Genomic DNA, 72,089 nt, shown 5'->3' on the forward strand with positions numbered 1-72,089 from the left:
CAAACTGGTCAAAACACTATTGTGTGATGCCAATGCCTCCGTTGAAGTGAATGGGATAAGATCCCCTAATTTTACACTGACCAGATCTATCAGGCAAGGATGCCCCTTAGCCCCAACCCTATTTGTTCTAGTTGGTGATGCAATGTTCTACCTACTCAAAGACTCCTCTATCACTCCTCCTGTCAGGGGCATATCCTTACCTAACAAAAAGGAAATCTATAATGTCCAATTTGTTGATGACACTGCAATTTTAATTAAACTTGAGGAAGAAAACCTTGCTGCTCTGCTGAAAAATATAGATATATTTTGCCCAGCCTCTGGCAGTAAGATAGCTATGCACAAATCCAGTCTGCTTGGCTGGGATGACAACCCTCCGAACTGGCTCTCAAAATTTTCTCTCAATTGGCTGGGCCCTACTCATATTGTAAAATATCTAGGCATCCCCTTCTTTGTCCTTCCAAATTTAAAAGAAATGTGGGCATGGGTAAGAAATAAGATAGAGAAGCTCTCTAAATGAAACAGGAACTATCTATCTTTGGCTGGAAGATTTCAGGTCTGTCAAAAGATTTTGGCATCATATAACATTTATTTCTCCTCTGCCTGGCTCTTCAAAAACTATCAATTCAATCATATCCAAAAACAGATTAGGGAATTCCTATGGTCAGATGGAAAAGGTACCAGGAAGCAACATGCAGTGAAATGGGAGTGGTGCACTATGCGTAAGCTTTATGGTGGGATGGGTCTAAAAAATCTCAAACTACAGGGCATTGCCCTTGCCTCCAAATGGATTCTCAAGGCCATGGATGGGGATGAGCCATGGAAAATTCTAATAAGAAACAATATTTCATCCTCAATCCCTAAGAAAGCCAAGAAATAGAAGAATCTCCCCATGATTGACTTTCTTCTTGGACAGATAGAGATGTCCCCAGCGAGGTTTGGGGTCTTTAAGTCCCTATGGAAAGCTTAAGAACTGGTGAAACACTTGGTACATTACAATGTAAATGGAAGTATACAGGGGCAAATTGCCAGTAACAGATCTATATGGTGGAATCTATTTCATAATGGGAAACCATTAGTAGCTCTTCAAGGCTGCTCTGCACTAAAATGGCACAATATGGGAATTAAATGTTTTGATCAGATATTGGAGAATGGCCAAATGAGAATGTCGGAGGATCTGAAACTTACCTTCTCTATCCCGATTTCCCAGAGCAAAACCTATAACATCCTTAAAATGGCCTTAGTTTCTGCTTTTCCCCCGTCTCACCCTCCTCTCCCCCACTCCCCCATCTGTGCACTTTGTTGGGTTGATGGCACACCTCTCCCCTCCCTTAAAGCCAAATGCATATATGTTTCACTTACCGAGGCTGATACCATTTTTCTTCACCTGAACAGATGCTGGGATCTAAAATGGGAACCAAAGGAATGGAAAGATAGGTTGGGTAAGTTCTAGATGGCTCAAAATGAACCAAAAAAACAATTCTTTGGTTGGCGCCTGTCGTTAAATAAACTCCCCATAAAAGATAAAGAGGGTAACTACCTAAACTCCAAAATATGTAGAGTACCTGAAACTGTGAAACATGTCTTTTTTGAATGTCACTTTGCAAAAGAAATATGGAGTTTGGTCGGCCTTAATCTAGAATCTAATTTTGTTGAAATCATAAATGTTGTTTTAGGCTACATTAAGGGTTGTAGGAAAACTGCAAATATCTTCTGGTCTTGTTTATCTTTAGAAGTTCTTTGACTCATTTGGAAGTACTGTAATGATGATGTCTTTAATAACAACACCAGGCACCTCACTGAGTCTCTTAGGAGACTCATTTTTAAGCTGGATTCAGACAAGTTTGATAGATGGATAAAGGAAGGTGCCACCACTGTATAAATCTGAGAGCTGTCTCACGGCTTCACGTGAGAGAGAGATGAACCTGGAAAGGCAGCATTTGAACAAGCACTCATGGCCTTCATGAGACAGATGGATCGTAGACACCTACACACGGAGATCTCTCGGGAGGAAGCTGACATGTTCTATGAGCGCACCTCACACCCCCACAAACAGGACATACTTGATGGCCAAGTGGAAGTATGTCAGGATGGAAACCTGGGTTGGGTGGCATGGATCCCTCCATTGGGAGCAAACTTTGCACCAGAATCTGAAATCTCTTTTTCCTAGTCCTCTAGAACTATCGATTTTGTCTTTTTTGCTGTTATAATTAAGATGTATCTAATGTAATCATCTTCCCAAAAGTGGAGGTGCTCGTCAACTGTATATATTTTGTGTATGCACCTTCCTTTGGTGCCTCGATACTGCTAAACTCAAACATTCATGATGATATGTAATGTTTATATGATATCTAATCCAAAAAAAACTATTTTTTAATATTTTTATAAAATTGCCTTAAATATCAATATAGAAACTTCTAACAATTGAAATGATAAGATATAATCATTTCTAATTTTTTTAAATATTGTAATAAAAAAATCTAAAATAGTTTTTATTTTTATAATTAACAAGATTTTTGGGTGTGAATTTAGAAACTTACAAGTAAATTTAAGATGTTTTAGTGCATTACTAATTTATCATTGATTTTTAAATTTTTACATTTTTTTGCATGGAATTATTTCTTTTCACGGCAATTGAATTTTAATTTGTGAAGCTTAAAAAATTTATATTAAACTATTAACAAATTAAAAAAAAATTGACACTGGCGGGGGTGGCTGTCAAAATCCAGGCCTGGTGTCATTTCAACTTGCTGCAAATGTCCTAGTGCTTGTTGAATGTGACTTGCAGCTTGACTACCCAAAACTAATACACTCATTGTGGATTATGGAGCCACGCCCCTTTATTACTTGGAAATTTCTAACTTTCTAAAACAATCTATAGCTTCCTTTTCTTGTAAACTTCGAAATTTCTAACTTCTGTCAAAACCAGCATCCACCTCTATCCTGATAAAATTCAAATTGAGAAGGCTTACAAGCCATTTTTCCCATACCAATAAAAGACTCCAAATTCATATACCACTTTGCTTTGCGAAGTTATAGATTTTTAAAACATGGTGTTTAAAACAGTTAACTGGGCTAAGATGCATATCTCCTCACTGTCACTTAGATCAACGAATTGCCATAAAGTTCTGAAAAACTATAAATATTTGGAATGTCAATAATTCAATACATCAAACTTTAGAGCGATTAGAAAATTGGTGGATCTTGCGCACATGGGATAAGGCTAACAATATACAAATTGTATAGAAGACCTTTAATCAGGCATGCGGCAATAAACAGGAGTTACTATATTTGCATGTTTGCAGTGCCATAAATTCTAATCTGAATTCAAATCTTAAACTCACTTTTTGACTGTTTGTAGCATATAAAAAACTTGTGCATCTTAAAAATCGCACCTCTTAAAATGAAGATGTGTCTGCCTGATAAATTTATGTGTATTAATACTTTCAATGCATTTTCTGGGAGCAAAGTTCAAAAATTAATAATTATCCTCCCTTAAATATTGAAACCCAAAAAAGTAAAATTGTATGAGAACTTTACATAGGTGACAGACATTCAGAATTTAATATATCATACAACCTTAAAAAGGTATATTGTCTTTACATTCAAAAATCAACATATTTGGCCATAAAGATATGATCACCTTAAACAGAAAAATAAAAATGGGTTTAAAGTTTACAAAACATAAACGCTTAAGAGTGGATGATATATCTTGAAACTGTAAGAGCAATAAATATGCAGAAACCTGTCTACTACTGTATGGCATTTATATGTGTGCTCACTGAAGGGTAACTGAAGTTCAAATCTACTTCGTAGAACTTAGAATTGCATGTGGAATTAAGTACCCTCTCATCAAAAAGGAGTTCAACAGTTGAAAAAACCCAATAATCAGACATCCTAATAAACTAACCCTGTCAAAATTTGCTCATTTTATATCAAAGGTTTAGCTTCAGCCTGATCTAGTCAATACATGATGCTCATGCTTCTTGCTGGAAGCAATTGTGCATGTTTACAAGCTTAAAGAGCGTAATAATCTCATACTGTGTTCCCTTAATGAATTATATTTCCAGTAATTCAATCACCTTCTACGAACGCCAGAGTTGGCTATACGTTGTGGTCCTTGTGAGGAAGATTGTCCTGCGGATGCTTGTCCCACAGCCTGTTCCTCTGGCATATTCATTGCTTGGGTTACAGCATTCATGACAATGAGCCCCAAAGGGACAAGGTACATCCACTGCAAGGAAGCAATTTTGAACTGTTAATTTCAGACCTACTTATTTCTTGCCACAAGCTTTGGCTGCAAAATAAAAGTGCTTGACATCCTCATATAGCCATTTAATGAAGTTTGGACTGCATCTCACAATGGAAAATGTGATTATAGAGCAAGGGAGGGTGCAATTGCTTACATATTTCGCCCAAAACGACTTTTCCGGGGGTTTGGGGATATCATCACCTTCAACCCCACCCTCATTCACTAGTAAATCCTCTGTTATTGTAGGCATCCTGCAGATCAAGAAGAGACATATTTTATAATTATTACAACCAAAGCTTCATCTCATCTAGAAAGAAACTAAGATAAAGATCCATTCTCTTTGTTTAAAATAAATTTATATAGAAAATGTATGAAAAAATCCAACAATTTCTAACAGACAAATCATTCTGCCGAAAAACTTGCATATCATTGACTAACAGTTTCTTATTGTAAATTCATTGTAACATAATGTTATTTTTTAAGTTTTTACAAGGAAAATATAAGCTCAAAAATTCAACTCAAATCTACCTCGAGGCCTGCTCACTGCTTTTTAACACTATATGTGAACTAAATGACCAACGCGACGGCTGCATCCAAAAAGAACAATGCTCCAACTTACATCAATAAAGCCTTTAAAAGAAACATTACACGACATTTGATTAGTAAGCTAAACAAAATACTTCTTAATCTTCAAAGATATATATCAGAAATAACTGCAAGTATGGAGGTGAGGCATAAAACTAACATTTGATGGAGAACCAGAATATTTATCCACCAAAGGAGGTTTAAATATATATCCAGTGGCAATTGGTTAGGAGCCCTGCAACCCATGCTCTCCCCTTTAATAAGTCTTAAATTATAGAATTACTAAAATTAGATAACTGGCACAGCCAAAGGTAATCCCGAACCTGTTGGAGCGAGATGTGTTTTTAGTTTTTACAAAATGACAAAAGATATCAATTGCTGCCTTTTTTGTTTGTCGTGGGAATTGACACTCAATATTGCAGAGGCAATTGTATCATTGAAAAGGGTTCAAACGGGGCTGTAAATGGGGGACGAAAAAAGATTTATGATTAAGTAGATTCTTAAAGACTGATAAATGCCATGACAACCAAGCATCTTCTCCTTTCAGAAGCTCAATTTTATCAATGACAGTCAAATGGCTGTTAAAAAACTGAACAGTCATCTTCTCCCTCATCAAAAGGGGTGATAAAAAAGTAGCTGATACTGCACCCAATATGAATTGGAATTTGGATTGATGCAAACAATTGGTGTGCCTGAAATTTTTCAGGAATGTTTATTTCCCAAAAGACTTCAGTAACTACTATTTGAGAATGTTTGGTACCCCAACTCATTACACCTAATTATTTCTAATATCCATATCATACTCACAATTTTTAATTTTAAAATTGAGGCACTCAAGGCAATTGTGAGTATGATATGGATGTTAGATGGGCTGTAATGGTCATCATAGACAAACCCACTAAGAGCAAAGGGAAAGGGTGAAAGGTTTTGTCCCATGATAAGCTCTGTCCACCTCCTGCCTTGCAAGTTGATTGGAGATGAGAGAGGCAAAGCCGTGGAAATATGGCCTAATGGAAGCCTTTCCTGCATCTCTCTACAACTATTCTGTCATGATTCTGTAAAGTTTGTTGCAGAATTGTATCAATGTAGGGCATGAAATGGATGCAGAAGATGTAGTTTGTAATATCCCTTGCCAAATCTGATTGAAAATTTCTGATTTAAATGCTCAAGAAATATTGTCAAACGCTTTTCATGAAACTTCTGTACTTGCTGATTGTGGCTTCTTTTTTATATTCTGATTTAAGAGATGATAATATGCATTCATTGAACTCAAAAGGACATATATCAAAGTCTGAAGTTAAATGAGAATGCAATTTAACACCTACCACTAACCTTTCAATGCCAATGTGTGACTGGATTCGTACGAAATATGCATCTACAGCTGTTAAGACATTTCTATGAACATTTGGCATGCATTCTAAGAGACCAAAATGCACTTACAGCAGATTGTCATTAACACAAACACTTGACATACATACATGTAATTCCCACATGCCAATGAGTGGTATTAACAGCAATAAATGTAGCCTCCAACGATCTGAAATCGCTCTTCAAACCCCTTTGAATTTATGTAGATTAACTCTTGTAAAATGCATTAGTACTGTAGCGTTTACTATTCATGGGTACTGTAGCGATTTACTATTCACCGGTGATGTAGCGCACTGTTCACGGGCACTGTAGCAGCAAATAAATCTCTAGATATAATCCCTTTCAATCTGCAAACAAACACTGAAATAAACCCTCCAATCAGCTCAATATTGACTCCTGAATGAAGCCAACTCTCACAAGCATAATTAGATGATATTGCACACTCTCTATATGCTGTTACAATGAAGAAGCCACGCTCTCCAATGCCGACGAGCCTTGAATCTTGCAGAAACCCTTGGTATTCTACACTTCAATGCTCTAGAGAAACTTCAATCAAAAACTCCAATCACATAATGAAGTTCGATTCCTTTTGCACACTTGTATTTCCTCAAGAAGTTAGAACTTCTTCAAAAAGCTCTTAATTAACATTAAAATGTTATAATATTTTATTGGCATCAATAATGTAATTAAACCTTGGCTCATAAATTATAAATAAACTTGGCCCCCTTTTCATGATAAATAGACCCTCATTTAAGTGATTTATAATATAAAGTCATTTTATAACTTAATAATATAATCTCCAAATAATTAATGTTTAATTGAGCCAATTAAACATTAATATCTCCATGAATACTCTGTATTTTCGAACGTCGTCTGAACTGGGAGCTAACATGAGACTGCATATGACCATACCCCCTTTACTAAAAATAGCAGGGGTCCATCTCTAACATCCCAAGACTTACTTAAAATAGTAAGTAGAGCAAATGATGTCTGAATGATGCCAAACAAAGACCAAACTAAAGCACTCTGAACACTGGGGATGATACCAATCCTCAAAAGACCCTCTAACCAATCCCATTAGCCTACGATGGTCAGGGTAATAGGCTAATCCTCACTAAAGAACTGATGTCAACAAAAAGGGGACATCACATAGTTTGTGTGACATAGTGAATGATTTAGCCGTTCCAATATCATAGCTGTGTCATACCTCATATTAGCTCAACAATAATATGGTTATACAAGATGCCAATTGTGATATCAAACAAGATAGTTTATTGCCAAGTCATAGAAAGTGGCATCATACTGGCTCATCTTCAAATGTGCATTGATGCCTCAGCTGCTGCACTCCCAGTTGCAGATGTCTTGGATCCTGAAGACAATATTATGCCCAGTCCAGTGAAGGACTGATTACCCGCTACTAATGGCCATGTTATACAAAAACAATATTATATCTGACTGATTGTCTACAGCAATCCGCTATCTTCTTTTTGATATTTAAAGCTGATATATTTTGGAAGATTATGAAAGAGTGCTATGTATTTTCTGTATTTTCCTTCGAGAATGATTGTCTCTGAAGAAGCATTGCCTCACTCTGCAGCCACTATATTCATTCACAAAATATGACTGTTAGCTGAGTTATGTGAGTGGGAGTGGTAGATGATGTGTTGGCAAGTGTGAGGTTCCTAAGAGATACGTTTTTTCATATTGAATTTTTAAGTTGCTGAAGGTCAACAGATGGAGGAATTTAATATTTCTCTGACACTGGATGAAAGGTTAATGTTGGTTATTTCTATTTCAGCAAATACTAGCGAATGAAGTATAATGGTCAGTGGAGATGTCTGATCCATCAATTTAACCCCACAGTTTCCAGCAATAGAGAGGAGTTCTCTTTTGCAGCAAGAGAAATGTTAGTAGTTGGTAATTTCAAATAGCCTGGTATCATGTGAAGGCCTTACCAAATTGTCAAATCTGCAATCCACCAAACCTGAGAAAATGGAGAGTTGCCTGAGCAGTTTTTGCTAACAACTTAACGGAAATTTTTTATATTGAGTTTTTTTCCATTAGATTAATATTAGTTCAGAACAAGTTTTTCACTCAATTTGCTTTGTGAGTCAAGGGTCATTCAGCCTAGATAACCATAGCCAAAAACCCAACATTCTTCTTGTATTGATGATCAAAAGATTCAAATAATCACACTCCTACAAACAAACATACAAATTGGAAAGCTTGATTTTCTTCAGAATGGTCTTTAATATTTATGCATCTCCAATCATTACAATATTTTATAATCAAGACTAGTTACAGTTACAAAAAAAATTATTTTCAAAACATAGACTTGTCAATACCAATTGCATAGATGCTAAATGTAGACTACTTAAGGTTTATGCTTACGCAAACCCACATGGGTTTGATGATGATTAATATCAAATTGTAGAGAGAATGATTGAAGACAACAATACCATTTTCTTTGTGTGCCACACAGTAAACCAATTGTGAAGGAAACTTTTATTTGACTACAATTGCCTGCACTGATGTGTATCAATGGTCTGACCTTTGTCATATCTCAAAAAAATACTAAACTAGTGCTTGGTATATAAAAATCGACTTGAAAGTAACTTCACAAATTGTCTATAATCCAAACCAAAAAATATTCACAAAAACTTGCCCATTAATGAGCCTGAAAGGGTTAATCCTTTCAAAGAAACAGCGAATAAGCCGATGTGGGCACCCCCAGAAAGAGATTGGATTAAGGTAAATTTTGACAGGGTGGCACGAGGGAATCTTGGACAATCTGGAGCCAGGTGTGCGGCAAGAAACCATGAAGGTGTTGTTCTGGCTAGATGCAGTCAAGGCCTAGGGGTGAGCACCAACAAAGATGCCGAAGCTAATGCAGCACTTTTGGCAATCCTAATGGTAAAAAGGTTGGGAGTGGCAAACCTGCATTTGGAAGGTGACTCAAAAATTATAGTCCAGGCTATATTGAAAGGGACGGCTATACATTGGAAAATAGACAATATTATTCAAATCATCAATAGACAGCTTAGTGAATTTCAAAAATTCAAGGTCCCACATATACACAGAGAGGGTAATCAAGAGGCGGATGTTCAAGCATAAGATGCAGTTGATATCCCACCAGGAGAAATCAAATGGTTTTTGGATAGAGCAATTGATCTATGTAATGTCCCCATTCAGGATTTACCATAATTTAGCCCTGGGACATCAGCTTTAAATTGATATGAGAATTGTAACATTAAACATAACTTTATTAGAAATGAATATATTTCATTATAATGTTAAATTTAAAATTCACGAATAATTTAGAGAGTGGAACTTATCTTGGTAACTCTCTCTGACTGAACAGCTATATTACGTTGACAGATCTTCTCCTTCATTTATATTCATAAGGATGAATAGCTCTCAAACCGAAAGGATAGCATCCTTTGGAAATCGATGAGACATGACTCCTCATGATTGGACTTTTCAAAATGAAATGACTCCTTAGAAGAGTCAGTGTAGTTCCATCACTGTCCTTTAATTATAATTGTTGTTCTCATTCTTATTACAAATACAATCTTAACTTTTACAGTATGTATATATTGACTGTTGTTCCTTCTATTATTACACGTATATACACATGATATTTGCTACTAACTGAGAGTATTTAATATACCCCATATATTCTTTTAGAGTATATGTAAGTTTCACTGTTGTTGATAGACCAGATCTGATCCCCTTATTTGATACGAAACTTGTAATGGCAACGATCTAATGATTGCCGTAATCGGCTATCGCTGTTACAGATCTTACTTGGTCAGTTCTTGCAATTAGTGTGGATATTGTCTCTGCCTTTGATTCTTTCTAACATGCACGGAAGATCTTATTGATTGGCGGAATCACCCAATTCGCTTGCCTGAGCACTTTATTAAAAATAAATAAAATAGCAATTCACAAATCAATGATTGTTGAAGTGGAAGTGAATGCCTTCATATATCTTCCAAATGGAAGGATCAGTCACGTTGTAAAGGTCGAGACTTATGTCTATTCATAACCGCCTTCTTTCCTTAACTAATCTCACCCTCCCGCATGTAATTAGTCATTTCTTAACCTCTGATAAGAATCCTACTTATTGCTGTCATCAGGATAATGGATTGCTGTCATCAATACTCTTCATAATATAAATCGATGTCTTAACATCGTGCTTCTTTAGATATTGCTGTTTGATAGCATTTTCCCATAATCGATATTGTTTAATATATGTTGTTGCTTAGTGATTCTTGGTCAATCCTTGATATGCAATGATAATTAATATGAGGCAATCCGATAGTTTATTTGATTGTCATCGTGGGATACTAATCATCCAATCATCTTCTTCTTTTACGCCACAATAGACTATATAATTTGTTTGTTCTATAATCACTTCCTAGACGATTCAATACTTATGGCATCAAATGACTACTTGCGTGGGCATTATTATTTCTGAAGATTATTATATTGGCAGCATAGGAAATGATATGCCTGTGAATGGAGACGAGGTGATGTGGCTCATTGAGTGGTTCGTATTTCTGTTTTAGAAGAGTTTGGAAGGACTTTATATTGTTACAAGGGAGACCATTCTGACATGCGCCAGATCTGGTCTGCCACAAAGATCACCATTTGATACGCTAGATACTTATAAGTAGCAGCAGCCATCAAGCTCAAGGAACCGGTGAGTTGAGAAATTTTCATTTGTGTTTTCTTGGGTCCTTCCACTATCTTCAGCCACCAGCCATTAAGAAGAGAGAAGTGGGGCCCGTAAGGACTTGAGCAAAGGCCCCAAGGGTTAATATCAGCTCAAGGACTAAAAACAGAAATAATATTTCCAATACAAGTGGCACATCATGAGATTGGAAATAACAGAAAATATTTCGTGTGAGGTATAGCATCTGAATTATAAGTGAATTGTAAAATGCATCTGAAATCAGTCAAAAGGCTTCCTGCACAAGGAACTGGTTTTATATATATATTTTTATATTTTAATTGTATTATTATTATTAAATTCTATTTTAGAGCGGGCATTATTATGTTTTGATTGTTTAGATGGGTACATCACAATCTAGAACTGAGTTAAGGATGACAAGGTGATTGAGATGAATACCCCAGCAGATAGTCATAATCATTTCAAGGGAGGATGTAAGTTTATTAATGAGGCTGATGGTATGCAAATCATGGTGATTTGCTTAAAGGCTCGAGATAACAGGAGAATTGTAATGGAGCTCGTGCGGATTTGTTGCAAGGAATGTGAAGGACACTACTGCTGTACATTGAATGTGAACCGCACCAATGGCGTAAATGGTGGTGGAGGACGGAGGTTACACGTTACATGTGTAATTTATGATTGAACGGGCCAATATTTCAAACTGCTAATTATATCAAGCCATTAGCTACAGTTTTAGAGCCCAAAACTCCAAAAATCTTCCAAGTTGGTGTGGCCAAGGTGGATTGCTGTTTAGGTGGAAGTAACACTCCATTAATAAGATATTTGATAGCTTGCTCGGAGTGGTGTGATTGCATTTAAGGCGATTTTTGAAAGAGATTTTGTCAGTGGCGTCTCGGTGAAGCTTTGTGTGCTGCAAGTGTTTTCTTAGAGGTGAAAGGCATGGAGGCCAACTTTTATGTACAACCTTTCAAGCAATTGGTGCCCTTTTGGGCCCATATTACTGATGAAAGACTGTCTAACATTTTCATTTTTAATGACCGAGATTTCCCTACTTGGGTCAAAATAGTTTTGGGGGATGAGTATCTCAAGGCTCAATTCCGATACTGCACAAATGCGGATATTGCTTCCATGTTCCTTGCTTGATGTCTTGAACTGGAGCCGAAGAGCACCGTAAACTGGATAATGAATCTGCATAAGAAAGGAATGGTTGCAGGGTCTGGAAAGAATCTTAGGAATGGCACGAGATGGGGAGGGGTTCGTCTGTCCAGGTGGTGACTGGATCCATGTGAGTGAATTTGTCCCACCCCTGAGGCCATTTCTACTCTGGAGTGCACATTGCAATAAGGAAGTTCACAGGGCCTCTCCACAGATAGGTGTGAATGGGGTGAAGGCTTTTATCAGATACCAGGAAGCACAGAAAATCCGAGATGAAATTACCAAATGGGGACCACGCAGTGAGCTCTTGGCTATAAAGGCAGTTGAATCTCCCCCAAAACGTAAGCGGGGTCGCCCAGTGGGGTCGAGGAAAACAAAAAGAGTAAAACGTCTGCTGCAGGGTGAATCATCTGGGTGGAGGGATGAACCAAAGACCGTGATTAGGGAAACTGCACAAGTTGAGGCAATTGAGGGAAAAGGAAAGGCGATAATGGAGGCAAGTTAGGAGGGGTGCTGACTTTTTGCTCTATTTTGGTTTTTGGGAGTTGATCACAGTAACGATGAATGGAAAGGATAGATAGCGAATGATTGTAATTATGATCAATAGGTAGCTGAAGATAGATTAGAATATTTCTGCATATAGCTGAAGAACTCTGGACATAAATCTTTTTTCAATATTAATCTATAAACCTATTTACTGATAAAAAACAATATTCACAAAAACTTGGCACTTATCCTCACAATCAAGAAATCAAGAAGACCATTATACCAAAAAGCTTACAAAGTGAAGCACACAATATACAAATTTGAAATACAGCTTACAAATTTTAGCAGTCGGGGATGTGGGCATTCCCCAGCTGACCCATATGTAACTGCTATGACATTCACCCCTTCCTGCAATGAAAAAAAAATAATATTGTACAATTTATGAGAGGGAGAAACATAATCTTGGAAGAAAGGAAAACAAAAACACATATAAAGTCCAAAGAGAAAATCATACATTTGCATGTAAAGGTTTGAATATAAAAGTTATTGCATTGATAATGATGCAACACAATCACATATGTGTGCATAAAAAAAATGACTTCCATTACAAAATTGTAAATAACAAAAAAATGCATACTTGTCACCCTTTGTCTCGATTAAATATTTCTGGGGCTTAGGAATTAATATTAGATACAAAACTATCCAAAACCAGTGGTTCACGTTATATTGCATGTGCACAGCCTAAATTGTTTCTTGCTTGTTAAAATAGACTACACTGAATACAATCAATAATGCATATAAAGATTCAACCTTTTTTTTGTACCATCCACAGTTTATATCAATTGTATAATGCAATGAGAAATTTTACTGGATCGTATGAGTTATTTATTACAGTCTCCAATAGTATTTGTCGATCAGTGTCAAGAGTTCCACTAAATTTTAGCTATTATAACATTCCAAATAATCAAAAGAAAATAAATTTGATAATTTGATAAGAGCAACGAGGCTATAGAAAATCAAGTTGTACTCACTTTGACTTCTGAGATGGAAAGCTTTAGAGAAAATAATGGAACATATTTTACACTATTGTTCATAAGGATCAAAGAAGGTCAATGGGACTCAACAAGTACATTTAGTTAGAACGGCATGGTGGTCCAGAGATAAAGCTCCACAATCAGACCACTTGCCAAGAACCAACTAGCACTTGCATCGTCAAGAGGGACAAGAGTTTTGCCAATAGCAAAATAATCATATTAGTAAACCTAGATGCATTATACGGATGGACATGTAATACAAAATTGTCACTTTTTTAACTTGTAAATGAACTTGGGGTAAAACAATAATTTTGAGTAAGGGCCCAAATAGGAATAGAATAATGAAAAATTGTGCAAATAGGAGTGAAATGAGTAATGCATAGGAATCCAGCCATGAGCGACCTAAACATAAGAATATACCACTTGTCATTAAAATATTCCCATAAAAATGGGTTCAACACTAAATGCGAAATGGAAGACGTGTGTTAATATCCATGAAAGGAAAGCTTGAGTAACTGAATCCACTTCTTCTTGTATGATTTTTTGGACAGCAGGTAAGGTCATTGTGATTAGTTTCCTTTCAAGTGAAACTTTAATACAGCTTTCTTATTAATATATTTGGCAGAGGATAAAGTCAGTCTTTTCCTATCACCAGTTGGTCATACAATTCACACTATTTGCAGTATTAATTTATCTATTGTACAAGTTTAGCTTCATTTCACCACTCATTCCACAAGAACGTGTTTCCAAGCATTTTACAGAGTTAAACAATTGGTTGTTCTTGTAGGCTCTCTATTTTTAAGGTCCCTTCTACACTCACTTGTACCCCTCACCCCTAACTCTTCAATAAACTCAAACTTTGACAGTGCTATTTTGATTTTTGAGAAATGCTTGCTCCAATGTCTCTAAAGTTGGGAATTCTAATTTCTCACATATGTTGGGTAATAATCCACTTATGTATTTGAGCACATTATGTTGCCCAAGGGAGTCCTCATGGAAGCATGCGGAATAGTCAGTAAACTCATTGGTGTAATATTGAACTGATTGTTCCTTACATTGATGCAACTACTGAAACATTAGGTAGTCATCCTCGTACTGTTTGAAGAGGTAGTCTTCATTCTACAAAATGCTGATAAAGGAATCTCATGGCTATATTGGATCATGGTCCCTCTCACATTTTGTGCTAAGTGTTTGCCACCGATGGGAAACTTGAATGGTTAATAGAGAAATAAACTTCCAGTTGTTGAACCTAATTATCCAACACTTTACCCTTCAAATGTTGGGATGTCTTAAAGTAAAAAGAGTTTTGTGTTGCACAAAATGTTGGTCAGTACGTTCTCACATTGATCCTTGAGTTGACAAATGAGTTTATGGAACTGTCTGAAGAGCTTTTGGTACTGTCTTAATTGCACATTCTGTGTTTTTAATAGTCTCTCAATATACCAGTATTAGCTTACTATCCAGAGATTCTGGCTAATCTCACATGGTATCAAAGCAGTTTCTGATCTAAGTTTGCTGGTTCATTATTTGCTGAGATTTTAAAAAAATACTTGCATGCAATATTTAATTTATTTTGGGCTAATATTTTTTTTTATTCCATGCAACACAAACTCAACATTTATAAGTTAGATATATAAATACCAACATATCATAGATTTACATGGTTTCCCATAAAAGTAACAAGATACCCTTTGTTGTTACCTCGAGATTTTCTTCATTTAGCTTGCTCATCCACAGGTTGATTTGATTAGGACTATGCATTTAGGGATTAACGATCGCTTGATACACAGATAGACCATGCACTCCACTGCACTGCACAACACAATCACTGCCACAAACATGACAACTCTTGGCGAGAAATTTCTGTTGCAGAACAGGAAGGGAGCCACAACTGGCCGCTACCACATAGTTTATGGCTGCTGTCAAAACTCATAGGGAAGGCCAAACTATTGAGACCATTAAGAACAAGGCCAAACAAGTTATTACCTAATACATTGAACTCACTTAACCTTAGACATCCTATATCCGCATGGATTCTGCCTTAATAACCTTCGTTATCAAGGTGGGGTAGCACTAGACATAGAGTAATATGTCAACCCAGCACCTTCTTGAGGCAAGATTCGTGAAAGACATTATGAATTTGACTGATTGCTGATAACTTCAATTCATAAGCAACTTTGCTGATCCTTCTTATAATCTTATAAGGTCCGTAGAATCATGGCTTGAGTTTCTCTGCACCACTTCCCTTGAGTGAAGAATGTTTATAAGGTTGTAACCTTAGGAAGACTCCAACTTCAAATGTTCTTTCAGATCTACAACAAACGGCATACACCTTTTGTTGATTCTCAGCATGTTTTAAGTTTCCTTTGAGTGTGTTTAAAATATCCACACTTTGTTGCACAAAGTCTCTTGCTCCAGGGACTCTGCTATCTATAAGAATCAAATCCCTAAGCGATATTGCCTCATAACCATATAGTGTGTTGAAGGGATTCATTGCTCCAGGGACTCTGCTATCTATAAGAATCAAATCCCTAAGTGATATTGCCTCATAACCATATAGTGCGTTGAAGGATTCATTCCTATTGACATAATGATGGGTAGAACTGTAGCAATATTCCCCAAGATGTGACCATTTGACCCATGCTATTTGTTGCCCTGTGACATAGTTCTGCAAATATCCTTCAAGCCACTTATTTACAATTCCGGTTTGCCTATCCGTTTGTGGGTGGTATCTAGTGCTTGGGGTAAGTTTTGTTTCAGCCAACTTAAAGAGTTCCTACCAAAATAAACTGAGGAATTTACTATCTCTGTCACTTATGATGTTTCTGGTTAGTCCATGTAGTTTGAAGATTTCTCTAAAGAAGAGATCAGCTATTTCTGGTGCTCTATATTCCGAATAGTTGGCATGAAAATGAGCTTACTCAGTCTATCTACTACCACAAATATACAATCCTTTCTTTGTACTTTCAAAAGCCCAGTGATGTAGTCCACTAAAATACTCTTCCATTTTTTATTTGGTATTGGTAACGGTTGTGAAAAACTAGCTGGAAATGTTTACTCTATATTGTTTCTTTAACAAACCATGCATTCCCTAATATGCTTAAAAACATCCCCTTAGAGACCTTTCCAAGAGAATATTTCCCTCACTTGTTTGTATGTTTTGTAATAGCCTTTGATAACATGCTAATGGAGTATCATGATATGCCCTCAAAATCCTTTCTTTCATTTTTAATCCTAGATAAGATATATTTGATCTTTATAGATAATGAGCTCCTCCACCACCTTGTACTTGTCATTTTGTATTTTTCCTTCCAATATATCATTAGCCATTGCATCATTGGCATACTCAACAAGTATTGAGTTTTTCCAATTAGCAAGAGTATCCGTCATAGAGCATAAGTTAGGTCTTCATAACAAAGCATCGGTCAAAACATTATTCTTTCCCTTCACGTAGTCATTTAGATTCCTTTGGTTCAAGAAGAATCTTAGATGGTTATGGCTGATCTTAACAATAAACCTTCCACAAACTAGGTATTGTCTAAACTCGGCTAGTGCATGCATAATAGATAGCATCTCTTTGTCATAAATAGAATATTTATAATCCATTTCCTTAAGCTTGCAACAATCGAAATCTATTGAGTTTTTATCTTGCATTAATATGACTCCAATACCTTCACCCGAAGTGTCACACATTCTAATTCAAATAAAATAGAGAAATCCAGAATGGTTAATACCGAACAAGAACTCTTTTTTTCTTTGAGCTTGTCAAAAGATCTTTGTGCCTCCTTGCTCCATGAAAAAGCAGATTTCCTAGTTAAACCTGTTAGTGGGGCAACAAGCCTTGAAAATCCTTTGACAAACCTTCTATAATAACTATATAGTCCTAAAAATCCCCTTAAATGTGTTTTTAGGTTGAGGCCAATCTACTATTGCTTTGATTTTCTCTTCATCTACACTAACTCCTTGGGCATTGATCTTATGCTCTAAATACAATATTTCAATCATTCCAAATTCACATTTAGATGCTTTAGCAAATAACAATTGTTGCTCAAATATTCCCAATACCTCATCAATATGCCTAGCGTGATCTTCCCAAGCATTACTATAAATCAATATATCGTCAATGAATACCAAAAGAAACTTCCATAATTGTTTATTGAGTACATGGTTCCTACAAGACTAGAATGTAGCCGAGGCATTTGTTAGTCCAAGACTAAAAATTCAAAAGGTCCAAAATGACCCCAAAGCAGTTTTGTGAACATCCTCTCTCCTCATTCTTATTTGCTGGTATCCAAAATACAAATCAATCTAAGAGAAATATATATCACCATGGAGTTCATCAATTAATAAATCAACCCCAAGGATGGGATATTGATTCTTGATAGTTTTTTAATTAAATGCCCTATAATAATCCACAAACAACTTCATAGTATCATCTTTCTTTTTTACCAATACTACAAAAGAAGCAAAAGAGCTAGAGGTAGAGGTAGGTTGTATATGCCCCATATCCAGTAATTCTTTAATTGTTTTCTTAATCTCCTCCTTTTATCTTTTTGGGTAGCTATAAGGTGTGGTAATGAATGGGTTTGCTCCCTCTTCTAGTTCAATAGTGTGCTCAAAGCCCCTCTTAGAGGTAATCCCAATGGAATATTGTTGAAAACCCCCTTATGCTTGTCTAAAAAAGATTGGATATCAATATGAGTAGTCTTCCCTTCTTTGGGCAAAAATCTATCGAGGATCATACATTGTGTTGTCCATTCTATTTGCTCATGTCTAAATGCCCTCTCCATCCTTTTGGACAACACAACCCTTGGAGATCCATCTAATAGACCTTGTAGAATTACTTCCTTGCCATTATGTTGGAAACATAGTTCCATCTTCTAAAAATCTTGATGGTATCTACCTAAAGAATGTAACGATTGAATGCCCAAAACCACATTTTTATCGCTCATGTTTTCCACATAGAAACCTTCACTTATTTGGTGTCTCTCCAAAGTGGTGTCTAGTTGCAGCATTCTTTGTGTACAAAGGGAAGTGAATCCCTCAACCATAACTAAATTGAAACCCTCAGAGTTTTCAGCCTTTAATTTCACCCTCATCACTAAACCTTCATCAATGAATTAACGTGTAGCACCGCTATCAACTAAGGCAGCCACCCTTTGACCTTGTAAACACTACAAATTCTGAAAAGGTCATACTTGGGTGCCCCTGAAAGTGTTGCCAACATTCCCCTTGTGAACTCTACTTCTTGTTTCCTTTTCTTCCACTTGGGTTTGAGTTCTTCCTCCTCTGATTCTTCATTTGTCATTGGTTCTATGTGGTGTACTTGCCCCTTCCTAGAACATTGATGACCCAACTCCCATTATTCCCTACAATGAAAACACAATTTCTTTTGTCAAAGCACGTTCTGTTTCTTCCACCTTGTTGGATTAAGGAAGTAATGCATTTGGTTGCCAATTATCCTTGTAAAAGTGTTGCTTGTGTGACCCTGATGGTATATTCTAGGGACGGTTCTTGTTTTTAGGTGTGGAGCCTTCCAAATTTAAAGCCCTTCAAATAGCCTCTTGTAGAGATTATGGTTCAAAAGCTCAAACCAATCTCCTAAGTTATTCTGAAAGTCCTTCAATAAATAAAAGCTAGTCTTTTTTGGTAGTCTTTGGCCCATAAATAAGATTCTTTGAAATTTTGCTACATATTCTTCTATTGTACCTCGTTGTCTTAGTTGTGTTAACTCCTTAAAATGCATTTTCAGAATTTTTCTATCACACCTTTCTATGAGTCTTTGTGTGAAGTCGTGTATGTTACAATTTGATGATACCCCTATGTAACTAGCCCATGATGCCACCATTTGTGTTTTGTTTCCTCGAGTGAAAAATGGTAAATTTAAAGGCTTGCTCTTCCATCGAGGGGCTAAGAAAAAGATAGGTATCTAGTTTTTGGACTCATGCTCATGCAATGATCTTCCCTAAACCATCAAAAGTGGGGAGAGTCATCTTACTTAATCTTTGTTGCAATTTTTTGTTGGGTTGTCTATTTTCTCCTCTTGAGATATTTCTTGATCTTGCATTATCATATTTTCTAAATAGAATTTGTCTTCTAAGGTTTGGATAGAGTCTTGAGTGTGCTTTTATACATTCATCAAAATCATTTGCTGCCATGTTTGACTCTTCTTCTCATGACTGCTCATCTTTAAGTAAGAATGTAGGCTATGTTATTCTAGGTGTCGATCTAAATGGAGTTCTATTGCTATTTTGAGAATGGTTTGAATTAACATCTCTTCCATGGGTTTGTGTAGGCCTAAGAGAACTGATTGTATTATTCATATTTTGGAGTGTTTGGCGAAGTAATTGTATTGATTATTCTTGTTGCGACATATAAGCCTTCAATTCATTCTCTTGATCTGCCTCATGATCACCCATTTTATGCTTTCCTCTACCTTTAGTTTGGTTGCTAGTTCCTTATAATGTTACATCTAGATTTTTCATTTCTCTTTCTAAGGACCATTAATCTCTTTGGCTCAACTGCATAAACTATTTTTTTTATCCATGGGCTGGCAGGACTACTACTCTAATACCAATTGTAATGTCTCCTAGGATATTTCTGAATTTGCCTTAAAACATTAATCCTTACACAAAATGATAATGTCTTTGTCAAAAATTATGAATATATTATAATATTCAGATTAATAATTCATGACATGATTCTGAAAATAAATCATATCTTGAAATTCTTTGGAAGTGCTTTCAAATCTGCTGAATCAGAGGTTTGCATCCCTGACTCAGCAGGGGCAAGATTAAGTGTTTTAGTACTTAACTTGCCAAGAGTATTTAAGGGCTTTCATCCTTAAAATTCTTAGTTCACCTTTTGGACAGTTTCCGTCCTCAATCTCTTTATAAACTTGAAAGGGGCTTTGTCCTCCTTATTTGCAAGTCACTTCCTCAAATTCAAGATTGATTGTTTGATAGATTGATAAATTGCTGAATTGCTTGGTTACTTGATTCCTTGATGATTGATGATTAATGATTTCCTCTCAAGGAAATGAACTGTTCTTTATATCTTATCGGTGAAAGAGTCGCCACCTTTCAACATCACTGCCCTTGGAAGGGTTAAAATCCTTCATCTTTAATCGCTGCCATAAAAACTCTTAATTTAATTTTAACAAAATCCTTTTATACAATGGCTAGCATCTTGGTGCCACCTTTATTTAATTCACCTATGTTATAATTTTAAGGGGTTGTGATCATGAAACTTGACAGAGGTATGACATGGTTGTGGTGATTCAGTTTGTGGTAATGTTGATTCAGATTTTGCAAGTGTTTTGGACAAAAGAAGATCTACTTCAGGTTATGTCTTTATCTTGGAGGAGGGCCTGTTTGTTGTGTGTCAAAGCTTCATGGAAAAATTGCTTTATCCACTACAGAGGCAGAGTATACGGCTGTCTCACATTCATGTAAAGAGGCAATTTGGTTAAACGGTCTATTGGGTGAGATGGGAAAAGTGAAAGACAAGGTGATTGTATTTTGTGATAGTCAAAGTGTATCCATTTGGCTAAAAATTCAACTCATCACAATAGAACCAAGCATATTGCAATTAAATACCATTTTGTAAGACAGGTTATTAATTGAGTTTGAATAACTCTTGAGAAAGTTGATACACTGGAAAATTGTGCAGATATATTTGCAAAACCAGTGCTATTAGAGAAGCTGAGGTGGAGTTTGGCTTCTCGTGGTCTGCTTAAAAGGTGATAAATGGGCTTGGGCAAGTATCAGGTAAATTGTTGTAAAAGTGAAGATTGATGGGTAATGATGACAATTATATGAATAAAAAAAATCTTATGCAAAACTGCTTTTTCTTTAAGAGATAATCCATAATTTACTTAAAGAAAAAATCTAGTTTTTTCTAAGCATATATATATTGTTGCATTGAAGGCAAATCAATTGTAATACCAGCAGCTGTATGAAGATTATAATTATTATCTCTGAGCAATAAGAATACCAATGCTTTTCCCATGGATATTTCATTGGCATACTGTCAAGGTTTTATCACATAAATCTGTGCCTTTGGTGTTATTCTATTATTCTATTGTAGTCTCTCTGTTATTTAATTGCAACTAATTTGTGCTGCAATATTATTTAATTTTGTGGGTTTACATTTCCACTTCTGCAAAGGAGGAGGTGATCATGAGGATGCTAATGTGATGATGTTTTCATCAATATGCCAGTGGAATCAATCTTCATCTCCCACCATCCATCTCCTACTTTATCTAAGAGTTCCAATTTCTTTTGGGGAAGGAATAAGCACTTGCCATTTAAAATACTTATAAAGCCTAAAATTTTGAAATATCCCAAGTAGGGATGATATGAAAGTAACAATAACTTCCTAAAATAACTTTATCAATGGAGCTTGCAAACCAGAAATCATTAAGTTTCAAGATTCAAAGTTTCAATTTCAAGCATGCAACTGAAATAACAGAACTGTGAAAATTCTGCAAACTGTATTATATATATGTTATTATTACTGCTTAGGAGCAGAGTTGCCGGAAACAGGACCTCCTACCTGTTGATGTGTTTTTTATGCACATGTGAACACAGAATAAAATACCCAAAAGTATCTTATCCTCTCTTGAACAAAGTTTCTCAAATGCTGAAGATTGGCTTAAGGATCACTTGAGACAACTCCAAGAATCATAAACGTCAGGTCTTGACGTGTGGATAAGCACAGTTGGTTGATGTGTTTGCTGTTTCATCAAGGGGCCTTTTGTATAAGAAGAGATTTCATGAAGTACTTTGCGGATGATATGCGGTGAAGTTCTTTCCTACTACTACAAGATGTTTATTAAAAAAAATAGCAAAAGATGAGGGTTGAGAGGTTCTAAGCTATCTGTTGTGACGTATTCACACATCGCCCCATTGCAAATGGGGACCCCTACTTTTTTTTCTTTTCTGGGGTTTGCTTTCTAGGTTTTTAGGGTTTTGCCTATTAGCCTTTGCATTTTGAGTGTCGCCAGGGGGATCACTAGGATGGCAGGCTCTACTTGAGCCAGGGGGAGTCAGCAGGTGCTCCAGGTTAGGGTTTCTTTGAAAGTCTCCCTTAGGCCTAGTTTTTCTCTTGTTGCTAATAGTGTCTTGTTTGAGTTGCAGGAGGTCAATGAAGCTTGGTGAGTGAATATCATCTTTGAAGATTTGAGTTAGGTCAAATTGGTGAGTGATGAAGTCTAGAATGTCATCCTGATCTTCAAATGTCCTGAAATTTGGCTGTCTGGAATGTCATCTTGATCCCGAAATTTGACTAAGTCTGGAAAATTGAAGAATCCTCCAAAAACTAGATTTTGTATTATAACTCTTGGAGGTCTGAAACCACTCTCAAACATCCTGGCAATATATATGGAATATAACTTAAAGTATAACTTATACTTAAATGTTATATTCCATATGTGAATCCTGACGAAGAGACCAAAATGTCAAATTTCGCTCCTGACCCCTCCAAAGGGTCTAGAGCGAATTCCACTACAGGACATTCTACTTTGATCCAAACTTAGAACTAACTCATTCCCAGGCATTATTGAGGGCAAAACACTTATTTGGAGTGAAGAAATATGAAAATGAAGTCAGGATTTGAGCATAAGGAGGAATTTTGCTCCTGACCCTTCCAAAGGGTCCAGAGCGAAATTCATATGAGACCCAGTTTTCTTCACAAAACCTTGAAGTGAATGCTAACTTGGACTGGAGGATGATCAGGAGAGGCCTAATAAGTTATATCCAAGCCAAAGAAGGGAGGAAAAAGGTGAAAATGAGCCTAAAATGAGAATTTTGCACATTAGGTTGTAGAAGAATTTCGCATGTTACATGAATGAATGAGTGAATTGTATTTTGCAATTGATCTTTATTTATATGAATATTTAACCCATATAATTCCTAAGTCGGCTTTGTTGAATGTATGCATTTTGGCGCCAAGTTGAATTAGTGTGGCGTGGTAAATATAGGGCTGGTCTTTAATTAGGGGCACGTTACCCCTTTTAGGACTGGTCCTCCACGTTACCTTTAAGGGAAGGACCTAATCCGATAAGGGTTCAAATGTTGCCTTAGGGCAATCCGAACCCTCTTTCCTAGTTACAAACAACAGCTAGGACCTAAAAAAAGGGTGGTCCCCATCTTGATGGGGCGATGTGTGAAACGGTCACAACACTACCCCCTGATACCCGTATTGTTGTATCTAATACGGATATGATACGAGTACAATACGACATATAAACGTATCTGCGCATTTCTAAAAACTTGCCCGGTTTTCATACGTTTCAAAAAAACTTGCCCTTTTTTTCCATGCATTTCTAATTCGGTTGGATAGAAATTCAAAAAAAAATTGCTAAATAAAGAGAAAACTCCAGTTGACAATCAATAGAATCCAAAAATTACGATTTATGTCTTATAAATAAACTGACAGCCAGCATTGTAATGCACCCATTTTACACGAATAATTTCTGCAAACAGTGTTCTTCACAATATTTTCTGCACACAATGTCTTCCGCTGTTGGGCTTTGCGATTTCGGATTTGAAATTTCATCCTGTCTTCAGCTTTGAGATTCAGATTTTGGGTGATTATGGCATCCACTTCAGCGCTTCTCCACACAACAGCTCCATCTCCGCACAGCAGCTCAACTCAAGGATTATAAACTTCAATTTATAATGTTCTAAGTTATATTGTTTCGATTTATAATGTTTCAATTTAAATTTTGTTTAATAGTTTAGTACGCATTTTAAACTTTTTATTTAGTTAAGTTTTTATTTATTTATTAATGTTTTAAATTTATATTTAGTTTATTAAATTAACGTTTCGATTTAAATTTTGTTTAATTGTTTAGTATGAATTTTAATTTTTGTTTAATTGTTTAGTATGAATTTTAATTTTTTATTTAGTTTTAATTTTTATTTATTTATTAAAGTTTTAAAATTATATTTAGTTTGTTTAATATTTAATTAGTTTAATTAATATTTATTTAAATTTATTTAACATAATTTAGTTAATTTATATTTAGTTTTATTTATAAATCATTAATTTAATTTTAGTAGTTGTAGTTTTAGTTTTATTCATTTAATAGGAACTTTATTTTTTCATTTTATTTTTAATGTATATAGTTTATTTTCAATAAATAACTAATTTGATTAATTAATATTTATTTAAATTTATTTAACATAACTTAGTTAATTTATATTTACTTGTATTTGAACTCCTCCATTTTAACAATAGAACTATATTTAAATATAGTATTTTGGAATATTTCCAAATTATGTGTCCATATTGCTTTCATAGTAATGAAAATCTTCTTTAATAAATTAGAAATTTGTGTTAAATGTATGTAAGTATGTGTTTTTTACAAATATCATATCCTGTTGTTCCCAAATGAGAGGTCTCAAAAAATAGCCATATCCGTATCCGATACCGTTCCCATATCCGATAACAGTATCCATTTCCGTGCAACTTTGCTTAGGAGTAAACAGAAGCACAACTAAAATTGGCAGAAGCAGAACAGTTTGCAACTCTTGTCAAGTAACACCTTACAAACAGAATGCTAGGGAAAATCGATATAGAATTAATGTCTGTGTTTGCAGGCACTAGAAATTAATTCATATGTTCAATTCTTTGTTACAAAGAAAACCCATTTGAGAAGAAACTCAGTTCAGAAGTGGTGTCGCACCTGAAGATTATCAAATAACAAACTATACAATGCTTTACTGAACGGTCATGGCTTTGCTGAAGATGTATGTTCCGTGAGAGGATTGTACTCACCAAACAATCGCTTTAGGATGCTCACAATTCACACTCTCGATTCTGCCCACACTATGAATCAGTATAGCCTTCAATGATATCTTTGGTTCGCACACAGCTCAAGACAATGACCACATCCAAGCAGGCAACTCACAAGTCCAATTATTTCCTTCCCCAACCATGGCCTTCTTTGTTGATACCTGCCTTATGTTACATATTGCACCAAGCACTAATGATTCTAGAAATAGCATCAATAATTTCATGCACCAAATGTTAAAGTGCCGACACACATAAACCTTTACCACTGATAGTTTCACCTATACAATTCGAACTTTATATGAAGCTATAAAACACCTAGCCAATAAATAATAATCTTTTCCGTTGTCGGCCCAAATATAAGATTGGCTCCAATTAATCCCGACTTTAATACTTTCTTATTGCGAAATAAATTATTTCCTTCATACTGGCTAAGATAGTAAACTTTGCCTTATGCACCCAAGATCCATGATTATCATAAATCGCAAAATTAAACCAACCAAAGCTTACTCAGCTTCTTTAACTAATCCCAACCAATATGAATCAAACCACAGTTTATGATTTTATTGAATCCTCTTAATTATTCCATAATACTGAATATGGCGGAATATAACATCCTTATGTTCCCAGACTCAAAATATAAACTCTCATAGCAGACACAATACTAAAATTAGATCTGACAATGAAACTTGTCTGCAAATTTGTCTATAACAGAGACTTCACAAATTTGGCTCAGCTATGAATTCCGTCGCAAATCCACCCCTTTGGAAGAACTAGGTTTTCATCCAGCCCTTCTGTCAAACTCTTGAAGGTTTTCATCTCCAGATATCATCAAACATTTATCAAATCCCAAAAGCATGTCCAATACATCATCAAGAACCCCCTTAAAAAGATCTCCAGGAAGGATCTAGAAGATAGGTTGACTTGTTGGAGAAATATATTTAATAAAGTGACATTATAATAATATTTTATCACTTTATTATTATTTAATTAAATTAATTAATATTTAGTCATCATTTGAATATTTAATTTATTTTTTGAAAACTTAATAAAAATCAATTTAATTAACTATCACTTAAAAATTGGGGACATTTACAATCCTCCCGACCCAAACATTGCTTGTCCTCAAGCAATTCTCTGCTGCACCACCAAGATCCCAAACTAGCCATATGAAAAACATTGTAAACTTTGTTGTTCCACTCTGATGCAACCACCAATGCTGAAGCCTGCAACTCTATTAATATGAGCATTCCCACTATTAAATTGATTAATGGATCCTGAATCATCACACTCTCATACGAATGAAAAGTGGAGGAATAGATGTCTCTCATCATGCCACCAATGCCCAATGTCCATCTATATGAATTCCCAAGGATGTGAGCAATGATTATCCTAAGTGCATCATCAGTCATGACACTGCACCATATGTTGTTGTTATGAATCAAGACAGCATCTATTGGACTGAGAACCTCACTCCAAGTAAAGCAATAAGTAACTCCAAATTCCAATGACAAAGGATGATGGGAGTTCATCAAAAGCCAGCCTCTAACAAGAGAAAGATAATACAATTCTCTCCAACTCCTCCAACCACTGTCCCCAAAAGACAACCTAAAATCTTTGTGGTTTCATCTTGCCGTGTACCAGGGTTCAGCTGAAACTTATCCACTCCGAGTAAAAGCCACTCAACATGAAGAACATTGATCATGCAAACTTCCTTCCTTGACAATTGAGCAGCTCCACACAACAATAATGTATCATGAGGTAGAAGTGTAACAATAGCTTCTCCAATAACGTCCACATGATTAAACAAAGCTGAATCACCAATGCCCCCATCCACATACACTCCTTCATAGGCTGGTCCAAAAAATGTAAGCTCTACCATGTTAGCCTCTAAAAGCGATAACTCCTCAAACTCTCCACCAATGACCAAAAGCCCAACCAAATTACTTATGCCTCCCTATACATGTGTAGATATAACATTAGTGGCCAATCCACCAAGTGTGTGCTCAACTATCCCATCTTCCTCTATGATTTGAGCCTTCAAAAGATCTAAAAGAGGAAACTCATGAACCTCATGATGCAAAGTAGACATCCCAGTAAAATTTTCTGAATCATGCCGCTTCTCTTGTTCACACCAATCTGAAAGTTCTTCTTGCTTGCTCCACCCAAGAGGATCATCCCCTATATGCTCAATCTCCATGTTTTCTTCCACTGGAAGAAATAGAGACCGAAGATAGGATTCTCTTTGTTGTCTTGCTTGACCTATATGATTGCAGCATTCCTTGGCCTCTTGTAAGTGCTGTCTTGTTTGGGCAGCCAGCAACTTTGCCTCCCTAGCTCTTTGTAGCCAGCTATCACACATATTTTGTGTCTTCTTTCATCTTCCATGCCGAAATATACAAACTCAGACCTCTTGTGGCTTGGATCCATAACAAATGCCTCATGTTTGAATCTCAAATCTTGAGTGCCAACATTGGAAGACACCATAACATTAAAATCTTCATGTATACAGGCTGCCAACTCATGATTCTGCAAAGATAAGGGACTGCTGTTCCAAAACAGTAAATCAGTCTTTTCCTCATGCCTATGTATGATGTCTTCGTAGATCTTAACCACCTCTCCTTTCATAAGTGAATGGTCATCATCAAGTGCTGGTTCAAGAGCTGTCTCCAACTGTAAGCCAAATGTATCTCCTGTCATAACTTCTGTCCCATGGTTGCAAGTTGTATCTTCGTCTTCTCTTCTAAAGCCTTCACATTGGGGACCAATAAATTCTTCATCGATGTGTCTACTCTTCACAATTTTCATATTAAGTTGTTGCTCTTTGGATGTGGCTGTTGTAGGTAACTCGGATAGTGAAGAACATGTCAAGGTCAACTCCAACCAAAGCTCATTTACATTATTTTCTGATTCTTGAAGGGCCATTTGAGTACTCTTCAAGGAGTCCATGGTAGCATTAAGCTCATAGGTAAGCTTATCTACTTCATCTTCTTTTCTTCTCAATGCATCAAAAAATGTCTCATTAAGTTGGAGGAGATGATCTCTATCCAAAAGTAGGTATAGATAGTTTGATTTCATCACCACCAAAGCTTCTCTGAGTATCTGTAAGTCTGCAAAAGAGTGTTCCCCTTCAAGGCCTTTGTATCTCCCTTGAGACTTCCAAATATAATCTGTCATCATCTTATGAGTATCATCAATGTGTGTTAGAGTTGCAATAATCATGTCAACATTAACCTCAATTGACCTCCCAAGTGATGTGACTCTTGAGGCATAAAATCTTCAAACAAATATTCCGATTTGTCTGAATAGTCATGCCATTCAAAAACAACTCCCTTTACAACATCTTTTCCACAAAACTCACGTTTTGAAGTTAGGCCAACATCATGCTCAATCAAAGGATTACCAACATAACCGTGAATAGAATCATTTACCTCATGCTGTTCTTCAACTGCTGATACGAAATCTAACTGTGAGCAATCTGAATTTCCAACTTTTAGTTTTACCTCATACCTATCAATCCAATCTTGAGTGTCCTCAAAGCAAGGCTCATGTGATAATAAAGGACTGCTGGTCAAACTCAGAAAATCAGAATCTTGTTTATGCTTCTTCAAAGTGTCCTCTTTGTCCCTTTTTGCATCTTCTTCCAATGCAGTTTGCTTCTTCATAAATGCTGGTCTATGTTGTGGTGTCCACCCTTGACTAGACTTTTATTTTATGCTTGATAGACATATTTAGACCTATTTAGACTCTTGATGATGATGCTATGGATTATGGTGATGATTTGCCATTTGTTTCAGTTGCTTTATGTTATGGATTACTATGAGGACTTATGATACTTTGATAATTTATATAGATTATGGTACTATCCTTGTTGATTTCATGATTGGATAGATATATGTGATTTGATGGACTTCATATGTATTCATGTAATGAATGTCTTACATGTCCTATTTTGTTGATGGATTACATGGATCACGCATTGGATGATATTATGGATGATTTATGTTGATTTAGTATCTGATGTTATTATTGATATTCTAAACCTATTTCATGGATTTAATTGATGAGATGTTGTATGATGTGTTGACCATTGCTTGACTGTCTTCGTGGGGAATTAACGTCACATCATTCATTGCGAGCGGGATTGCATAATTCTACCACTTGTCTGTTATATATGTATATATACATGTATCGTTGTTGGTGGTTGCAGGAATTGTAGGTACCGGATATCTATTCCTCCTGGAATCCCCAGGTGCGAGCGCGTCCTTATCCCAATGGTGATATGTGGTTTAGGAGTTGACACAGGTTCCCTTCACATGCTCTAGGTTTACGTTGTCACTAGGCGCAATTGGTCATATCAGTTGTTAGCTTGGCTCTTTCAGTTTTGTGAGTATGTTAGTATTGATCAGAGTTCCGTGACTCGCAGCGAGTCATGCGAGTCAGCGGGCCGGGTGACCTCCGCCGAGTCACGGGGACCCTGACTCGGGCCCGGACGAGTCACAGGGTGTGACTCGCCTGACTCGCCGAGTCAGCGAGTCACCCCCTGACTCGCCGAGTCCGAGGGTCGTGACCCGACTGGCGCAGCTTGCAAAAAGTGGACGCAAAAACAAAAAAAATATAACACATTTTTATTATGTTTTGTGCCATTTGCCTTTGTTATAACCCTAAAAGGGATTGCCATTCAGTTTTATGAGTGAAAGAGAGGAAAAAAGAGAGGAAGAGAGGAAAAAAGAGAGCCATAGTTTTGCAACCAGCTGAAAGGAAGAGGTGAAAAGCTTGCACAAATCACATTGGGGCAGCACTACAGTTGCATTGAGAGCATCAAGGAGCTCATTTCAAACACTTGTCAACAAATTTGAAAGAGGTAAGTGTTAATTTTTATTGATTATGTTGGTTTTTTTTCTATATTTATGGATTTTTTCATTTTTTTTTATTTTTTTTTTTTAACTTCAGCTTTCCAAATCTATATTGCTGCTTGCATACTTCAATGATTCAATCACAATGACATAAATAGAACAATAGCATAGCAAACCTTAGACTTTTTTTTTGAAAAAATTGTATACATGTATTTATAATTTTTTCTAAAAAAATATCTAGGGTTTGCTGATTTTTCTGAATTGTTAATTTCTTTCTTTGAAATTTGAAAATTTTCAAGAAAAAACACAATGCACAAATTAGTCTTTGCTGATTTTTTTTAATTAGTTTAAAATTTTTAATTTAAAACTTTGTCAAACACAATGCTCAAATGGTGATTTGTAAAATTGTCTTATTGCAGCAGCCCTCACGTTTTGAAAACAATTTTTTTTCCTAATGGCTCATCCTAATCCTCCACCTAGGAAACATGGTCAAAAAGATGAGGCATGGAAATACACTGAAGAATTCCCTGGTAGACAAAGAAATCAAACCAAGTGTATGTTTTGTAAGGAAATTAACCATGGGGGGATAAATAGATTAAAATATCATATTGCTGGCATACGTGGTCATGATACTGAGCCTTGTGACAAGGCAACTCCCGAAGCAATCCGTTTTTGTTACGTCCTATTAGAAAACTTTGAAATGCATAAGCAAACAAAAAAAAGACAGAGAGGAGTTATGTCATATTGGTTCCCCTCCACCCACATCCGCATCCGGCTCCACATCCACAGCTGTATCCATAGGTTGTGTTAGAGAGGGTTCTTCTATGCCTCCCTTTCATCCTAGTGCTTCTGCTAGTGCCAGTACTTCTATTCCTACTCCTAGTCACACTTTTGGTCCTAGAGTGCGAAAATCCATGATAGAGAATTTTTTTGTACCACGCACTACTCCTGGCGCACAACCCTCGCTTGAGAGCATGTCTTGGAACAAGGAGGTCCATGATGCAGGAAGAAAAGCAATTTGCAAGTTTTGGTACTTCTGCAACATTCCATTTATTGCAGCCAGGTACTTTTTTATTTGATTGTTTTAAATTAAAATTTAAAATTTTATGGTTTAAATTTGAAAGTTGAAATTGAAATTGAACTTTTCTTATTTAATCTATTTCAATTTGTGACAGGTCTCCTTATTGGCAAGGAAGAAAAGCAATTTGCAAGTTTGCAAGTTGAAATTGAACTTTTCTTATTTAATCTATTTCTTCATGATTGATGCAGTAACCATTTGTGGGCCGGGGTTTAAAGCCCCTAGTGATACTGAGTTGAGTGGCCCTCTCTTGTTGGAAATGGTGGAAGATATGAAAGTTGACCTAGAGGACCACCGCCAATCTTGGAGCCAGAAGGGTTGCACCATCATGACAGATGGTTGGACTGATAGGAGGAATAGAACACTCCTAAATTTTCTCGTTTCCAACGGAGGTGATTGATCATTTTACTTCTCTATATTCATTGTGATTGAAATTGAATAATTTACATTCTAATTTATTGATAATTAATTTGTTTTATTTTCAGGATCCACCATGTTTTTGAAGTCCATCGATGCTTCTTCACATGTCAAAAATGCGGCATACTTATGTGAGGCTATTGAGGAAGTTATAGATGAGGAGGGGGAAGAAAATGTGGTGCAAGTGGTGACGGATAATGCAGCAAGTTATGTTGCTGCAGGTAAACTTTAAAAGTTTTCTTTTAAGTTTTAACTTTTAACTTTTAAACTTTTAAGTTTTTAACGTTTAAATATTAATGGTAAAATTTCAAATCTAATTCTTTAACTAATTTAAAATTGTTGCAAGAAAACTTTTGATGGAGAGGCACCCAAAAATCTTTTGGTCTCCATGTGCGGCCCATTGCCTTGACCTCATGCTGGAGGATATAGGTAAGCTTGGATGGGTGAAAGAATGCGTTGAAAGGGCCAAGAATATATGCAAATTTATTTACAATCATGCATTGGTCCTTAGCATTATGAGGCAATACATGGGGGAAAGGGAGTTGGCTCGTCCTAGTATAACGAGATTTGCCTCAAATTTCCTCACATTGAAATCCTTGTTAAAATCAAAGGCATCTTTGAGGCGCATGTTTGTTGGTGAGGAGTGGACTTCCTCATCCTATGCTACGACCACTGCAGGGATGGATGTAGTAGATTGCATTTTTTATGAGCCAGGTTTTTGGATCCCTTGTGCAGAGATCGTGCAGGTAATTTTATAAATTTATAATATTATATGCATATTTTTGTTTTGTTTGCATTGTGCAACTTTGCAATTTTTCTTATTTTCATGCACACTTGTGAGTTAACTATTTTTGTTTAACATTATTTGCAGGTCACTGAGCCCCTAGTAGTTCTCCTACGAGTTGTTGATGGGGAGAAGCCCGCTGTGGGCTACATATATGAGGGCATGGATAGGGCCAAGGAGGCCATTAGATCCATATATGCTGGAGTTGAGGATAAGTATAGGCCCATTTGGGACATAATTGATAGAAGATGGCATAACCAACTTCATAGGCCCATCCATGCAGCAGCTTATTACCTCAATCCATCATTTCGTTTCCGTGCTGATTTCAAAGCGAATGAGGAGGTTCTTAGCGGGCTATATTCAGTAGTACAACGGATGGTCATTGATACCACAGCTACACTTCTCGAGATGGATGCATTTAATAATGCATCAAGGGCAATCTTTGCCAGCCAATTGTGCAAAGAGGGTCGGACAAAATTGCAGCCAAGTAGAAAATTCTAAAGTTTATGACATGCATTCAGCATTTTAATTTTTCATTTTATAATCTACCTTTAAAGTTGGAAATGAGACTAATGTTTTTTTCTTTTCCTTATCTCAGATAGATGGTGGCAAATGTTTGGGCCTTCAACCCCAAACCTTCAAAAAATTGCCATCCGCATATTGAGCCAGCCGTGCAGCGCTTCTGGATGTGAGCGCAACTGGAGCATGTTCGAACACATCCACTCGAAGAGGCGAAATAGATTGTCTGTGGAGAGGTTGAATGATCTAGTCTTTGTTCATTACAACCTCCATCTCAAGACCAGACAGATTTTGGACGATGACTCCTCTCCGATCACTCTAGAGGAAGTCGACCCCGAGTCCGATTGGCTCACTGAGTCCACCAATCCAGTCTTCACTGATGAGGACCTTGAGTGGGTTGACCAGGCAGACAGAGAGGCTGAGGCTGTGGCTATGGCAGAGGAGGAGGATAGAGAACGATCAGGCACAGCACCTATGGCTACTCAAACTGGCACATCATGGGCAGAGACTATGGCTACTCAGTCATCCAGGACCTACCTTAGACGCCTTTGTAGGAGGCAGATAGACGAGGCTAAGCCTGAGCTTGAGCCATAGACTTGTTTTTTTTTACACTTTACAGTTAGATATATGTTTGGCAACATTTGAAGTCATGGATTTTATATTATACATTGGACAACATTTATAACTCTATATATCTATGTTTTCTAATTCCTTCAGCTACAATTTACATTTCTACGCATGTGATGGATGTATGTTTATGTATGTGATCAAATTAGCTTCTATTTGATGATGTTATAGTGTCTTTAAGCTTAATTCAATAATGGGTGTATGAAACAAGTTTTAAATCGTTAAAAATCTCTAAATTTCAAGGGTTTTTTTATTTTGCCGAGTCGTTGCAGAGTCATTGCCGAGTCCGAGCCGAGTCACGAGTCGAGTCAGAGCCGAGTCCGAGTCTGGGAACTTTGGTATTGATTGACTCTTTTGGTATGTGGATTATTCATGTTGTGGTTGATTTAATTGTCACGTGGTTATTTATGTGGCGTTGGATTATTTGTTTATTTGTTGAGAGATTTGATAGTTAGTAATATATATTTTTCATGTTGTGGTTGATTTAATTGTCACATGGTTATTTATGTGGCGTTGGATTATTTGTTTATTTGTTGAGAGATTTGATAGTTAGTAACATATATTTGATTTAATTGTCACATCATATTAAGCCCAATATGTCTTGTACAAATTTGATCCCGTTTTTCTGCATTTTCTGTCAAAGAGTACAGTATGCGCTACAGGACTCTGTCAATGCGCTACAAGATCTGACAAATGCACTACAGGACTAAACAAATGCGCTAAAACAGTAAATGTATGAGCCAAACTGTCTGTTTTAAGGTTAAGGTCCTATTTGATGTCAGTTGGATTTTGGGTCGTACCAAAGGCTTTTTGAGGGCACTTATGATGTTATCTAATGTTGATTAATGATTGGTGATGTCTTTATATGATTTATTTGTGAGTTTTGTAAGCGTTTTACGTCATTTGAGTTGTTTGTGCTTCCTCTCTTGTTGATGCACTGAGAGAGAGATTGAGATTCTTGTGATTTTGCGTCAGCAAGTGAATTGGCCTTGCTAAGACTATTTGATGATTCATTTCAGATTTGTGTGGCTTTTCCTATGGCCCTTGTGATGTTGTTTTGGCCAAGAGGCTCATTGGTTTTGGTTCTCATGTGTGACCTTTCACATGTTTCATGCTTATGAGATGAGATTGTTGGTTGCGTATAGATTGTTTATGATTTCAGATTCATGTATGTTCTCAGTTTTGATTATGATTTTAGAGCTTCTTGTGTTGTCATTGTTTAAAACCATGTTAGGGGGGAGTGGGCTTCCTTGTGATGACCAGGGTCACGAGAGATAGGCTTGCATGAGGTTCCTTGTAAGAATGCATGAAGTCTAGACCGCCAGAGCACATTGGGAGTTTATCATGTTATTGTAATCAAGTGGAAACTTAATAATGAACTCATGGGATGGGTAGATAAATAATTAAATAAGCTAATTAATTGATTTGTACCTCATGACTTGATCCTAGGGAAGATGTTTTAGGAAAAGCATGAGAAGGTCGTGAAGATGGTAAGTCAATCTTCCTTGATCTCTCATAGGTTGACAAGGCTCCACATGTCCATCAGGCTAGGGCCTTATGTTATGTGTTATGTGGATGGCATGTGATGACACTCCACTCCTACATGTGTTCCCTTTGATGTTCTTATGACTATGCCTTGTTGATTGATAAGTCTCTGGGAGTTTCTTATTGTGATTGTTTATGTTGGTTGTATTTGCTCCATGCTTGAGAGTGTTGTAATCTTGTCTTTTGGTATTAAGTGTCAACCTAGATGTAGAGTGTGTGTTGGGACCTTGTGTCATCTCCTAGCACGGGGGGTGGTTCCTTGGGTTCCACAGGATCGGGTGGTTGGTGCTTTTTACCATTGGTTTTTTTTTCCCCTTGTTGGTGTTCTTTCTTGTGTGGAAGTGGATTCTTCATCATGATGGGTTATGGATTCTATTGTAGCAGAAACATGTATTTGGATATCATGTATATGAGATGGAAATTACTCTTGTAATGATCATAGGAGATGTAGTAGATGGATGAGCTATGCTCTTGTTATGTAAATCATGTAATTGCAATGATGTATGTAGCCTAGAAGATGCCTTGGATTGAGGCTTATGAATGTAATGTAATTGAGATATTTGTGATTGATGTTATGAAACTAATTCATGTAGATCCCTATTCTTGTAATGGTTTCATATTGACTAGACTTGTTCATGTATGTGTTGATTGATATTTGAAAGAAATGGTAAACTAGCCTTGTAGTGGATTCTTAAGTGATAATGAACCTTATATGGTAGAATGATTAGAAGGATTAATCAAGGCTGAAATATTATCATTCTTAAATGTGGTTTTCATTCATGTTAATGCATTGAAATCTTAGGCATAACAATGGTTAATTGGTATGGCATTAGGGCTTTGCATTAAGCAAATAGGAAGCATTTAAAGAAAAGAACATATTAGAGTTTAAGTATCTCATAAGTGATCATATGTGTTAAAAGGAATGTATTACATATTATGCATTTAGTGAAAGATAAACATGATGGTTGCATAGTGTGCATAAGGATTTGAATGGTTAAGGGATAGTAGGAACATTTGGAATTGGAGTTTAAAATGTACCTTAGAAATGGGATTGATTATGCATTGATTTCATGTAGTCTTAAGAGGTTAAAAGGTTTGCATATCATAGTAAAGGAAGGCATTTAGGATCATGTAATATGAAAGGAAATGTTAAGTGCATTGCATATATGTAGATGATTAAAGGATGTATCAAGTAATGCATATCATTGAGTAGGAGGTTAAACCTAGAATAGAGTGCATCAATGATCATGTAGTTGCATATCATTCTAAGGGAATAAGTAAATGAATTGCATATGAGAATGCTGAAATAGTAATGGTTTTAGATTAGGTAATGATGCATAGACGTTATTGCTTGGATTTAAGGAAACTAAGTAATGACGTTGAGATACCCTAGGGAAGTAGAGCAATGCGTATGTTGTTAGTAGTTTCGCTTGTGTATTGATAAAGGATTATGGTTTAATGTTATTATCATGTTATTAATGAGTTGATGTTTGTTACCCACATTGCATAAAAGATGTTTAAGTGAACATTGGTTGTTACATAAAAAAAAAAGTGTTCCATTAGTTGTTAGTTTAGCTTATTTTCTCTAGGGTATCTTGGCGGGCATTACATATGTGGTATGTCCAGCTGAAAGTCACATGCTCTCCTAGCTGACTTAGCTGTCATCAAAGTGATCCATACCTCCTTAGCTGTTATGTTTTTTGCCTCCAACCAACTCCATGGTGAAGTATCCATGACAAACCAAACATTATCAAATTGTAGGACCTCCTTGTTAGTCAATTTCTTAGTCTCTACATTCAACTCTCTAAGACAAAATGCCTCATATGATCTTAACAAGTATTCCTTCAATGTCATCATGTGTATGAAACAAGGGAAATCAATCTCACTATGGGCTGTCATTCCTTGCATGTAGCTGGAATCTGAAAATTGGGTTAAATCTTGGTTATCAATATCTTCATATGGCCGTAGTGAACACGTGAACATGGCTTCATCCTCATTAGGGCTTCCATATGTTTGGCTAGGAATCCAAACTTCTAGACATGTTGACTGAGCTTTGTCTTTTCCATGATCATTTGTTACCTATAAGTCACAAACAAGTGATTCCTCTTTCTTCTCCATCCTTTCTTCAATGGTGACTTCTGAATTTTCTTCTTTCAGGAATGATCCTACCAGCTATTTACTCTTCTTATTCATTTCAATTTCTCCATCCAACTTGACTCTAAGACAAAACTCTGATTCACCATACTTAGAATCTGTCTTTGGTAAGCTCTTCAAGCTCTTTAACCTTTCCGTCTCCACAAGCATCAACTCCCTCTTGACTAGACACAGTTTGACCTTCTTTTGACTCTGATTGGTTTTCTGATTCAAAAACCATTTCCTCTTTCCTTTTTCTTATGAAGTACCTGTCAAAAGATTCAGTGGCCTTGACATCCTTAGGTTCACTTGAGTATTTATCAAAAACTCTGATAATCTCCTCATTCACAGGTATAGTGTTTCCTGTCAGACTTAGATATTCCTGAAATGTAAGTCGATTCTTAAACTTTTGATATCTGTTATAACATCCAGCAATTTTAGAGGCTGCAATTCATTATATCTTTCCTCCATTTCTCCAATCAACCTTAACATCCCAAAGGCTGGCAGAAATTTTTCTCTGATACCACTGAAATATCCCAAGTAGGGATAATATGGAAGTAACAATAACTTCCCCAAATAACTTTATCAATGGAGCTTGCAAACCAAAAATCATTTAGTTTCAAGATTCAAAGTTTCAATTTCAAACATGCAACTGAAATAATAGAATTGTGAAAATTCTGCAAACTGCATTATATATATGGTATTATTACTGCTCAGTAGTAAACAGAAACACAACTAGAATTGGCAAAAGCAGACCGGTTTGAAACCCTTGTCAAGTAACACCTTACAAACAGAATGCCAAGGAAAATCGATATAGAATTAATGTCTGCGTTTGGAGGCGCTAGACATTAATTCATATATTCAATTATTTGTTGCAGGGAAAACCCATTTGAGAAGAAACTTGGTTCAGAAATGGTGCCACACCTAAAGATTACCGAATAACAAACTATACATTGCTTTACTAGACGATCACAGCTTTGCTGAAGATTTATGTTGCCGTGAGAGGTCTGTACTCACCAAACAACTGCTACAGGATGCTCACAATTCATACTCTTGATTGTACCCACAACAAGAATCACTATAGCCTTCAATGATATCTTTGGTTCACGGATCGACAATTACCGCATCCAAGCAGGAGACAACGAGTCCAATTATTTCCTTCCCCGACTATGGCCTTCTTTGTCGATACTTGCCTTATATTACCTATTGCACCAAGCACTAATAATTTTAGAAATAGCATTAATAATTTCATGCACCAAATGTTATAGAGTTGGCAGAAATAAACCTTTACCACCGGTAGTTGGAACCCACAAATATTTCAACTCTACAATTTGAACTTTATATGAAGCTATAAAACACCTAGCCGATAAACAATAATCTTTTCCATTGTCGGCCCAAATATAAGATCGGCTCCAATTAATCCCCACGACTTTAATACTTTCTTATTGTGAATTAAATTATTTCCCCTATGTTGGCTAAGATAGTAAAGTCTGCCTTATGCACCCAGGATCCACGATTATCATAAATCGCAAGATTAAGCCAACCAATGCTTACTCGGCTTCTTTAACTGATCCCAACCAATATGAATCAAACCACAGTTTATGATTTTATTGGATCCTCTTATTTATTACATAATACTGAATACGGTGGAATATAACATCCTTATGTTCTCAAACTCAAAATATAAATACTCATAGCAAACACAATACTAATATTAGATCTGACAATGAAACTTATTTGCAAATTTGTCTCCAAGAGAGACTTCACAAATTTGGCTCAGCTATAAACTCCGTCACAAATCCACCCCTCCAAAAGAACTAGGATTTTTTCTAGCCCTTCTGTCAAATTCGTAAAGGTTTTTTGTCCCCAGAAATTATCAAACATTTATCAAATCCCAAAAGCATGTCCTCATCAAGAACCCCCTTATAAAGATCTCCAAGAAGGATCTAGAAGAAAGGCCGACTTGTTGGAAAAGTAAATTTAATAAAGTGACATTATAATAATATTTTATTAGTATTTAACTAAATTAATTAATATTTGGTCATCATTTGAATATTTTATTAATTTTTTGACAAAGTCATAAAAATCAATTTAATTAATTGTCACTTAAAAATTAGGGACATTACAATTTTTTATGATTATTTAATCCTTTATTGATCAACAATCAATATCTAGGTTTATCTTGCTTGATTGTTTTTTGGCTTTTCATTATGGTGGCAGAATGTATCTCTAGGAGTTTTCATAATAAATAATCCTTTTGCAATATGACAGTAGTTGACAACCAAAGTCCATAATAACCATTAGTTGGAAAGTGGTTTACTTGAGTTTAAACATGAACCACCAAAAATTAAAATTTTGCCTCGAGCACCTATTATATGATATTATGATGTACTTCATGGTAATATTTATTGAGATTAAGACAAAAACACCATATTGCCATGCATCTGTAGTGCCCCCACTTTGAAATATAATTTAATAATAAATAATAATATTAAAATTAAAATACAAGTGAATAAAAATTAAAATTAAATTTAAATATAAAAAAATTAATTAAATATAATTAAAATTTAATTAAGTTAATAAATGGTCAAAATACATGGAAGGAAAAGTTGTGACTCCCACAAACATGAGATGAGATGTAAAAGGGAGAAGAGAACCTCATTTAAGAGGAGGACAATTTGGAAATCAGAAGTGCAGATCTGATTTAAATAAGAAGTGTAGATCTGATTGTGAAAGGTTGTGTCCCTTTCAAAGGGCAGAAATAATGAAGAGTTGCACTCTTTCAAAGGGGGCTAATGGTGAAAGGGTGTGTCTCTTGCCAAAGTGCATACATGATGAAGGGGTGTGACCTCTCTCTCACATTGAGAGATATAAAGGAAAGGAATCAAAAGCATCCAGTAGGATCACCATTGATCAGATCAGATCAGAACTGTTATTAAGTTATAGGCGGTAACATCCTTGTTCTTGGTGGTATGCATGGAGATGTGCTAAATATGTATGCTTAATATATGAAGCCTGATAATGTTCTTATGCAGAATTTAGTAGTAATATTAATATAGACTGCAATATTTATGACAGTCATACTTAATTTCATATACATTCATAGTGCATGAAAGACTATTATATATATAGCCCATTCCTTAATCTTCTGCTAATGCCAATGGAGGATGGCAATGATTTGTACAAACGGAAAGGCGATCTAATTCCACACCAATCAGGTGGTCCCAAGATGGTATAAAGATGAGTGATCCGGAAACCTTGAGGGAGTAATCTCAAGATGGGGTGAGGGCATGCATCCAGAAACCTTAAGGAAGCCTGTTTGTAGTTTGGTTCCTCAGCGCCCTAGCACCATAATTGCCCCTTCCTCCATTAGGGTTAGGTAGTAACCAGGTTAGACCATAATATAGAGGGTTATGATTTATAATATTAAGGAAGAGTAGTAAGAAGCATAATAACATTTGGTAATGCATTCAATGATGTATGACAATTGTTGATAACATGACAGCTTCCAAGTAGGGCACATCATCACAGCATCAAATATGGAGCTCTAAAGTCAATAAATTCAGGATGTCCTATTGACAAAATTGCTTAGATGTTTAAAGACCCGGAACTTTAACTTAGTAGTCAATATGTGAATGAAAGGTATAAATTTTATTTAACAGATCAGATTTCTCCTCTGAAGGAATAAATGTGAATGGTTTTATGATATGAATTATATCCTAAATGAATTAGGATGATGTCCTTAAATACAATTCCTACACAGAGATTTTGCCAACCAAGCTAATAATTTATTTTTCCTTTGGAAGAGATTCACCAAACAAATTATCTTATGCTTGTATATTAGTTGATAATTCACCAAACAAATTATCTTATTTTTTAAAATCGGTCTGTTTTGCTAGGGAAATAAAAGTTTAGTGATAGTAATAAATTCCTTGAAAAAAAGGTAGGATTCACCACAGGTATTAAAACATCTGGCCAAGATTTGCAAGGATTTATACAAATTTCTAGAGGCCTTTTCTTTAATGTTAACCTTGAACCCGACCCACAGATTCTTAAAAGTTAACCTTGAACCCCACCAACAGATCCTCATTTCTCACATCCCACATTTCAAGCCCATTGAATTTTCCTATCCCTATAGCAGTTAACTCACCAAACCTTTGTCAGGTGCTCCAACTCATATGCCAAATACTCTTTGCCTGAAACCCTATGTTAACATTTTGCCATTGTATTTAATACCATCATCTTTTTGGGTAGAGTGGTAGTGTGACCCATTGCCAAGGTAAAGGCCTATCTGCTTTCATTCTGTATACCTGGGGTGCTAGGGATATCTGAAAATGGAAGAACCTCCTTTTTCAACCTCCATCATGAACTGAATGGCATAGAAAACATTCCAAATTTTCAACACCAAAAAGCCAACATAGCATCATCCACAAACTTAACCCACCACCTAGGCCATGCATCTATTGAGATAATGTTATATTTGTAATACCATTCTTCATGAAATAAAAATACTTTTATCCTTACAATGGGTCCTGTAGATGGACCCAAAACATCAAGACCTTGTGGTTCATTGAAGTTATATTATGATGTAATTATTTAAGTCAATATATTAGCCTATTATTTATATATTATTTGACTTCGATTTTGATGTCAGATGCATTGGCATCACACTTATTATTGCGGTTGAGTCTGCAAATTCCAACATATGTGCATAATCTAACTCTTTAATGAAAATGTTAGCATTCTAAGCGAATTTGTTGGAGGTGAAAATCTCAGCGTGCACCAAGATCCAGTGTGCACCAAGGACCAGTGTGCACCAAGAACCTAACAGGACTCTAGCTTATCTGTCATTCGATCTTCTTATAAGTAGGAAGAGTTTCATGTAATTGAATCTTTCAAATAGTTTTTGAATGACTTTTTCAGTGGTAAATTATTGTCTGGATTTTCTTATCTCTGCATACAACATCTGTATTTTAATTTCTTTGTTTTGTGGTTCAGTTTTGTTGTGTTGTTTGGTTCCCAAACAATTGCACCTCCCTTAAAATCTGTGCATACGATTTGCAATTTGCAATCAACTGAACAATGATCAATCATATAGCTGACCTGACAATAGTTATTGATTGCAATTCAATCACATTGATGTCATGCCAAGTGACTGACAACAGCAAAATTTATTATTAGAAATGAGATTCTGGACTGTTGCTAACACTGTAGCTTGTATTTTGTAATTTGTAATTATTCCTATGTTCAAACTTTGAACTTAGAGACAAAGAACATCTATGTACTAGCATTGTTCAGAAACCTCTTAATGAACAAAATCCATATTTCATGTCTTATACTCTTATTTTGTTTCACTTTCTGTATGTATGCGGTCTATTTGGCATGAAATTAAATTATTTTTTTTAAAGCCTTTTTTCTCTATTTTAGTGATTTTTATAGTAACTTCCTACTCTAATTCTGATTAATTGAATTACAATTATACTTTTGGTTAGCAAGATAATAATCACAAAAAATGATTTGATTTTTGCTTCTATTGTTGAGAGCAAAGATGAAAAAATCCTAATCAGCAATAAATCTTTTGGCCGAAAATTTTTAAAAAATCAGGAATCGGCAAAAAATCGGCAAATTTATCGAACATTTGAAAATATATAATTTCTTAAAATATTCTAAAAACACACATACATTAAATTTATAGAACATGATAACATATTAGATGTTTGGGATCCTTCATCACATCAGAAGAGTGGGTTGGCACAATAACTTGCAAACACAGTGGATGGATACACAAAATGCAATAGCTTCTATGTCTTAGGAGAGTTTTGTATGTATTGGGCACACCAAGGATACATTCTATTGGGTAGCTCACTAGGGAATTGAAACCCAATGGGAAAGAAGTAATGGCTAAGCGGATAGGACCTATGTCACAAGGTTTGAAGTCAAGTTCAAATTCGACAACGATGAAATTTGGATGAAGTTTGACAAGAGAAAAAATTCAGAAAAAAAATCGCCATAAAATTTGTTTTATATGTATTGATATTTTTAAAATATTTTAATGAATCCATAAAAATAAAACAATATAATAAAAAATTTGAATATACTACAACAAATTTAAAAATATTATAATAAAATATGTTTAAATATTTAATTTAAAGATTATTAATATATAAATAATAAATATATTACATTTTAATATGTTAACTAAAAACAAAATGAAATAAAACCAAAACCTAAAATTATAAAAGGTGTAAATTTTATTTGATAAAAGAAAAGATTAAAATAAATACAAAACTGAATGTAAACTTTAGTTGAAAAAAGAAAAATATAAAAGAAAAAGAAAACCGAAATATTAATCGTTAAACGGGAGCAGCCAGGTTCGACCCTTCTGTGACCCCTGTGTACAGATTGTGCACCATTTTCCACAAGCTGCTACAGCCATGAACTTGATCGATCTTTTTTTCTCCTGGCTGCGAATCCGGAAGGAAAATGTTATCAGGTTAGATGAACTGAATGATGCAAAAAGAAAATAACGTTGCTTTTTAGGGTATTTTAAAGTTAAAACCAAATCACTTTTAAACACACGATTTTTTCTGCACAACCCGCAATAAATACGCGATTTTAATGCTTTCAAAGTTCGCGATTTTTTCGGCGATTAAATCTTTTACCCTTCTGACTCCCGATAAATCGCAATATACACGATTTTTACAGGATATTTTCATCTATGGTTTAGAGTTTAAATTATTCTAAACCTTGATCCATGTGGCAGCCCAGTGTGCCGAAAGGGATATTTAATTTTCTGGGGCTGTAAATTACTGAACCTAGTTCAAAAACAGACCTATTGAAAAAACCAACGAACACCTCAAAAATAGCAAAACCCAGTTTGTCATTATCCATCAACACGGTTTGTACTTTTTATCTATAATTCAAGACTTCTTGTATTTCAAAGGTGGAATACTTCATCTTTACCTTTAATTCTCTTTATTTCTTGATGTAATTAGCTGTATAACTGATGTAACACACCAGAAAATAAAGCATAGTGGTTTCCTACAAACACATCTCTTCGCAGAGATTGCTTTCTTTTTTGTAAATTTACTCTCGTTTTCAATAAAAGCTTTCATTTATATTGCAGTATCACCAATGTTTATTGGGTTCATTTTTCTTTTATTTAATTCATTGATTTTATAACAAGTAACAAACTGAATTTCTGCAGTTTAGTGTGCTGTCCACCAGATTGCCAACCAAAGCTGGATCAATCTGAATGTTTGAAGTTACGCAAAACTAGAAATGTGTCATGTACAGTTGAAAAGTATATATTCAATTTGATGTCCCTATGTCACCATATCAGTGGTACCCATAAATATAACTTGTAGCAGTGGTGAATGCCTAAAGCATCCCCTAACAAGGAATTGTAAGATGTCAAACCTAGGATAGATAAGAGTTCATAACAAGATAATAAGAAAATAAAATGAATAAAAGATGATAAACCTTAGACGATGAAAGAAAGTTAAAAGTTACAACAATTAAAGTTGAAAGAAGTAATCGATAAACCTTAGACAATGAAAGAGAGTTACAACCATTAAAGTTGAAAGGAGTAATCACGATAGCCATCTTAAACAATGGAAAGTGACACAACTCTAATAACTCCAAAAAATTAAGAATATATCTCAGAACAGCTCCAAATCTGAATGTTTGTTAGTTACACGAAGCAAACAATGGGAACAACTGTTGTGACTCAAAAAAAAGAAAGGTTTAGACTAAAATAGCTCTGGATTTGAATGTTTGGTAGCTACACAAAATTAAGATTACAGTTGCAACCCTTTGCATACCAATATTTCTAGTCACGTTTCATGAGTTTACTATGAACCTCAGTTACCAGGTTTGCCGGTTTAGGTCCCTGCACCTGAACCAGGTTCGTCTGGGTTCGCCCCAGCCATTCCAACTGCCCTCTGCTGTTTTTCTTCTGCTATTTTGCATTGTTCCGTTGTCCAATTCAATTTTGAACTATCAATTGGCATTTGGCATTGATCAATGATGGAGCATCATACTAGCAAATGTTAATAGTTTAGTAATTTAAATTTTTGCAAGTCATATTTGACAGTTGACATAATGATCAAAAAAGAAAAAAAGAAGACAAAGAATATTGACAACAATTGGCAACCAAAGATATGCCAATGCAACTTAGGTTCAGCATGTAGAAATGGAAATATGGGAGTTTTTGAAGCATCAAATAATGAGCAAAGATATAAACAAAACAAGGAAGAAAAGATCTCATAACAAGATAACAAGGATGCAAAATGAACTAAAAACGAGAGTGTAAACCTATAATAAATGCAAGCAAATGAGAAGACAATAGATCCTGACTAAGAAAATGCATCCTGGCCCACCAGCAAAAGGTCAGGATAGGCACTGAGACCTGGACTGTATCAAAATCTGGAAAGAATTCAAAATTACTAATTTGTTCCCAAAAACTCTAAAGTATACTCAGCAATTAATTTTTAACTTTCTTGTCTAAGTCTAATACATCCCCAACTTTACAAGATATTGAAAATTAAAACTATTACACATTAAAAACAACAGAAACTAGCATTTGCAAGTCCAACCATAAAACATACCATGTGGATAATAAAGCGCTCCTCCAAATTACTTTTTGCCAGGCATCTCTGCAATGAAGCATTCCAAGCCAACAGATAAATTAAGGAACATCACAAAGGTTATCCAGCAAATTGTATGACATAAAATAACCTACCATGCAGATTAAGTACTCAAAAGCAAGAAGCCAATTCAACTAAAATAATGGAGATAATACAACAAAATCTGCATATTGTGCGATACCTTACCAAAGAGTTCTCACTAAAATTGACTAGAATGGAAATTACATAGCTGACAGGATGTTAGAAATCGTATCAAAGAAAAAGCTTCATATGTCTCCACTATAAAACATGTCGAACAAGTCATTTGCAGGAACTCGTCTCAAATTATATTGACTCAAGCTGATATAGCAATCAGCCAAGATACTTTGAGGTGATGCCCATAGAAGCAAATATCTTTCTTGAGAAAAACTCAGCAAACCAAAAGATAAAAGGTATATTCAATTTCTTGGGATGATATTAAGAACCCAAAAAGTGTGGAAAAATTCAAAAACAAAAGAGAAATATCAAATAACTGACGTTTTTATACTAAGTTGCCAAATCGGAATCAGAATTGAAATTAGGTACGTGGGTACGATATGCAGGTATGGCAAAAAGAATTTGAGGGGCTGGGTACGTTAGGGTGTCAGCACAAAAAACATATAAAAAATCATAAATATAAATTAAAATTAATATATTTATATTTATAATGCTTTCTAAGTATACAAACTACAAAGTTTAAGATATAATTCTTAAATTTTATTTATTTTTAATCAGCAATTTTATTAAATAATTATTAACATGTAGTTTATTAATGAATAAACAATATCCTAATACAATATATAGTAGTTCAGAGTTTAAAATATTTTATAATATCAATTATCAACAGAAAACGCTTAGTCAAAAGGTGGCTAGATATGCCCAAGTCAGATACTTGTCTACTGCAAGAGACTAAGCTAGATTCAGCAGATATAGACTAAGTCACAGAATACGGCGATTTTCATGGATGAGGTTTGAATTTAATCGAATTTCATACTTCTATAAAAAAATCATTCAAGTTCAGCCATAAAAAAATTCTGCTAAAAAGTGGGCAGACGGCAGAATAACTTTTACAAAAACTACAAATATGAAATAAAGCAATCCAATACAATGACACTTATGTATATAAAAGAAATGGCAAGTTCCTAGAATAAGAGGGTGGTTTCCTGCACGCTAAGATTCAATTCAACATGGTCCCTGGCTGTGGCTATATAAATGCCAGACAGAAAATGATAACTTGCAAACCCACATTGAACTATCACCTAGTAAAAAATTTCTTAGAGAAATGCAGGTGTCAAGTGCACTTCCTTCTGTAGGTTCAAAAGGGATTCCACTGTACAATGTATTAGGCATATCATATATGATCACTAGCATTACTGAAATTCCTATGTTTCTTATGGTTTTTATTTTATAAATGTGCCATCTTTTTATAATGACTTCAAATCTATTTAGCAATGTTAAGCTATTTAGATAATTTATTAGAAGTATACATATATTTAAAAATAAACAAAATTATATAAGGTGAATTTTATCCGAAATTTTTTTTTCGAATTTTTCCCTTGTCGAATTTCATCTGAATTTCATGCCTGTCGAATTCGAATTCGAACCTTGCGACTTAGGATATAGAGATCATGAAAAAATAGTTAAAGTTATAGGATTTGTGTGGGGTTCCAACAAAAAGGAACTTCAGGTGGGATAATAACACTGTGGAATCCATGCCAGGTAGTTGCAGTGAAAATAGCACAGAGCAGAGACTGATTAGCTTGTGAGAGAAATTGATTTAAGGTAAATTTTAAGGTAATTCATATGGGCCAATCTCCTCTAAAGACAAAATGCAAGCCTGGTATAGGCTCATGGAGATCATACAAGCTTGCCCAGACAAATTGAACATAATTGGGGGAGCTTTCAATGCAAATCTTTGTGGAGAATACAAGAGCGAGGGCATTAGGAAGAAAGGGCAATCACAAATAGATTTCAAAAAAAATGTGGAAGACAATGGCCTCACTGAAATCCCAATGAAAAATGGAAGTTTCACTTGGACGAACAGAAGATTAGGCTTTAGTAATATAGCAGAAAAGTTGGATCGCTTCTGGAAAGGAAATGTTGATCTATTGGAAAATGTCTTTGAAAGCTTCATTGTTCCTTTCTCAGGTTCGGATCACCATCCAATTCAACAAAACATCGCAAGGGATAATGTCCCCAATAGGTGCCCCTTCAAATTTGAGAATATGCGGATCAAAGCAACAGATTTTGAATAATGATGGACAAAGGCTGAACAAGAAGACTCAAAGATGTCGAAACTCTCATTAAAGTTGAAACATATTTTTAAAAACTGAAAAAGTGGAATAAAGAACAACTTCAAAAATATTTTTGAAGAGAAGGAAAAAGTTGAAGCACAGTTGGCACAACCAAATGAAAATATTTTTTTGGCCAGGATGGATCAGGAAAGTTACTTGAAGAGAAAACAATTTTAGGTCTTCAAGCGGAGTTGCTGACAAAGGAAGATATATTTTGGAGACAGAAATCAGGGGCAGTTTGGCTGAAAGACAGAGACAAGAACACAAAAAAAAAATCATCTATCAACAAAAGTAAGGAGAATGGTGACCAGGATCAGACTCAAATCAGATCAGGGGAAGGAGAGACACATTAGTTAATGAGTCTATATACACATACCAAGGGGAATGGGAAGCATATCCTGCAACTATGAATAATATGAAACATAATTTATATTGAGAGTTGTCAAAAACAAATCTTGCATCACACATAGTACACAGATACCTTGGGAAACAAGCTCATAAACCAGATTCATCATCTGATCAATATCTAGGAAACTGCTTCTCTTCTTCTCTTTTCCTCTTCTTCTTCTTCCTTTTTCCTCTAAGAAAAACAGGAATGGCCATAGGTTATTATTTCTTTGGTTCAAGGGCCTTCATAGGTCCTCTTTTAGGATTTTACTTGTTTTAGAATGTTTTTTTAATCCTATTTTACTGTATTTCATGCAATTGATGCAAGTAACACCCCTAAAGTCTTGGAGATAGCCACGGGCCATTGGGATGTCTAGTAGATGCTAGGTGAAGTAAATCCCAAAAAAAGACAATGAAAAGGTGGTTGTCCCAAAAACTTCAAAAAAGAGGGTACACAGGGAGGGGCAGCGCCTCCAGTCCCCAAGTCCCCTAGGCATCACTTTGATCCAGGGAAACATCCCCATGGAACATTGATTTTATCAGTACCTTCACACTTTTGTGATGTGAGGCTTTGAGCTTCACAACATTTTTTGTGTATGTCCGCAAGACGTATATTTTATAAAACTTTTTATCTTGATTTAAAAATAAATTAAGTAATATGTGTGTATTAATGTGTTCATTATAAATTCTATTGAACCACCAAATCCTTACATTTAGGACCCTTGCAAGACCCTGCAGCTCAACTTTTCGTCAAGGTGTGTATATCTGTGAGTATCTCTGTAGAAGTGTGCCTAAGTTATTTAACTGTTAATTCCATGCTCACATGAGAGTTGAACAATGTACTAGCGAATCCATATTCTATTTAAGCTATGAGTAGATAACAAAAAATGTTTTTAAATTAAAAACAAAAAAATTCAAATCGCCTACTCACAGCTTTTATAGATGAAAGGACATAATCTTCTCCAGGAGTCAGTACATTGGCTGGTACCCTTATCCTGTAAAAGTCATCCTCTTTCAACAGTTCCTAATTACAGCAGAATTAAAGCATTAAGATAGAATATTGTACAAAGAACTTTGACAACATAATGGACTACGAAGTGTTATTGGAAGTGCAAAGTTTTAAATCTCCGGAACAAATACTTACTTCAAATGCTTTCTGCTCACTTTCAGTTAAAGCATTTCTTGTAATGCGAACCTTGGTTAATGTCTGCATATAAACAGAATATCATCCACTGATATAAATTTCATCCTTTTAAAGATGGCTGTAATAATAATACATATCACTGGCAACAAATTTTTAAATTTTTTAGTCTTCGTGAATCAATTTTGTAATCAATTGAATACATCAACAAAGCCAAAAATTAAAATTATAGTTCTGGGTCAATCAATAGTTTAAGCTTCAATAGGATAGCTAATTAAATGCAATCTACAAATAGCTGCAGTTCTAGATTGAAAAAGAAAGATGTAGAATTAAAAATATGACAAGGCCTTATTTTGAAAAAATGAAACTTGCTTCAATTAGTGAAAAGAAAGTAAGCTTTCTATAGAGTGTTTTTATAAGCCTGAACGTGGATCCGAGTTCACAAGATTTGTCATCCCTAAAATGATAATGTTTATCATCTCAAACATGCCACAAAGAATGCTAATGCTTTAATAAAACCTTGGATTCACAAGAGCCTATGAAATGAGAATTTGTGAAAAACAAACAACGTGGACATGCATGTCTAAAACATGACTTGGTCACTGGATGTGCCCACCACTTTCCCTTTAAATATGCTTAGATACAACCACGGTATCGATTAGATTTTGTATGTCCTAGGTGCAATCAGGAGAGATCTTGCACGACTGATACAGAATCCACGATGAGTCCCACGAAACAAGAAAATCTCAAAAAACACTCGACCAAATAAAAAGAATCCTCATCCGTTGTAATGAGAAGGGGTTTAAATTGTTCTTGCATGTTCTCCAGTTTCTTGTAGAGATATTGTTACTAATGATATGATTTGCTGGAACTGGGTGTGCATAAAATTTTAGATAGCCTCAGGAAATTGTCTCTAAGATTCTTTTAGTTAAATTTTGTAGATCGAATCCTCTTCTTTATCCAGCATTAAGTTCATTAAAATATTACGTAATGTTTGCTGTCAAGCTTGGTCTTAAAGTTAAAGCTTTGGGGTTAAAATTTGTAGAATACAACGTAACAGGGAAAAGAATTCACGTGAGAGTACTGGCCTTTAGCTTGCCCCAGTGATCTGGAAAAAAAATGCGATTTTTCACACTATGTTCACTAAAATGGCTCAAATATTTAGTGTAGAGAGGCTGAATGTATGACTTCTTAAATCAGTAGAAAATACTTTTTTCTATACTAACAATTAACTAATAAAAAAGTGTGAAAACCCCGTTTTGAATCCTTTTAACGTCAATTGAAAGAAATAATGAGATCTAACGCGCAGAAAAACACCATAACCTACAAAGAAAACGACTCATCAATGCTTTCCTCACAATTACTCAAACCCCTACCAAATCCAATACGCATAGACGGAATTAAACACACGGAATTGCTGTATTTCCACGATATCCCATGATCATGCTTAATTTTGTATTGTTTGAAACCCTAGAGATGAAGAATGCATGCCTGGCCACCGTGAGTAGATGCCTTCGAGCGCGCGGTGAAATGGCCGGCGGGGGTAAAATCTGAGTTACCAAAGGCGTGTTGGAAAGGAAACTGAATGCGCGAGTCCGCGGGGATGTTATCGGCTTGAGGTACTGTTCTGCTAGAAGATTTACGTTTAGAAGGCGCAACCACGAAATCGCCTTCCCTATGTTGGCCTCCGACAAGACCCCATTCTTCATCGTCTTGCAGCTCGTCCGAGCGAAAGGCGTATGCAGCCCCGGAGGAAACAAGGAATGCTAATGTGGCCACCACCAAGCACTTCAAAAACCACTCCATTCTTTGCCAATGATCGGGGCAAATCTACAGCTTCTACTCAGCCTCAGAGCATCGCAGACCTTCTGTCCTGAATTTTTCAATTTGTCTTACTTTTATGGATTGACCGCCTCGTCATGATTTGTGTTTCTCCGAGTCACTTAAAGATTTATAGCAAAAGAAAATTATAAACGTGCAAAGGCCAAGCTGGTTTCAGACCTAAACATTCCACAGTTGATCATGGTATTACTTTGAGACACATCATTGAAAAAACCTGGAAGAAAAAAGAAGATGTCTTACGTTGCTTTGTTGATTTCAAAAAAGCTTTTGACACAGTCTCATGTGACAAACTGTGGCACAGAATGGAAGAGCTTGGTATCCCGGCTCATCTTAGGGCTGTTGTTCATAGGCTTTATGAGGAGGTTAAAGTGAAAATCAGAACTCATGATGGCATTTCAACTAGTTTTAGGAGTGATATTGGCGTCAAACAAGGGTGTCCTCTTTCGCCTACCTTGTTTGGCTTATGCATTGACAAACTTGAAGAATGGTTAAACATGCAGAATGGTGATGGTATTCAATTGGGTGAATTTGTGATAAGGCTGCTCCTTTATGCTGATGACCTCATTTTGCTTGCTAATTCCGCCCTTGGTTTGCAAGAGCACTTATTTGCCCTTGAGCACTTTTGCAATATTGTGGGAATGCAAGTTAATATCAGCAAGACGAAAATCATGGTTTTCTCAAGTAGAAGGAAACAAGAGCAACATAAGTTTTACTTTGAAGGTAGCATTCTTGAAGAAGTTGCAGATTACAAATACCTTGGAATTGATTTCAACCAGAGTCTTAGTTGGGAAGGTTGCAGGAAGAAGAGAACTCTAGGCGGCTGGAAGGCACTCTATGCACTTCAAAATAGATGCGCAGAGGCTGAGCTTTGGGATTGGAAAACCATCCAAACACTTTTTAGGCTTTTGGTGTTGTCAGTTATTCTATATGGTTGTGAAGTTTGGGCCAGCAATACCTTAGATTCTCAATGGAAACAAATTGAGAGAATTCAAAAACGTTTGATCACAAGCAAGTTCAAAATTAAAAGCACGGTCCCATATGATATCATGTTAAGTGAAACGGGTGCTGCCCCTATTGAGGCAGCTGCTATGGTGCGTCTCATTAGCTATTTAAAAAGAATCGAGCAAATGGGAGAAGATAGATGGCCTAAGGTTGTTGTCAACGACACTTTGTGCAAAAGGAAGAAGACGTGGATGAAACAAAACATCAAATGGTTGAAAAAATGGGATATTTATTTGAACTCATGCCCCACAAATAGCAAGGAGATAAAGGTCTTCGTTATGGAAAAGTTTTACAAGAAAAATTGGAGTATTGGGTTAGGAAGGAAGAAACAATACTATATTAATGAGTTCAACCCCAATATGATCATCTTCAAAAAGTCTATATAGGGGCTAATATATCATGGAAGGCTAAAATTATAATCGCACAGCTTAGAACCAACTCTCACCAACTTCGGTGTGAGACCGAGTGGTGGAAAAGGCCAAAAGAGATTTGGGAAGAAAGAGTTTGCCCGTTTTGCGTCAGCGGAAGTGTGGAAACTGAAAAACATTTTATCTTGGAGTGTGAAGCACTTAAAGTCAGCCGAGAGAAGTTTGTCAATTTCCTAACTGCCAGCACATGGTATAACCTATTCAACGAGGAGCATATCGTGAAGATGGGTGCTCTCATCATCAGCCTGAATAAGCAGAGATCAGACCTTAAAAAAACTGATTCAGCTTGATCAGATTGTCCCATAGGCTATTCTTAGCCTCGTGGACGTTAAAATTCTTTCTTCTTCTTCTTCTACATATGTATTCTTATAAGGTTTTATTTTTCTTGTTAATTTGAAATAGTATGCCTTCAATAGAATTTTTTAATAGTAATAGTTTTATTATGAAGTTAATTTTTATTAATTTTTTCTTATATTTAGGTATGATGTTTTTGGTATTTTGAGTATTCCAAGATGAAATGTTTATCTATTTTTTATTATTTATGTGGTGTAAAGATATTTTTTTGGTCGGTCAAATCAACCATCTTCTCCTTGACACTATTGTGTCATCCACTTTTCTATCTCACATCTAAGTCTATGGGAGCTAGTCCTTAATTGAGCAATAAGGTTCTTTCCTCTCCAATTGATTTTATCCCTTATATAAGCTTTTTCACAATGTTTATAAGCTAAGTTGAATCCTCTAATATAATATTGTTGTTTTCTACTCATTTTCTTCTTCCAAGTCACTACTTTAAACTTTTCATTCACATATTTTTTGTCTTTTTTTAAGGTTTTGACATTCACTTCGGTTGATTCCTCCCTTTTTCATCGATTTGTTAATTTATTTCATTTGTTGCTTTCTTTTTTCTAGACAACTCTTCATCTCTTATAACCCTATGCCATCTATCAATCTTCATGTTTTTTTTCTTTTCAAAATACATGGTAACCTGTTCATAGAAATTGCCTCTAAAGAGAAAGTTCCTACCACTACAAGGATAATTTCATAGGGGATTAAAGCTCTTATTCTAAAAATGCTAGTGATAGAGTGTTTTTGGATCTTTTCTATTTGCCTCTATTTCACACATGATTAGCCCGTACCTTGTAGGCATACAACATCCTTGATGTGACAAGTAAACCAAATAGAACATTGGTGGACTTCCAATCTCACAAGTTGAATTTTTACACCTATATTGAAGCACACAAAGACCTCTTCATCCCCCTTTATCCTTTTTTGTCTTTCATGTGTCCCAACTAAGTTTATGGTAAAAAATTAGGCTAGTATCCTTAATAACTTCAAGAGGCTTTCCTTCAAACTAAAAGCCAAAATGTTTCTTCTTTCTTTTCAAAAAGAAACATAATTTTGGTTTTGTTAATATTTATTTGCATCCCTACATATGTGTAACATGATTCAACTACTAAACTTAAACTAAAAGCAATTGAACCATAATATCAGGAGGGAAAGACAATACAAGAACAACCTAGATATGTAACTTTTTGTAAAGAAAACAAGTGCAACAAAATATTTAACTTTTGAAAAAGATAGCAGCAATGCCAATATGAATCAAGGATGAGTAAAGAGCATATATCATAAAAAAATCTATTCTAACTTTAAGTACATGAGTTTAGACATTACAACACTTGGTAGTCCATCTATTTTCCTTAATCTTGTGAATTGTCTGTCAAGAGTAGAAGCATCATCAAGGCAATTTACCACCCAACCGTAGACCTAGCAATCTTTCACACAACTTTCTACTGACAGTGGCTCTGCCCTTCACAAGAGTATAAGCAAGTTAATTGGTATAATATCATCTAAGATTGGTGTTTTGATCCTACTCAACTCTAATCGGTCACACAACATAAGAACCTCCTAACTAGCATTACCTCTACCTAGTTGGTGTATCTGGATCATGTGAACTAACAAATGCTTTCTTAGCATAGCGTTACCTTGGCCAAATGTTTTCATTTCCAAACACAAATAAACATGTGGTCTATGTTCACCAACCCACTTGGTTAGAACCATCATATGGGTTTAGTCTTATTGACCAATAAGGTTGTCTCTTATGCTAACTGCATACTAACATGACCTAGAGACTCGCTGGCACTAAGTTTAATTACCATTCTAGGTGCAGACTTGTAGTGACAAGATTTATGGTCTTCTACCCTTTATATTAAGATCACAATAATTAACTTGATTTTATGTTGTTAATGCATTGTTGGCTCCATACTCATGATCATGAGTGGCATACTACTTGCCTCCTCATGAATACAAGTATGAGTCTCCAGTCAATGACTCGTTGCCATTATATTTACTTTCTAATATTGTATTATGTCTTACAATATGTGCGAAAGAGTTGAATACATGTTTACATCTATTATCATACTCTATATTAATTCTCTCTTTGGTATTTCAAATTCACTTCATGAATTATGTTATATTTGATTAATGTTTCCTTCTTAATAGATTGATTCTAGTAAGTATATGTTCAATTTTAACAATATTTTCATTTTAGGTGAGTCTTTGTTTAAGTTTTTTAGGTTGCCAAGAGCCTAGGTTGTTCACTCAACATAGAGAAGATATCCATAAAATTATTATGATAAGCTTCCCTCTTAAGAGGATTTTCAGAATACATACATACTCAATGTAGTATTTGAAAATATTAATTTAGAGATATTTATTTACTTTTGTTCTTTCCTTTCTACAATTTCACAGAAGACTCTATGAGGTATATTCAGTTGATATGCCTTTATAATTTAACAGCATGCTATGGAATTCACAACTAATCATTAACATTCATAGCAATAATTGATTATCGTACCTATTGAAGTCGATTCCTCTTTTCATGATAGCACTTTAATTAACCATTTACTTCAAACTACTTATTTTTCAATTTCAAAAGCAAAGGATGAACCATAGTGCATGACCTAGCAGTGAGCTTGTTCCCAAACCATATTTGAGTTGTGTGCTTCTCAATCCTTCCCCTCAGTTTAGTCACTGGTTTCCTTGCAGAGTGTTTCCTTTTCTTAGCGTATTTTAATAACGCAAAGACAATTCATACTCTTCTTTTATCTCATAAAGTTTTAAGCAAGGCTTGCTTTGTCTATATATCATATGGACTTGAAACTTTTATCTTTTATCACTTACTTTTTGTAGTTATGTAAATTACACTTTATTTGGAGGAATTTCATTTCATCTTCATGAATTACATATCGAATGCTAAAGATTACTTTACTCACGTTGGTGAGTTCAACAAATTCCATGTTTATAGCTTAGTGGTGGCAACCTTGGCTACTATATGTGATGAAATTAAACTCTTAATATAGTTTCTTTGTTTATGACAAATTCCAAAAGTATAGGTGTTGCCTTATCATGCTTGCAAATCAGTTGCAAATCATATTACTATCATTGTCTTGGATTTTATAATCCACATGGCATCGATTATAATTACTTTTTAATATAGAATGTGGCTAATCACTTTAGTCTATCACCACTTAAAAAGAATGTGGTTAGAATCAAGTTTACTCTTCATTAGATAATGACCAATATTATGAAGCTGCTTGCACAAGTGAGCATGGCATTCGACCATTATGTTCAATTATTAATTTGTTAATAAGTTCTCGAGTATCAATAAAGATACTTGTAATGGGTGGAAAATTAGGGTTTCCACCATGGGAGAGATGAAAAATGCTAATTTTCTATTGCTTTCAAAAGAGGGTTGAACCCAATGGATGTAGTCACAAATTAGTAATGATAAAAAAAAATACTAATTGGATTCAAGGGTGTGTGAATTGATTCGCCCTCTTTTGTGAGTTGAAATGTTGAAATTAGGGAAAAGTGTTAAAAAGGAAGGTAAAAATGTGGAAATAGTGAGCTACAATCATCAAATTGAGGCACGCATCTGGATTTGAGAAGTGTATGCAGATTTGGACCAAATCTTCGAAAAATCTCCAAAAATGTCAGGACCGGATTGCCCGTCACTCTAGTCCTCTTAAATTTTCGCACACCAAAGAGGGTTGATTTGTCTCTGCAAATAATGCCTATTTTGAAGATCGTAGCTCTGTACCTATTTCCTGCACACAAAAAGAAAAAGGGAAATAGGCTGGGAATAGGGGCTTGCTTAAGTCAAAACCCGGTTTTGGAATTAACCATAAAATAGAGATAAAAGATAATTGAATTGTTGTAAATGAAGATTCTCCTTTTGAGGGAGATGTTGAATAGTGACTAAAAAATAAATGATATACCTCTATGTGAAGTTTTGTTTGTCTTCACACGGGATTAAGGTTTCATGAAGTCTTTGATAAAATATGATGTAAATCTCCACTTCAATGCTTGAATCTTGACTTTGTTGCTACTCCAAGGCTTGAAGGAAGACTAATTACTTGCTCAATTATTTTAGTGCTTGATCTCATGTGTGTATAATGATTTTCGGATTGATGTGATTGTCAAATGAGAGGGAAAAATCTCCTTTTATAGTTTCTCGTCGGGAAACTTGCTAATTTCCCGACACGAGTTTGTTACTACTTACTAAGTTGTCATTAGTTTTATGTCCAAAGTCATACTATATACTCTAGTCAGTTAATACTACCGAAACATTCAGTCGGTAAGTACTAAGGCAGTCGGTTACAGAAGAAAGGCTAGTCACCGAGATGAGTAATACCGAGCTGCCTACCGAGTAAAGTTCCTATGTCTACTGAGCAGCAAAGAGGGTATATCGAGTTAATCTGAACTGAGTAGAAACGTGTTACCAGATTCAATGAACCTGGACACATATGTGGAAACGTGTTACAAGATTCGAGAACAGGGAACCGTTATTACATAGGAAATTGTATTTAAAGATTTTGTATGACTTTGAGGAAGTTTATTCAATGAAATAATTTCTATATTTTTTTTTATTCGATAAAACATGTTTGTATGATCGATGTATGAACAAGATCACTGCCTCGTAGATCTATATATTCAAAGGGATTTGAGTATCTAAAAAAGGAGAGGGAAGATTGATGAATTGATTATTTGAAAATGAAAATTGTGAGAGAAGATAAGATGTGAAGAGTGACAGAGATATTCAGAGGTCACCGAGAAGGTTTTTCAGAAAACAATTTGAGGGACAGAGTATACAGAAGAGGTCACCAAGTTGATTTATCAATTATCGAGGTATGCTATGAGCAAAGTAATTTCATATTGAGCACATAGAGTCTGCTATAACATTTCAGATGTAAAGTTGCAGATATTTGTAAAGATTTTTGATTGAATTATTTGAGTTGTAATAGAAACCTTTAACAGGGTAAAAGACTAACAAAGTCTATAAATTGTAAAGCCTTTAACCAGGTACAACATTTTGTAAAAGTGTTTGTAAAATCCTTTAGCAAGGTAGATCTAAAGATCTTGATACTCCTAACAGGGTAAGCTATCAGAAATAGCTAAACATGTAGCTCTAACCGAGCAACCTTTATTATTGTAGTAGTGAAGTTGTGGGTGCCATCCTCACCACAGTTTTTCTCTCTAACAAAGAGTTTTTCGGTAACCAAAATATTTGTGTTATGGAGTGAAATATGTATGGATTTTATTTCTATGATTATGTTTTAGCTTTATATATTATGAGATCAGCTATACACAGTTTATGTTTATCAGTGAGATTGTTTTTGAAGAAAAGTTTTGAAGTACTGATTCACCCCTCCCCTCTTAGTACATTAGCTTTCCTAGTTGGACCTAACAATTGGTATCAGAGCTCCACTCTTGGAAAAGGGTTTTACAGCCTAAAGAGAAAGATCCTATCAATGGAAGGCTATAAACAATCACACAGAATTGTGAATCTCCGAGAAGAATTGGATCATGCTAATCAAGTGATTGCAGACATGTAGAGACAAATGCAAAAATCACTGAAAGTCAGAAGAAGATTATCTGATGATTTACAGGACTCGCAAGAGTTGGTAGAATAAATTGAGACATATTCTGAGAACAGCATATTAGAAGAATCTGAAGAAATGATTGTAGAATTGAAAGAAAAGAACAAAGCAATGAATGATCAGCTAAAAGCAATGAAAAGGGAACATGAGTATTTTAGCACACAGATGAGTGAAAATCTTGATGCATTGAGAACAACTAAGGATAACATAAGAGATATAGAAAGAGAAAAACAATAGCTAGAAGCATTGGTGTCTGAAAAGAATGATGAAATCACAAGGATGACTGGAATTCAACATAATCTGTCTGATCAATTGGGTTATGCACATCATGAAGCAAATCTAAAAGAAAATGAGAATCAAGCATTGAAACTTGAATTATCAAGATTGACCGATGAACTTGAAGCAGAAAAGAAGTCAAAAGAAACACTGAAGAAAAGTTATGAAGCATCAAGAATGTTGGATGAGCAACTAAACATAAGATCACCCAACAAATTTGTCGGACTCGGTTACAAAAGAAACAACTCTATCGACAAAGGAATCAACACCACTGAGAAAGGAGAACCATTAAAGAAGGCTAGAAACAAAGAGAAGATGAAAGGCAAGAAGCCTATTTGTAATTACTGCGGAAAACAAGGACATACTGCCAACATGTGTCGAATCAGAAAAGGTAAGCAACCGAATGTCACTAGGTCCGATGGTTATTGTTACAATTGCAATAAGTATGATCACACATCTAATCAATGTAGGACAAAGTCTGTTAGCAATTATCAAAAGGCAAAATTCAAGGGGTTTTGCAAAAATTGTAATAGATATGGACACAATATCGAGAAGTGTTGGTTTAAGCAGAAAAACTATATGTGGTCTTCATACCGAGCAAATGCTAGAAGATACCAAACTCACACAAATCTTAATCGATAATATACTGCAGTACCATGGGATTACAATACAAGGATATGGTGTGAATGTTGTCGAAGATATGGACATATAAGTGCCAATTGTATGATAAGGTTTGAAATGAACAACCAGAGATCATGGAGAAATCCTGGAATGGCATGTTTTCATTGTCACAAAGTTGGACACTTGGCTAAAGATTGCAGAGATCAACCCAGAGGAGATACTGGAAAGATAAGAATCAAATTATAGAAAATCTGGAAAAATAAGGAAAATGGGTCAAATAATGAAGAAAGCACCTTACCTACCGAGTTAAGTACATCTACTTCGAATTAATCATAAAGGTATGAAGGGACTGCATTTTCTCAAGGTTAGATCCCAACAGTTCCTATTTAATCATGAACACAATTCCAAAATCTACATACCAAAGATGCAATAACATTTTTTTTAAATACAATCTAGTCTTTTGAAGTACCAGAGAAGTCGATAAGTGCAGGAAACCTGTCTAGTCGGTAAAAGCATAGAAGGAAGATAATCAGTTTAGTGGAACCGAGTGCATTTAATGCTTATCTTACCTAACTGCACGAAGCCCGATAAGGTAAAGGGTGTATTAAGTGCGGTCATTTTACACTTACCAGTTTTCAAATAGCAGAGTTAAGCGAATCAAAAGCAATCAAACATCTCCAGAGTGAATTCAAGGTATTTTCACACAATCTTAAGTGCATTTTCAAGCAAGTTAACCGATCAATATCAGTTGTGAATATTTGCATTATATTTACTAAGTCGAAAGTGTTTTTTGGTTAAGTTGAAACCCTAAGCTATTTCATTAGTAGAAATCCAAGTTTGAAATGGCTCCCAAGATGCAAAAACCTGTTGCAGTTGAGACTATTGAGAAGCCCTCACTAAAGTATTCCTTACCTCCCAAAGTGGCATCTGAACTCGATGAAAAAACTACATTTTCTCTTATTCCGAATAGGGTTCTGTTGGTTGAAGATGTCAGATTTTATACTAAGTGCCGTGTGGAAGAGTTAGGTCATACCAAAATTAAGGACATGTATGATGAATTATGCACCGATGGAATCCTGGATAGTAAGTATGAGCATATCAAAGTAAAGGGATTAACCAAAGCCCTAACCTATCCTCGAGTTTTCAAACCCCAATGGGTCAAATTTGTCTTGAGCAGAGTGCATGACGACTTTATGTGGTTAGAGGAGCAACCGTTCAAAATCACCAAGGCGATTATTCACATAATAACCGGATACCCTATATTCGACCATGCTCGAGCACAGAAGATGATTTCACAGAAGGAATTGATAACTTTAACCGGAGTTGAGTCTGATTGCAGAGGTCTCAAGTTGAATAATGTAATAGATGCAGAGCTAAAGTTTGCAATTAGAGTCATAGGTTATTGTTTCTTTCAATCGGCAAGAGAAAACAGTGTACCATGTGCAGCTGTAGATTTGGCCTATAAAATTGTGAAAAAGGGTATGAAAGTTGATTTATGTGAAGTATTGTTGAAGAATCTTTTTGAAAATCTCAACACAATAAGGAAACCTAAGAAGAATATCACTGCTAACACACTAAAGTTTGGGTCACTCTTAGTGTGCATGTTCTTCTATTTTCAGAAGTTCTTTCCTTCAGTCGACAACATCGTTTGGGAATTACACTGACCAATCACCCATCAAATAAATGACTTTATCAATAAGCTAGGTGATAACTTCAATGAGATAATGGATGATTACTTTAAAAAAATTTAGGAGAAGATGCATAATAGGTACAAGATCCCACCTCAATTAGTGGAAAAATATAAGGATGCTATATGTTTTGAAGTGGACACTGACTATTGTTATGTCAATGTAGTAGAACCCATAACTCAATCTTTATTGCCTATGGGTTATGAGATTGATTTTGATATTACTCAACAGCAGATAGATGCCTTTTTGGCACTTCCAAGGCACTCGACCGAGATCAGGTATGGTACCTATGAAGAGGTAAAAGAAAAAGTAAAAATGAGCATTGTGGTACCAAAGGCCACTAGAAAATCCACTAAAATGATCAAAGATTTAACTGAGAAATTTGGAGAAGGTTCTACCTCCACACCTACTAAGCCAACAGGTAGGAAAGATGATCAACTTACAATTGAGGAAGAATCTGAAGCTCAAGAAGCAGCAATTACATTAAGCACCGAGTTGCCAAAGGGCAAAATTTTGAAAAGAAAGAAACATGATATTACTAAGGTATCACCGACTCCTCCAGTTAAGCGACCTAACACTAGATCATTTGTAGTGTCACCCGGTAAGAGGCAGAAAAATGTTGAATTGCCTAAAGTTACAAAAACTTATAGAAAGTCGACCAGGAGACTCATTTTGAATAAGGAGTCAAGTGACACTGAGTCTGAAGATCCAAATAAATTTCAGATTGTTAAAAGCACAAAGGAAGATGTACAGAGTGTTGACAATTTTTGTGAAAAAATGAAACAATATGGAGGATTTGGATCATTTAGGTATGTAAAATATGACTCTCGAATAGAAGAAGAAAAGAGGCAAATAGAAGAGTCAGTAGTGTGTACACTTCTCAAATTCTGAGTAGTTCCATTGGAAGTAACTAATTTTCTTCCAAAAGCATTATACTCTCATATTGACGACAAATGGAAATATGATATGGACTCGGAGAAACAGGTAAGAGAAAGAGTTTTGGTACATCTCTTTCCAGACATGTCAGTTGATGATATAAGAAAACATTTGAAAAACTACCAGACAAATTTTCAAGTCAAGTAAAGGGCCTTGAAAATGATGAATGGTCTTTATCTTGAAGTAGAGAAGGAAACTAAAGAAAAATGACAAGAAATTGTTAGAATTCAAACTGAAGAGACTCAAGGTGAAGTGGAAATAGTTGACATCATCGAGCAAGATCCTGCCTCAACTATTCAACTAGATGAGGATGTCATGGACACTGAGGCACAAGAAGAAGAGATGATAGAAGGAAATGCCTATGCCAAACTGGTATCAAGTGAATCAATCTTGGAACAAGTTAAGTCCTATCCTTCGGTAACTCAACAAGTGTCAACCGAGCAACCTTAGGACACTAAACAAGGCAAAGAGGATCAAAAGGCTACACAAGGTGAATCTACCTCTCAGGCCACAGGCGAGCAAACTTCTCAAGCACCTGCAAGTACTGAAACTGTTGCCACTAAGACCCCAAGCAAGGAAACATTGAAGGTTACATCAGAGGCTACAAAAACCAACAAAAGTGTTGCACCCACCGAGCAACATACTGAGGAAGAACAAGCCTCCAAAACCATTGTACTCGTTCAACCGGTGAAGGCATCATCATCCAAAGAGAAGAAATCAAAGAAGTGCAGTTTTAAAATAGATCTGTCAAAGCCTATTGTGTTGCCAAATGTTGACATTTCAAAACTAAAAGGGCAAGCACTTATTGAATTCGAAGAGCTATGTAAAGCCAAAGCAAAACAGGAAAAACAGATAGTTATTCAGAAGAAGAACCGAGTACTTCAAAAGGTCAAAGCATTATTGACAGACATGCTACCTGAAGCTACCGTGAATAAAGATGTTGCCATCCATATGCAACTGGATGAACTACTCACTCAATTAGAAGCATCAGGAGTAGACGCATCGGAATACCTTAGCAAATTAAAAGACAGAGCTAACTGCCAAGATGATTGAAGAAGTGCATTTAAGCTTGTTGGATTCATTGTTGAGTTGTCCCCTCAACTCAAGCACATTATTTATTTATTTCAGAAGTTATGTACATTTTCATTCTTTGTTAAAGATATCAAGCATAAGACCGAAGTCATTGAAAAAGAGATTACCCATCTCTCCAATAAACTGACTACCGAGCCAAATTCTATTCAAAATTTTTATACAAAGCTACAAACTCTTATGGCTCAGCAATTAGAACTTCGGAATGAAGAGCACAAAATAAGGATGGATATTATGACTCTTCAAACATTATTTATTCCCCATTTATCATCCGTTCAAGAGCAGATCAACCGAGCTACCCAATTATCCACTCAACCAGAGGGAAGCACTTTAGATGGTTTGATTTCACTGTCAGCTGATATTACCGCTCATAATTTTTTAATGGAAAGTGTCAAGGATGCACTTACCAACGCTCTCAATGATGCTCGTACCAAGTATAAATCTATTTTTGACCAGTTGCCCCCACTGAATGGTAACTAGTTTTGATGTTTGTCAAAAAGGGGGAGTGTACCGAGTATACAGAGTACAAAGTTTTCAGAGTTTTATCCCATCTACCGAAGTGTACAGATGACATTGACAGGGGGAGCATGGAACATCAGGAGCATGAAAATCAAGTTATGTACAACATATTGATAAGGGGAGTATGTATTTGAAGTATGTATTTAAACAAATGTATATACTGTCATTTTAGTCAAATTTTGTAAGTATATAGCTTTTGTGTTATGACTTTGAAAGGAGTTTTGTTAACCATACCAAACTAATGTCAAAAGGGGAGATTGTTACTATTTACTAAGTTGTCATTAGTTTTATGTCCAAAGTCATCCTATATACTCTAGTCGGTTAATACTACCGAAACATTCAATCGGTAAGTACTAAGGCAGTCGGTTACAGAAGAAAGGCTAGTCACCGAGATGAGTAATACCAAGCAGCCTACCGAGTAAAGTTCCTATGTCTACCGAGTAGCAAAGAGGGTATATCAAGTTAATCTGAACCGAGTGGAAACGTGTTACCAGATTCAATGAACCTGGACACATATGTGGAAACGTGTTACAAGATTCGAGAACAGGGAACCATTATTACATAGGAAATTGTATTTAAAGATTTTGTGTGATTTTGAGGAAGTTTATCCAATGAAATAATTTCTATATTTTTTTTTATTCGATAAAACATGTTTGTATGATCGATGTATGAACAAGATCATTGCCTCAGAGATCTATATATTCAAAGGGATTTGAGTATCTAAAAAATGAGAGGGAAGATTGATGAATTGATGATTTGAAAATGAAAATCACGAGAGAAGATAAGATGTGAAGAGTAACAAAGATATTCAAAGGTCACCAAGAAGGTTTTTCAGAAAACAGTTTGAGGGACAGAGTATACAGAAGAGGTCACTGAGTTGATTTATTAATTTCATATTGAGCACATAGAGTCTGCTATAACATTTCAGATGTAAAGTTGCAGATATTTGTAAAGATTTTTGATTGAATTATTTGAGTTGTAATAGAAACCTTTAACAGGGTAAAAGACTCTAACAAAGTCTATAAATTGTAAAGCCTTTAACCAGGTACAAAATTTCATAAAAGTGTTTGTAAAATCCTTTAGCAAGGTAGATCTAAAGATCTTGATACTCCTAACAGGGTAAGCTATCAGAAATAGATAAACATGTAGCTCTAACCGAGCAACCTTTATTATTGCAGTAGTAAAGTTGTGGGTGCCATCCCCACCGCAGTTTTTCTCTCTAACAAAGAGTTTTTGCGTAACCAAAATATTTGTGTTATGGAGTGAAATGTGTATGGATGTTATTTCTATGATTATGTTTTAGCTTTATATATTATGAGATCAACTATACACAATTTATGTTTATCAGTAAGATTGTTTTTGAAGAAAAGAGTACTGATTCACCCCTCCCCTCTTAGTACATTAGCTTTCCTAGTTGGACCTAACAGAGTCAACACAGAGCTAGAAATTCCGCTCAAATTTGGAATTGAACAAAGGGTTTGAAAGGGGCCCAAAATAGGGAGGACCAAAGTGTGGTGCCTTGGTCCTACCCCATTTTGGGGCTAGGACAAGTTGCCTAGCTTATGCAAAAGGTTAAAAGAAATGTCATTCTTAAGAAATATGAACATAATCAGGTCCCAATTAAGCCTAGGGGCGCAAACGCTAAGGTAGGGACCCAATGCAGTCAAAATTGTACAAGGGTACAATTTTATGATGCTTCAATACTATGTGACCATGATGTATACTACATGGGGTACACATTATACATAAGTATATGTATATCCATACTTGTGCCACATTAATATGTCGCACACGTATACACGTATATGTTGGATATTGTTGCTGCTAGGATATGTTGTTGTCATTGATGTCAACATATTCTTGTGTTTTAGTGTTGCAGAGAAATGTCTTGGTAATCCAGTGATTGCAATGAGTTGATCTGGTTGGTTTATCTGTTTGCTATGCTGAATCAACTAGAGATACTTCATTCTTTATTGATTACATAATGCTATGTGATGATTTGATCGAGTTGAGGACTCCAGTACGGAGATTGGTTTTCAGTGTTCAGTATTGCAGTGTTCTGGTGTTTGATCTGTTGCGCTCTGGTATGATAATATTTCATGTTAAGGATTTGGGATGTTTGTGTATCTTCATTTCAAATGGTTCATGATTTGATGCTCTGCAAGCTATCTTTCTTGTCTGAGTTATTGTTGTTAAGTGTTCTTGAGTGTTAGTGTGTTGATCGATGAAGATTTGATTAAGTGGTGTTGGTGTAGCTATTGCGGATGATCATCAAGAACAAGCCCTATAAGTCTAACTAGAAGCATAGACATCAGAAGAGATGTTATTATGTTGCTAATGAGGGTGTGACAGATGAGGAATTAAAGAATGGGAATTTAGGAGATGAATTTGTATTTATTGCTATCAATGAAGATGATCCAGTACCGGTGAATCCTACAAGTTGCATTGTTGAGGAGAAATATTTGGTGCAAAGATTGAAGAGAAAGATGAATGGGTAATTGACAGTGGTTGTTCACATCATATGATAGGTGATAAGATTAAATTTGTGAATATGGAAAGGTATGATTGTGGTATAGTGATATTTGGAGATGATAAAGTGTAGAACACAAGATATCATTGAGAGGGGGGGTGAATCAGTGATTATTATCAATTTCAAACAATGTGTGCAACTGGTAGGATAATGAAAGCATTAACAAACAACCACACAAGAGCACGTCACATAACACCGGATATACAAGGAAAACCCAGTGTGGGAAAAATCTCGGTGAGAAATATTATTGGAGATCTACTGCTCCATTCCAGCCTCACAATGAAGTAACATTTTTACAATATTTAGGGCACCAACCCCTAGCAATTTATGGGCACCTACCCAAAGGAGCACCAACCCCTATTCTATTATGAGCACCAACTCAAGGAGCACCAACCCCTGCACCGAGCACCTACTCAGTGAAATACAATGAGATAAACAATACAATAATCTGCACCTTATTACAAATGAATTTTGTAACACCTCCAATTAATTCTCTATGTCGGTTTATCTCTTCACTGCTTCTCTGCTTCAGTCTTACCGGTTCAGATGCTGTCGGTTTAACAAACTGTTGTGTTCTGTGATAATTTACCGGTAGCTTAAATCCTTGCCGGTTACACCTCTCTTACCGGTTCTTTTGCAACACTCAGTCACTTATGTACTTCTCTCTTGCACTCAGACGGCTAACTCTTCTGCTCTCAACAATCAACTTCTCTTCTCCGACATCAACAACAACACTAACTTGGATCTTCAGTTTGCATATTTATATTTAGGCTTTCCCGCCAAAACACAAACTCAAACTTCACACGCTTAGGGTTTTCTTTACCAACCTTGATCCAAATCAGATCTGATCTCATCTTTCTTGAATCGATAGCCTGAAATAGTACAACAAAAAGCTCTGTCATCTTTTTTATTCTTCTTATGAACATTTACTATATTTAGCAAACTCGACTCTGTTCATCAGTCTTGATTTTGTCAATCAATAAATGATTTAGCAATTTCCTTCTCTAGATCAGCAAGTCGATCAAATATCCTGCTTCGATCATGATTTCAAATAATCAAATCTCTTCCCTTCAATCTACTTTGAGTCGCAATCCTCTGCAACCGATCTGTGTTTTTTGCAATCGACATTAATACAGACTTAGTCGACAACTACCTCACTAACACACCATTCATCTACCCAATGCATGCTTGCCACTTAGAGTCCACCTGACATTTCTGTCAGCATCCAACTCACTCGATTGTGTGGGTTCAACTTTGGTCACTGATTGAACATGCTATCGGTATACACTAACTAGTTGACCTTCACATAATGCACTTCACTATTATGTCGGTTAGGTCATGTTATATCAGACTACACTTGTTGGGTTTGCTTGCTTATTGTTTGCACACTTACCACTTGACATACCATACCGTTTGACATCAACATACCAACAATCTCCAATGCTGGTAACAATATCTTGCATACTAGCTTGCTTACTGGTTGGCAGACTTACCGGTTGACATCAATGACAATACAATGCCAACATAAAGTTTGTGTGATTCATGGTAGAGGTTCCATATCTTTTGATGGTGAGAATAATATTGATGATGTCTTATATGTTAAAGGTTTAAAGCATAATCTTTTGAGTGTTGGATGGATGGTTGACAAGGGATATGATTTGCAATTCAAGAATGGTAAATGCAAGATTTTGAATGCCTTTGGTATAGAGATTACATCAGAGACTAAGACTAAAGGTAATATCTTTCACTTGAATGCCAGTGAGAAAAGTTGTTTGATTGCTCAAATTGATGAAAGTTGGTTGTGGCATAGAAGGATGTGTCATGTTAATTTTGACTGCATGATAAGGATAAGTTCTACTCAAACTATTAGAGATTTGCCTAATATTGTAAAGCCTTCTAATTTGGTATGTAAAGAATGTCACTTGGGAAAGAAGACAAGAACTTCATTTAAGAGTAAGTTGTATACATCTAATGGATTATTAGATCTTGTGCATATTGACTTGTGTGGCCCTACAAGAGTGAGAAGCATGTAGGGTGACATGTATTTCATGTTGTTGATTGATGACTACTCTAGAATGATGTGGGTGACTTTTCTAAGAGAGAAATCACAAGCACCGAATAAATTCAAGATATTCAAAGCTAAGGTAGAGACTGAGACATGATTGAAGCTAAAATGTCTAAGATCTGACAGAGGAGGAGATTTCACATCCGATGAGTTTGATTCATTTTGTGAGAGGAATGAATTAAAAGGCAGTTATTTGCTCCTAGAACCCCTTAGCAAAATGGAGTTCTTGAAAGGAAGAACAAAACAATTTTGGATGCTACCAGGATGATGTTGATTGAAGGAAATATTGCACAAACCTTTTGGAAAGAAGTTGTTAGCCTTGTTGTTTACACATTCAACCAGGTGCATATAAAAGGTGATTCCAGTAAGACTCCTTATGAATTATGGTTTGATCATGTTCCTATAGTTAGATATTTTAAAGTTTTTGGAAGCAAATGTTATATCAAAAGAGATGAGGATATAGGAAAGTTTGATGCAAGATGTGATGAAGGAATCTTCTTGGGATATTCTACTAAGAGCAAGGCCTGCCAATGTTATAATAAGAGGTTGAAGAAGATAGTGGAAAGTGCAAATGTGAAGGTTCACGAATATCATGGGAAGCATATCAAAGCATGTAGATATGAGATTGATGATCAGGATATTGTTTCTAAGCTTGCACAAACTGAGATCCTAAAGTAGAATGATCTGGTAGAGACAGTTAATCTGGATATTGATGTTGTTGGTGAAGAAGTTCAAGAGCCTGAGAATCAGAAGACTCTGAGGTATGTGAAATTGAATCATTCTGAGAATCAAATTATTGGTGATAAAAATAAAGGTGTGATGACTAGGAGAAGGATTGTTGCTGAAGATGTTAGGATTAATGATAGTCCCAAAGATACTGAGAGGGGGGGGGGGGGGGGGGGGAGGGGGTGAATCAGTATCTAACCGGTTAGCTGAATATTTGACCTTATTAAGAACTTTGCATTCCAAAACAGTGTACCGATAAATAAGAATTAATGTAGTAAACAGGAACAATAAAGACAACATAGAAAACACACCATAACACAAGATGTTTAACGAGGAAACCCAGTGTGGGAAAAACCTCGGTGGGATTTGTGACCCACAATATTCACTCATTGGCCAATGAATAAATATTACTTATAATGAGGGGCCTGCACATGCAGGAAGGCCACCTGCCTAGAGCTCACTACTCAATAAGAGTCTCACTGACTACAAAAGTGGATTATGAAATCCAATACAATGTACTGCTTCAAAGTAGCATCAACTATTCCAAGTTCAGTACCGGTTTAAGCTCATCCTATAACCAAAACCTTCGCTGTCAACTTATATCCCCTTATACAAAATATCATCAACATATTCTCTCCATGCATACTACCTTCTACCATTCAAAATGACCTATAAGATCTCATACATATATATGAGTCTTTTACAATATGCCATGTCAGCTTTACAAAAGATAATTACAATTAAATACAATAAAAAAAAGTTTACTCCCTGTCGGTTGGGGTCCCAGTATGCATTGTTTCCGCTGTCGGTGAAGTGTCTGTCGGTATATGTAGATGTCTATGCTGGTGTCGGTGCCTACCGGTGGCTTTACCAGATGAATGCTAGTAGGTTGTCAGATGGTTGCCATCAATGACAACACCAACCATTCTCATAAGAGTGTAGAATGCCAACATAAGAGACATGCCTGATTTCCAAGATTGAATCTAAAGATGTTGTTGAAGCATGTAAGGATGAGAATTGGATAAAAGCTATGGAGGAAGAGTTGAATCAGATTGAGAAGAATAACACATGGGAGCTTTTTCTAAGACCTAAAGACAAGAATGTGATTGGTACTAAATGGGTATTCTAGAATAAACTTAATGAAGCTGGTGAAGTAGTGAGAAAGAAAGCAAGATTGGTATGTAAAGGATGCTCTCAGATGGAAGGTATTGATTATGAGGAAACTTTTGCTCCGGTAGCTAGAATTAAAGCTATTAGATTGTTGCTTGCATATGCTACTTACAATAATTTCAAGGTGTATCAAATGGATGTCAAGTCAACCTTTTTGAATGGATATTTGGAAGAGGAAGTCTACATTGAGAAACTGAAAGGATTTTCATTATCAGATGAAGGACATATGGTATGCAGATTGAAGAAAGCACGGTATGGACTAAAACAAGCCCCTAGAGCCTAGTATGCTAGATTGGATAAGTACTTGATGAAGTTGGGATTTTGTAAAGGTACTACTGACAATAACTTACATTTTAAGGTTGATAAAGATAACATCTTGATTGTTAAAGTGTTTGTTGATGACATTATCTTTGGAGGAGATGATGATTTGAGTATGAAGTTTGTTGATGATATGAAAAAGGAATTTGAGATATCTATGATAGTTGAGATGAAATTCTTCTTAGGATTGCAAATTACACAGATTGGTAAAGGTATTTTCATTTCTCAATCTAAGCATGTGAAGGAACTATTGAAGAAATTTGGGTTAGCTGATTCTAAACCTGTTGGAACTCCTTTGGTGTCTGGATGCAAGTTGTTTAAGCAAGATGAATCTCAGAAAGTTAATCAGACCTTGTATAGATTTATGGTTGGTGGAATGTTGTATCTAACTCAAACTAGACCAGATATCATGCATGTTGGATCAATTAGAGATACTTAATTCTTTATTGATTCCATGATGCTATGTGATGAATTGATCGAGTTGAGGACTTCGATATGGAGATTGGTTTTCAGTGTTCAATATTGTTGTGTTCTAGTGTTTGATATGTTGTGCTCCAGTATGATCATATTTCATGTTAAGGATTTGGGAGAGTGTTTGGGATGTTCATGTGTATCTTCATTTCAGATGGTTCGTGATTTGATGTTCTGCAAGCTATCTTTCTTGTTTGAGTTGTTGTTGTTAAGTGTTCTTAAGTGTTAACATGTTGATCGATGAAGATTTGATTAAGTGGTGCTGGTGCAGTTATTATAGATGGTTCTAACGTGCTTGTTGGTGTTTCCTAATCATTTCCTATTTGTTTTGATAGTTTGCATTGATCATTGTGCGTGTTCTTGATGATCTTATGGTTTTGGTGATATTCTTCGTGTTATGTGGTATTTTTGGTGGTGTAACATGTTGCAGTTGATCTTAGCGAGATTTTCAGTGATGGTGCACATTCAAGGAGTTGATTTAGGTCCATGATATGTTAAATATAATATTTTATTGGTTCAATGGTTGATTTATTTATCGTGTGATGTAATTTTGTAATTAGGTGTTGAGTGTTTGGCCAACCTTGTAGTCAAGGTTGATGATTTGTATAAATGGGTGTAATATTCATGTAATTTGGGGGTTGGTGTTGATT

The 72,089-nt window shown here is 35.6% G+C and overlaps 2 protein-coding genes across 2 annotated transcripts; one reads left to right on the top strand and one right to left on the bottom strand.

Moving 5' to 3' along the window:
* Window positions 1-3,684: 3,684 nt before the first annotated feature.
* LOC131069834 (uncharacterized) lies at window positions 3,685-51,868 on the bottom strand. Its single transcript, XM_058005409.2, has 8 exons — window positions 51,311-51,868; window positions 49,823-49,885; window positions 49,610-49,702; window positions 45,941-45,988; window positions 12,876-12,947; window positions 4,778-4,836; window positions 4,404-4,500; window positions 3,685-4,231 (listed from the first exon to the last, which is right to left on the bottom strand). Exons 1-8 carry the CDS (start codon window positions 51,623-51,625, stop codon window positions 4,076-4,078), a joined length of 903 nt encoding a protein of 300 aa, XP_057861392.2. The 5' UTR covers window positions 51,626-51,868; the 3' UTR covers window positions 3,685-4,075.
* A 95-nt stretch (window positions 51,869-51,963) lies between these two features.
* On the top strand, window positions 51,964-53,381 carry LOC131876576 (uncharacterized). Its single transcript, XM_059222012.1, has 2 exons — window positions 51,964-52,752; window positions 53,091-53,381. Exons 1-2 carry the CDS (start codon window positions 51,964-51,966, stop codon window positions 53,379-53,381), a joined length of 1,080 nt encoding a protein of 359 aa, XP_059077995.1.
* The last annotated feature ends 18,708 nt before the right edge of the window (window positions 53,382-72,089 follow it).

The sequence above is a fragment of the Cryptomeria japonica genome, chromosome 6, assembly GCF_030272615.1.
Source record: "Cryptomeria japonica chromosome 6, Sugi_1.0, whole genome shotgun sequence".
Lineage (NCBI taxonomy): Eukaryota > Viridiplantae > Streptophyta > Pinopsida > Cupressales > Cupressaceae > Cryptomeria > Cryptomeria japonica.

Coding starts and splice junctions, on each gene's coding strand:
- LOC131876576 (XM_059222012.1), top strand. CDS start 51,964: ATGGAAGAGCTTGGTATCCCGGCTCATCTTAGGGCTGTTGTTCATAGG. Junction 52,753..53,090: donor CTATTGAGGCAGCTGCTATG/GTGCGTCTCATT, acceptor ATAATCGCACAG/CTTAGAACCAACTCTCACCA.
- LOC131069834 (XM_058005409.2), bottom strand. CDS start 51,625: ATGGAGTGGTTTTTGAAGTGCTTGGTGGTGGCCACATTAGCATTCCTT. Junction 49,703..49,822: donor GTGAGCAGAAAGCATTTGAA/GTAAGTATTTGT, acceptor TGCTGTAATTAG/GAACTGTTGAAAGAGGATGA. Junction 4,232..4,403: donor AGTCGTTTTGGGCGAAATAT/GTAAGCAATTGC, acceptor GCTTCCTTGCAG/TGGATGTACCTTGTCCCTTT.